This window comes from Nipponia nippon, unplaced genomic scaffold (genome assembly GCF_047370975.1).
Source record: "Nipponia nippon isolate SJK-2023a ecotype South Korea unplaced genomic scaffold, ASM4737097v1 scaffold_8, whole genome shotgun sequence".
Taxonomy (NCBI): domain Eukaryota; kingdom Metazoa; phylum Chordata; class Aves; order Pelecaniformes; family Threskiornithidae; genus Nipponia; species Nipponia nippon.
The window spans coordinates 28,949,981-29,022,069 of NW_028262402.1; the positions used below are offsets into that span (position 1 = coordinate 28,949,981).

Genomic DNA, 72,089 nt, shown 5'->3' on the forward strand with positions numbered 1-72,089 from the left:
GGAGGAACGGGCCTTCGCGAGCAGCACCTGAGAGCCTGTGTTGAAGGGGAAGCCTGGACAGCCTTTCTCCGAAGAGGAGCCACCGGCAAATCCCCAGTCAATAGCTTTGGCCAATCATGCTCGCACCAGAAGTCACGCGCCTGTGCAGAGGCGCTGAGTAATCTAGTTATCACTAGATTACTTCTTACTAGTTATCACCAGATTACTTCTAATTTCCCTGTGTTCCTGTCCTTGTCCAGATGCCCCTCTTTTTTTTTCTTCAGTGATTTTAAAAGCTAAATGTCATTTGTCATCCTTTGTATTACAAATCGTAGATAGAAGTGATTTAGTACTAATCAAATTCAATTAAGTTCATTAGAATGGCGATGACCCTTGAGATTTCTATCATCACTCTTAAAGTGTAAAATGCAAAGGCATTACTATAATTACTAATTAAATTGATGTAGCAATGAAAGTGTGCTAAGCATAATAACAACAAATATGGTACCAGAATATTAATATAAGTTTTTAAATCATCACAAACCAGGCAATGTAAAAAATTAATTTTGCCTATTGATCTAAATTTATTTTCACTGGATTCATGTGTATGCGTTCTTCCTTTTAATTACTACTGCATTCTATTAATTCTCATTTGAGAAACTTTTTTTAAAACTGAGCAGTAACAAGGATCTAGCAACATAATTATTACTTACATTCAATGTAATTAGTTAGTATTTGCCTTCAGGAGAATTTTAACCCAGTTACAGGGCAACCCTGTGCTAACCAGTCTTCCTTCACAAAAATGAATACACAAATAAAACCTCTGTTTGAAACGGCTCATAGATTATGGCACCAATGATGTTACTAATTCCAAATTAAGATAATTTGTGCCAGTTTTCTTCTGTAGTTGCTATATAGTAGCATATAAAATGGTACTGCAGTAGTGCTAGGGACAGAGAAGAAAAAACCAAACAAAAATGTAACAGATTTTCAGCCACTGAAATCTATGAACAGTGGCAACAGTGCCCCAAACACATCAATAATTTACTCACATAAAGCTCCAATAGCTTTGCTGAATGTAAGAACAGTCAAAAAAATCTGCTGGTGAACTGAAAGGATAAAGAGAATATATTCTAATTGCATGGAATTATGTAAGTAACTTGAACAAAGTAAGAAGCAAAAAAATGCTTGACCTCAAACCAGATTAGAAAATACTCTTCATTTGCAACTATAACCCCATCTAGTGGGACTCCTTTTTAATAGCTGATAGGATTTGATCTGTTCCTTACTCTGACTTTGAGTACTTTGTGTTAGTAAAGACCATCAAATAAAAGTGGGAGATTACCAGGTTTTGCCTATATCAGATTTCTCCTTAAAGTATACTGTCTTTGCTACCGTTATGATTACTTTTATCAGTAACAAAGGGTTGATGCATGAAAGGAAATATCTACTGTATTATCTGGATGAGCTCTGAAAAATCTTAGAGTAACACTGGAAAAAAATTTAAGTATCCAGTTTTATGAGATGTAAGTGATTTTCAGTAGAAAAGCACAACGTAGAAGTAGTGTTGGTCAATGGTCCCTTGAGTACCCAGGCTGCATGGATTTCCTTCAAAGTTGTCTGTGGGCATAGGAAATTAATAAATTGCAAGGGGGGCCAAGAGCATAAAAGAAAGTAGTCTTACTGTAGTGAATGTTGGGGACTAGGCTATAATGAATTTGAGCAAACCAGTAATGAATTCTGGTGGTGTACACAGCTAAACTGCAGTATGAGCACATTCCACCCGTTTTGTTCCTTTTGCCTTTAATAACATGACGAAATTGAAGAGAAAAGATGGCTCATCAATTCTAAACTCTTCTCACCAGGAACTGTGATGTATGGACTAAGCAGAGGGTGAAGGGTGTTTCTGGTCCACAATACCTATAGCTCACATTATTGTAACACATAGCTCAGATTGAATGCAGAAACTATGGCAAGTGTCTACCCTGCAGAATGAGCTGGCCCATCTCTTCATTGATAGGAGCCTTCAAGTTGTTTTTATTGACAGCTCACTGAGTAAGTGCATCTTCATCAGCACCCTGCCAAGACAGAGCACTCTCACAAGCTGCAGGAATTGCTTTCTCAAGCTCTGCCTAGCTGGGCCCAACCAACGACATCACCTCCTGCATCCAAATGATTCTGTCATCTTTGGTATTTCTTTGATCAGTAATAATGGTTATCAGCATTGACATACAAATTATCATCAGTTTTCTAGAGAGTATACACCCAGTGACACAAATGGGGCAGTTATACAAGCAGGATATTTGGAAAGTTGGTCAGACAGTGCTATTGTGGTTTCTGTTTCAAAGACTCTGAGTCTGTAAGACTGCCAAGACTTGAGCCTTAAAATAAAAGAGTGGATATGCAGAGCTACACCAAACTTCCACCTATCCTGGTTCTGAGACATCAGTGTATGCCTACGGAAAGAGTGGAAAATATGAGCAACAGCAGAGGGATCTTCCAATAAACTCACCCACCTTCATGCAGCCAGCAGCTTAGGGACTTTCTATTGCTTAATAGCCCTTAATGGAGTTTTATTCTGCAAATTTGTGTAATTGCCTTTTAAACCACTGGTACTTTTGAACCAGAATATCCTGTGGAAATGGGTTCCATGATTTAATGACAATTTCCCTGGAAAAACACTTGCTTCTGTTTGCTTTAAACTTGTTACCTGATCATTCCATTTACTGCCCCCTCTTCCTGCATTAGAAGAGAATATCAAGTGATGGTAACAGACACTTTCTCCATACCAGTCAGGATTTTATAATTGTTGTCATATCATTCCCTTCCCTCAGTTCTCTCTCACATACTGAAGCCATTCCATGACTCTGCTCATCCTGGCCTCTGCATTCTACTTTTTTGGTTTTTTGGGTTTTTTTTGTTTTTAGTTAAATACTTCCTTTTTGAGATGGGGATGAGAACAGCATAGAGACTTCATGGATTCATGACATAGTATTTTCAACTTTTTTCTCAGCTAGTTGTTTCCTAATATTTTCGAAATTTCTGTTTTCCTTTTTAACCACTTCTCAGCATTCAGAAAAATATCTAGACAGTTCCTAGTATCTTTCCTAAGTAGAAATAGCTAATTCAGAGATCTATAAATGCAATGACTAATTAGCATTCTTTTCCCCTAGAGGACCTATCTTCATTCTTCAACACTTTCAGCTGACATTTTAGCTTTAAGACAAGTTCATTATATTCTTTTACAACTCTTTATTGTTTTGATCTTGCTGAATAGGATTCTGTAATAAACTTTATATCTTCATTATTAATCCCCTCTCCAGCTCTCCTAAAAATATTGCTTAGGAATATTCTAAAAAGCATGGAGCACAGAACTGAGGGGAACTGTGCCAGTAACATCTCTTTATAAACTAAGTATTTATTCCTTCTTTTTGTTTCCAGTTATTTAGTTAACCAGTTCTTAATAAGCATTATATACCTAGCTCAGCATGTGAACAAAACCCTTCCAACTTCAAATTCTGTACAGGACAAGGACATAATGACATAAAATTACTAGTCGCTCTCTTTTGAGCCTGAATCAACAGCCATAAAACTTGATGGAAGACTTTCTATTGATTTGTATATGAATGGGATTAAATACTTAAGTGATATATGTAAATATTTTAACACTGAAATTTTCAAAATACAATGATGATTTCAAGCAATACTTTTTACATCAGTTTGATGTGGTAGCCAGAAACCTGTCTACCTACAAAAGCTGATAATTTAAGCTTAAAAATTCACACCTTTCTAATTGAGGAAGCTGTTTGAATTAAAAAAATTCTCAGTATTTTGAAGCCTGTTAATTAAAAAAAATCCCTAAGTACCCCAAAACTGTAAGGGATGAAGTCCCTTGGTTTTCTAGTCAATAGAAAATGGTCAAGTCTTCAAAGGAGCAAAAACATGACTATATTTCATAGTGGTGACTATTTTTGAAGAAATGACAGATTTTGTAAGCGGTTCTAGGCTACCAGAACAAAAAAAGCTGAAAGAAAGCACAAAATTTTACACACAATTGGCTTGGGCTGGCTAGGAAAAGTAATGTTAAAGAATATGTGTTGATTTACTAATCCCTACATAACAAGAAAGATAATTTTGCTTATCTATTTAGTTCATGGTATCCAATGTTCCTCTTAAAATGCTGATGTCTACTTTAAACAAAACAGAGCTTCAAAAAAAGGTCATATAGAGAAACGCTTTCAAGTCAACACACACTACTTTGCTAAAGGAGAACACTTGTGAAATTGCTGTGTAATGTACCATAGAAGATAAATTTCACAATGCACTCTATTTAGCAAGGTTATAGCTTGTTGTACACTGACAAAACAGACACACAGCGAATAGAAAATGCCATTTTAAATTAACATTTATTATTCTAGCAAACTGAGAAGTTCTGATCCTGTAAACAGCTTGGTACTTAGTGGAGAACACCTGAGGTACCAGGGAAAACAATGACTTGACCCCAACAACATATCACAACAATAACCCCAATAACAATCACAACAACCCCATGCAACGCTACAGGCTTGGGGAAAAGTGGATTTCCTGCTTGGTAGAAAAGGACCTGGCGGTGTTGGTCGACAGCCAGCTAAATATGAGCCAGCAGTGTGCTCAGGTGGCTAAGAAGGCCAATAGCATCCTGGCTTGCATCATAAATAGTGTGGCCAGCTGGACCAGGGAAGAGATCGTCTCCCCGTACTTGGCACTGGTGAGACCACACCTTGAGTACTGTGTTCAGTTTTGGGCCCCTCACTAAAAGGAAGACATTGAGGTGCTGGAGCGTCTCCAAAGAAGGGCAGCGAGGCTGGTGAAGGGTCCAGAGCACAAGTCTTATGAGGAGTGGCTGAGGGAACTGGGGTTGTCTAGTCTGGAGGAGGCTGAAGGGAGACCTTATTGCTCTCTACAACTACCTGAAAGGAGGTTGTAGCAAGGTGGGGGTCGGTCTCTTCTGCCAAGTAACAAGCAATAGGATGAGAGGGAACGGCCTCAAGTTGCACCAGGGGAGGTTTAGATTGGATATTAGGAAAAATTTCTTCACTGAAAGGGCAGTCAGGCACTGGAACAGGCTGCCCAGGGGAGTGGGTGAGCCCCCATCCCTGGAGGTACTTAAAAGACGGGCAGATGTGGTGCTTAGGGACATGGTTCAGTGGTGGACTTGGCAGTGATAGGTTAATGGTTGGACTTGATGATCTTAAGGGTCTTTTCCAACCTAAACAATTCTATGATTCTGTGATTCTGTATCAAGACTGAAGGAAGCGCTTGCAGGATGAAAGCCTCTCAGCATTGGCCATGCGGACATTTTGAACTCTCTGGAGAACAGCTTATTCTGGACAGGAAACTGGCCTGCTGTATTGATTTTTCATGGCCTGTTAGTAGTCACGATCTTTACTGCGAGCACTACATTATCTCAAAATACTCCACTTGTGCACATATGGTGAATTGAGAGGTAAGCTGTTCTACTTCTTATGAAAACTTGTGATACTTCTTATGATAACCAGCTGGACTCGTAGTACTTAGGCAAGAGAAAACCGAACTCGCAGTCACACCTGCCTGGTGACAAAGGGCCAAGGAGCCCTGCAAGGTTTAACGAAGCCAGACAGGTCGCTAGTTTGCACGGGATTCACTTTCCCGGAGGGGAGCTGGGAGCCGTCACCGGGCGTGCCACTGCGGGGCAGGCAGAAGCACGCAAGGGCAGGGCGCCCGGCATCGCCTCAAGCCTTAACGGCCTCGCCCCGCGCGCCTCCCTTCGAACCCGCCGGAAGAGCTGTCGCGCGGCTTCCGGCCGGCCGCCGGCCGTCGCGCCGAGGCGGAGGCGGCGGGGCGGGGCGGGGCCGGGCCGCGCCGCGCGGTCACGTGATCCCGACGGGGGCGGGGGCGCCCCGCCCAGGCGGCGCGGCGGAGGCGGCGGTTGCGGGCGCGGGCGGGAGCGGGAGGCCGCCCCCAGCCCGCTCCGCACCCGCTGGTCCTCCGGCCCGGCCTCTCCGGGAGGATGGTGGGAGCGAGATGAGCCCCGAGCCGGAGCCGCCGCCAGCCCCGGCCGGGGAGGAAGAGGCGGGAGAGGAGGAGGAGGAGGAGGAGGAGGCGGCGGCCCTGCCGCCGCCGCCGCCGAGGGAGGGCGGCGGCGCCAGGCGGGGCGGCTGCATCATGCTGGTGAAAAGGGTCGGTCTGAAGGCGGGCGGCGGCGGCGCGGTGAGTGCGGGGCGGAGCTGGGGGGCGCTGGGCTCCGCGGGGGGCGGCGGCAGCGTGCGGGCGCCGCTGGCCCTGGGGGCGCCGCCGCTGCCGGCCGGGCCGGGCCGGGCCGGGCCGGGCGGCCCGTGGAGACCAGCGTCCGTCCCGCCTCGCCTCCCCGCCCGTGAGGGGCCAGCTGCCCCCCGGGGCGTTCCAGGGGTGCCCCCGCGGCCCTGGAAACTTCCTGGAAGTTGGGGTGCGGCGGGGTGCCGGGCACCCGCCAGGCGGCGGCTGGCGGCACCTCAGGCCGCACCGGCCCCGGGCCTCCCGCCGGCCGCGCCGCCTCGCCTCTGCCAGCCCCGCGTCCCTGCCAGCACCGGGGCATTCGTTACTACTTTATCCTGGGTAGAGGCGACACCTGTAAGCAGGTGGCTGTAAATAAGTTTTCTTTTAAAGTATATAAATCCGAGGTGCCTGGAAGTAAAGCTTAGTTTTCCTTTGGAGTTTCTAGGAGATGCCTCTTGGTGAACCGAAACCATAGAGTTACGCAGTTTTAATCACTTACTGCTTTCTGTTTTGTCTCTTCCCATTACATGAAGCGTTAAGATGTATGTGCAAATAAAAGGAGTTGGAAAGCGGTGGTCTGCATGCTCACTTGAAAGCATCTCTAGGAAAGTTGTGTTTGTAAGTGTGGCAGTGGTGCATAATTACTTCCCAGGAGAAAGGTCTTTCAGGTGGCTTGAGCCTTTCCCTTTGTACGTGCATGCTCACAAAATGCCTTAAAAACAGATCTGAGATGACATCTCCTGAGCTTTCTGCAGTAGGTGGGGAGAGGTGACTTGTTTCAGGCAGGATGGTGCTGGCTGGGATGACGTAACCCATCTGGTTGTGTTGACAGTGAGCCCAAAGCATAAGATAGGAGTAGAGGAACCCAGGGGAACACACAAAGTAACAAAACAGTTTATTCTGTCATTGACAATTTTTGAAGGGGTACAAATACAAAACTAGGCAAAGTCTTGCCATGAGAAATTTCTTTTGGCAAGTTGAAACCACGTGAATTTTATTTGCAACCTGCCTTACTAGCTATTAATACTTTTTTTAGGCTATATTCATGTTCAGGTGTTCCTGAATAACGTATGTAATATTAGTTTACTCACAAAATTAGATATGCTGAAAACATTACTTATGCCAAAAAGTTTTAAAACAATGTTAAGTTTGTGTTAGGGAGCCAACATCTACTACACTGTCACTTGCCCTCCCATGGATAAGCGTCTTTGCTATTGGAGAGAGGGTAGTTTACTGTTTTATGTTAATGTGAAGTGAATGAACTTGTAGTATCTGTAGCTGAGCATCAATAGTGTAGCATTAATGTGATATCATGGTTAGAGCTCAAGAATGTAAAAAAATAACCTTGAAACCATCCCTTTGATATCAGTAGACTCTTTGTCCCTTACTCATATCTGATGAAGGTGTTAGGGTGCTTTTAATACATGATTAGCCCAGAGAAGATGTTAAAAAATGTGCTTCCATGGAATTCATTAGTCAAATAAGTTATTTTATGTAAGTTCATTCTGAAGTGAGTGCTTCACACTTTTTGTAACCGATTACTTCTGTATTTGAGTCTTTCTGTTCTCTTTTAGAAATGGTTATGTCTTCCAAAACACAGGCTGGACTCCTTCAAGAAGTGCAGTTGATGTCTGCTGTATGGTATATTTGCTGTTCTAGGTTTGTGTACAGCAGCTCCCATTTGGGAATCTAGATATATATGATGCATTAACTCAATCTGAAGTTAGAATAGGAAAGTAACTCTAGAAGAGGCCCGTTAACTTTTTAGTTAAGAAATGTAAGCTTTCAGTTTTATCAGCACAGATGGTGTGGTGAAGGAAATAAAGGATGATGTCATTATATAGAAGAAAACCAGATGAATTTATTTAAATATGAACAGAGGGTAGGAAATGGAGGGTACAGGTAAAGAAATTTAAAAAAAATCAAAGAACTTTGATTTCTTTCCCTAACTTTGAAGAAGAGTAAAACTGAAGCAGAAAATAAATCCATAACTGACAAAGATGCTAACCTGTTTTTTTATTAATGGATGGAATGTTTGTTAAAGTTGGATTGAGGTATAAAATAATGCTTTTGAGTACTTAAAATATGCTGTTTTATCAGTTTGAAATTTTAGCTTCTAAATGACATAAATTCTCAATTTATAAAATGATCTCGGGTGTCGCTTCCTTGGTGTTTTTTTTGCCCCTCTAAGCTGAGCCCTTAAGGGACTTTGTGTTCCTATAATACATTTCCTACAAGGGAGAAAGACATGGGGGTCTAGCCTTATCTTCTGTGCATTGGTATAGCAGTAATACAATTGTACTTAGATCAGCTTAGGGTCTGCTTCACAATTCCTGACTAAACGGTCTGTTTCCTGCTTTGTTATTGCAGTTCCCGCAGCTCCCTGTGATTCTCATGTGGCTGTCATATTGCTAGAACTCTCTCTGCCTAAACTTTATTGACAGAGCTTATTCAGACTAGAATATGAAGGGCTGGATCATGGCTTTAGATGTAATTGCAGAGATCTCTGATATCAGTGAGGGTGCATCCATGACATTTGAAAGTGGAAGCTTGCCCTTTGGGCTGCTGATGAAGAAGTAAATACAGAAATGAAATTTTGGTGAGCTGCCTCTTTGGTCTGCGAAGGATGTTTTAATTTTAATTTTTATTCTGATTCTTCTGTCACATCAGATCGGTAGGACAAAGTGGAAGAGTATGACCAAGTCTGTCAGGTCGCGCAAGCCTTTCTTCACTTACCCCTCCAGCTTGGGAGTAACAAGCTTCTGGTTTTTAATTTATCTGTAACTAACTTCACCCTGTTGAACACACTGGCTTCGCTGAATTGAAGAACTAAAATATAAATGCTGAACAAATGACTTTATGAATTGAGTTACTGGCTCAAAACTAATAAGAACAATAGTATGTTTAAGTAAATTCCACTGGAATTAAATCAGTTTCAGTTGGCTGTATTATGCTGATCTTGGTGAGCTTCAGAAATTGAAGTAAATGATGCCATGGACATTTTGTTACTGGTTATGCAATCTTGTTCCGTCTGAATTATGAACACTGGTAGTAAAAAACTTAGCACGATGTTCAGAATATTCATACCATGTACTTCATTTCTATGCAACCTATTGTCAGTAAAATAATGCCACACTAAGGATGCTTTTTAGCAAAATACAGTACTGTACTGTATAAATAAAGTGTTCTTATGGGAGAAGTCCCAAAATGGAGTATCTAGGGAGAAAACACACCCGTGTACCTCTTTGAGAATTAATCATACATTAGTTTTATGTTCTTGGACACTATAAAATGCTTCAGCTACTGTGAAGCCCAAGACCTCCTGTGTTTTTTACATAATGAAAGCATTTTGAAGGTTAAAACTGTACATCTTGGAAGTTTGCCAGCCTTTATTCATTAAAATGTTTTACACAGTGAAGCACAAATACACCCAAAGAATTGCAGGTTTTTACCCTTACTGCTAGCATTTGTCTTTTTAATACTTAATAAAAAATATTGCATGGTGAAGTTGAAGCAGCATGATTAAATGTTATGAGACTTGACTGAAACACCTTTCAGTCTAGTAAGTTGGTTTCTTAAATTTCTTACTTGTAGGTTTTAAGTTGAATTGCGAGTAGTAAGCACGTTATTCAAATTGGCAGTTCGGGTGTTTAGTCCTTTGCGAAGCACTATTTTCTCTTATACAAAAATTATTTTTCCTGTTAAATGTGAATAATTAGAGATGAACTGTGTTGCCTTCTCAAGGTTGCCAATGTCACTCTCGATCTTCCCATCATGTTAAATGAACACTGAGTCAAGTCTGAACCATTACCAGGAGTGATTAGCTGCTGTCTAAAAACAAGTCACTCTTGTTTATATTCATGCTGAGAGAGCACTTTTGCTGTTCTGAGTTTGTTGTTACTGATCCTCCAGGTTCTGACAGTCCAGAACGTTTTGTGTCCAGAGAGAAGTATGCTAGGCTAGAGCAATAGAAACTTAATTATGTAAATAAGACTTGATATTTTAGTACTGAAGATCCAAACTTAACCACTGGGCAATAAGCTTGAGTAATTATCTATCCCATGGAGAAGCATGTGAATGAACTAAGCAGTCTGTACTTTTTGGAGTAATTTCTCAGTGTTGTACATCTTTCTACATTTCAGGAAGAAAAGTTCAGCAATGGATAAATCAGCTTGCAATTTGATGTAGCATAATATGCTGGTTACATATTATTTCTGTAAGAAGTAGTTTAATTAGACAATGCAGCATTGTCTAAAGCTGAGCTTTCAGAACGTGGCAGGGCATATGGTGATTGTTCTCTTGGATGCTCTTCCTACCCTCAATGGCCTCAGCCTCAAAGGCTGAACCAGAAATGGTGCTTTCATGTTTTATGCTCCTCAGGAGATTCTTGCTTCATAAACTTGTCCAGTCTAAACTTAAACTGGAATGTGTTCCCAGCAGGAAAAACGATGTGGCAAGACATTTTAGACCCTGACAGTAAATTGTGTGAAGTGCCATGTGATTTAAACTTGCTGTCTCAGGTCCCACTTTACTTATTTTCTTGTATTTTAGTATAAGAAGGCAGAGACAATTGTTTTCTGTTCACACCCTTCATGTCACTCCCAGTTCAATAAATCCCAGTTGTGTCTTGCTGCAGATGTTTTGAGTGCAGCTTGGAGGAACCTACTTCAGCATCCCTCCATACGTTCTTTTTCCCTCTGTGGGCCTCTTTCACTTGTGCTTCTGTAAAATAGACTATTCAACAATGTGTATTGCTTAAAGCTTCTGAACAGAACTAGCAGTCATAGGATAAGAGGGAGGATCTTTATGTAGATCTAATAAAAATGGTTAGAAAACCAGAAGCAGCGAGTTAGCAAGGCAAGCGCATCACATGTTTATGCAGTAATATAATGATAATCTTTTTCCTAACAGAGTGTATCTTTGAATACACTTTTGTAAACCACTGCTGAATGCTAAACTGGTGTCTTTCATGAAACTGTTTTCTTCAAGATCACATTCCTAGGTAGTAGTCATCCTATACATGGAATTAAAATTGTTTTTTCATGTTTGCATTAGTTACATTTATCTACACTAATTTTAATCTGCCATTTAGTTTGTTTTACTGGTGCCATCAACTTCTGATGTTCTTCACCATTGCCCTCTTACTGTTCTAACGTGAATTGTGTTTTGTCATCAGTGAACTTTGTCACTTTGCTTTCACCCTTTTTACAGCTCAGTTATGAATGTGTTGAGCTACATAGGCCCTAGGACAGAGCACTGGGACTCATCTGGTAACTTCCCTCTGCTGTGAAAACAGATTGTTGGTGTTTGTTTTTTTAATTTATCCTGTTTCTATCCTTTCTTTTTTTTTTTTTTACTGTTTTTTTTTTTTTTTAACTTTTTAATTCCTGTGAAGAGTTTGCACTCTTTTCTGGTTGCTTTAAGAGCCTTTCGGGAGGGTCTTTGAGTATGTTTACTTGAATATTCAGAAGGCTTATTAACGTGGTCTCCCTTATCCATACATGTTCTTTTGAGAACTCCAGGATTATTTTTAGGCACAATTTCTCTTTACAAAATCTGTGTAGGCTTTTCCATTTTGAAGGAGTTGTGATTCTGTTACTGTAGACCTATGGAATATGCTTTAGCCTAGCTTTTTCTTGAGACAGTGCATCACAGTCTTTCTGTCCAGATACAGATCTGCTTAAGGTATTTCTTTTGCAACTGAAATACAAGTTTGGACAATGTATAAGCTGAATTCGTTATGATTTATATTCCAGCTCACAAGGCACATCTAAAATGCTAAAGGCTGTGCTGGATTGGAAGGTACTTTCACTTGTGTTCAGTGTATTTTTGCACTGCATACAAGTTACATGTCTTAGACTGGGGTCTGTATACGTAATCACTTGATGAGTGCTTCATGTGACAACAGCAGCCAAGGTCTTCAGGGTGCTTTTTGCACTTGAGTGAATTCTTGCTGGTTCCAACAAATGGGGCGTTTGTAGGGAACAGTTGGAATTAAGGTGGTTCCTAACTACTTCTGTTTGAAAATTAACAATAGGCACTAGAAAGGGGAGGAGAGCAAGGTAAACATGTAATACGCCTAGAGAGCTACCTGGGTAATACGTGTGGAGAGAAGAGCATCCATAACGTAGTGAGATGGATTGGTAGCATAGTATTTGTGCTAGAGTAAGCTAAAATGATTAAATAGTGATGTAGTGAAGCATACCAGGAAAAGTTTGCATTTGAAATGGTTGAATTTTGTGGGGAAACTAAGAAAATAGTAGCGAAGAAAAATGTGGAAAGGGAATGCGCTTTATAATTTGGCATGGACTTCAAGGTCTGAATGATTCATACGTGAAAGCATGTTTCTCAAAATGTTTTACTGATTCTGTTAGTTCAATTCTTTGTGTCATGGTTTAACCCCAGCCAGCAACTAAGCACCACACAGCTGCTCGCTCACCCCCCCATGCCTGGTGGGATGAGGGAGAGAATTGGAAGGGTAAAAGTGAGAAAACTCGTGGGTTGAGATAAGAACAGTTTAATTATTGAAGTAAAATAAAGTGAAAGAGTAGTAGTAATAATAATAATATAATAATAATAATATGCAAAGCAAGTGATGCACGATACAATTGCTCACCACTCACCGACCAGTGCCCAGCCCGTCCCAGAGCAGTGATTGCTGCCCCCTGGCCAGCTCTGCCCAGTTTATATACTGAGCATGATGAGGGTGGTGAAACACTGGAACGGGTTGCCCAGAGAGGTGGTAGATGCCCCATCCTTGGAAACATTCAAGGCCAGGCTGGATGGGGCTCTGAGCAACCTGATCGCGTTGAAGATGGCGCGATGAAGGGGGGTTGGACTGGATGACCTTTAAAGGTCCCTTCCATCCTAAAGCATTCTGTGATTCTATGATTCTGTGATGTGGCCCTCATCCAAATGTGAAAAGTTTGAAAAGGTGCTCTGGAGGACTTCGGGATTTGAACAGTGAGAAGTGTTTTTATTCTGAAGCAAGCATGTTGCTTAAGAGAAACAAACAGTTAAGCATGCTTGAAATTGGATGTTAAGGTGCTTTTGCAGACATTCGAACAATTTTAGTTGTTAAATTACAGATTTGAATTAACAGATAAATAGTTACCTAAAAGTTGTGTGAATAAATGAATACTGTTAATTCTAGCTTAGCTCTGATGATCTGGGAATGGCTATAAAATTGCATCTTGCTGTGGAGTATTTAGGGTGAATTGCACTAGCTTTCCTTCAAAATACCTAAGATAAGGTATTCTTACTGATACTATATTGCAATTTTTTCCCCTTTTGTATGAGCAATTCCTCACCAGCTGGGTTTATGATCTTGAGATCTTCTCATGGGTTTATTAATGTTCAACAGCTGTGTTCTGCTTTAAAAAAAAATTTGTACTGCATCTCAGTAGTTCTCTCTGTTGTGTTCAAATTAACTTTTGGGTTTATTCTGCCTCCAATAAAGGCAGAAAAAAAATGTTGTTTAGAATTGGGTATGGGCAAAAAGAAGCATAGAAGGAGCAGAAGTGTAAAATTGGAGAAATAGCAGATATTTTGTTAGAACGTCTAGGACTTCAGATTTTATAATGATGGCCTTAAACTTTTATTATTAAACATTTGAGATTACGTAATGTTTTGCTCATTATTAATTATGCAAGTATAATAGCTTGACCAGCAGCTGGATTTGAAAGCAGTCGTAATGGTGATACATAGTTTCTCAGCCCACACACTGGGCTGTCAAATGAAGATCATCAGCGTGGATAGAAAATAAGCCCATAACAGATTTTAAGACTTTCCTGAGGGCACTTAATTTTTAAAATTAACACTTTATAATTTGGGGGCAGGGAATGATGAAAGCAACTTGTATGTTGACCATGTCTGGGCTATTTCTGAAATTCCATTTAAAATCTTTTTAACCATAAAGAATTCAGTAGATTGTTCCCATATTGTATAGTTCAAGAAGCCTAAAGCTCTTTGTGCTTCAAGTTTATAACCATTTTTTGCGTGTGTGTCTCCGTTTTGTTCTTTACGTAAATTGCATGCAGTTGCATTCTGTTGCAGAGTATTTTCTCAATATAGAAATGAGCCACACCCATTACTTCTGGGGTAGCTTCATCTTGAAAGTAAGTGTGAAGTGTTTTTAGAAAGCTCTTTGTTTTCAAAATGAGTAAGGAGTTTTCCCTGCCTCTTTATCAGTGGTCCAGGCTGTGTACATGATCAATCATAAGCTATTTTCTTTTCTTGAAAATAACTTGATGCTTGATTAACAATTGAAAGCTTTTGTGATAACAGTTTTTAGGACCCACAGAAAAGATGGGCATCCAGAAGTAACTCTCTGCATTGGTCCATTTGACAATGTCAGTGAATTTTCCCATTTGTATGATGTTAGTTTCCCGATACAGCCATTCGCACAAGTGTTCTTGAATTAATCTAGACATTTAGGGCTCTGCAAAGAAAACTGAAAATCATCAACTGCAGTCTATGTGGATCATAGATCAGTAGCTATTAGTACATCTGATGTAGAATGCTTGACTACATTTTGACAGGTGCATGTTCCTTTCAGGATTTAAATTCTACGTTTCCAGGTTATGTCCTCCAAAAGGCCATAGAGATTTCTGCTTTTTTAGTAGTTCAGTGCAGCTATCTGCAAGCTGCGTGATACTGCCAGAAATGATTTGAAGACTCTTTTAATCTCCAGGAAATATTCATTTAGGCTCAGTACAGCAAAAATACTTTTCTTTCACCAAAGTTTTAAAATGACTTCTGAGGAAAAAACATGCATGTCTTTTTCAGTATGTATGTACATCATCTTTCTGGTAAACCATGTAAATCTCATATCAAATTTGCATGTAATAAACACATTATTAAAAAAGCCAAACAGTCCAAAACTTAATTTTTGGTGGCATTAGAACTGTTTGCTGAATGCAAACCAGAAGTTTATGGTCCAGCATTGTGCTTAGTGATATAGAGGTGGGGGGGAAGTGAAGTAGAGGCAGGAAAAAGGCTGGGAATTCCCTTACCTACTCTCTACTGTGAAATTTGCCTTTTCCAGAGGAAACCACTGTGGAAGGGATCTTCAGACTTCAGTGTAATCTGTGCTAAGTGCTAGGCCGACTGATAGACCTCTTGGGGAAAAAAAATATTCTTAAAATTGTTATCCTATTAGATTATGTAGAAGTACTTTCAGACTACTTATATGAGGAAAATTCTGCCCGCCCCCCCAATCTTTGGAATCTTTGCTATTTAGAGATTAAAAATTGCATGGAAGCCTACAAAGAGATGTTAATAATGCTTGAAAGTTATCAGCCTCACAGAGATAATCTTTGATCTATGATATTATCATATTATTTCCCAGGAGAAAGAGAACTGTTTTCTCCAAATCCTCAAGCTTTGAAGCAAGCTGCAATGTAGAGAATAATTTGAATCTTATTCGCTAGAAAAAATGCTGTCTGGGTTACTTTTAGTTTGCTGCTGCAGGTTTTGATAAACTCTGATAGAATTAAGAATTATTAGAGATCTGGGCATTTAGACTGTCCAGGCAGTAGGGATTTCTTTAAAAATCTTTACTATAGGCAGTTAGCTTAAATGAATCTTGTAATACAAGTGTTTCCTAAACCTATAATTCCTACTAATCTAGATGAAAGGTACTGAGCTGGGGAGAAACACCAAATGCGTCTCTGCTCTACCTTCGTTGTAGGCTGTCTTGACTTTTTTTGGGTTCAGTGGGAGACCCTGAGTTTCATGTTCTCCCTACTGTCCACCTGCTGAAATGACAGAGTCTGGTTGATGCTTGTTACTAGATGATGTCTCTTCAGTTGAATCCTGCATTATTAGATTGTGCAGTGTGCAAGAGAAGTGTCCTTTTATACTTTGGGTAAACTTCAGGTATGTATGGGAGTACCCGATGAGAGTGCTGTACTGCTCCTTTCTAAGAATTGCCAGTCCTGTGGGAATGTAATGGCTTTGGATTGGCTAGAAGCACTGAAAAACAATCTTCTATAGGACAATTGTTAGGGGAAAGGGGAAAAGTAATTTTAGAACCCAAAAACTTTGTAAAACAGTTACTGTAGCAAGGGGCACATAGAAATGAAAGAAAGCAGCAGTTATGGTTAAATCTGCTTTACCCAAGGGTTCTGCCTGGTTCGTCTAAACGAAAAGATTGCGGATCTCTTGTCTGGGATCCAGTTCTTGGCTCTTGAATGGCAGTGGTTTCACAGCATTGTGAGCTCTTCCGTAGTTTGCTAATTCTTCCTGGGATAACTTGTTGACCAGTAGAATAACTCTTGGGTCTTTGGTCTATTGGCACACACAAACATGACGTCAGTTGGTCAGTAATCAACAGAAAGCAGTTATACAGACGGCCTAAGCTGCCCCTTCTTTTCTCATGCTTTGGCAGTTTCAAATACAAAAATTGGTGCTCTTCTGATTATGTGCATTATCACCATTTTGTTGTAACGGTGATGTGATCTTCATAAAGCAGATCTGTTTCGTTGCCGCTTGTGGAGGTAGCAGGGAGAGTTACACTATTTGTCACGCTGCTGTGGAAGGGTTGTGAATAGTGCTCAAGGGGGAGGAAACCTAAAGGTACACTGGAGGTGAGAGCAGTACAGGGCAACGTCAGGAATGAGGAAAATAGTTCTCTTCAGTCAGCAAGAGTTGGAAGGAACAAACTTTCTCAAGTTCCCTGGAGAACTTTAGTCATTTTGTAATAACTTTTCTCCACCCTTGTTTGGCTTATTATTGTTCCCAAGGGCGTGGTAGGAGGTCATCCTGAAAGCTGGTTATGCTCAAAATACGTTTGTAAGAGGTCTTTGCACATGTAATGAATTGGATGTGTATAACCACTGCATCTGTTTTTCTTTTTTAGCAACAAGGTATTGGTCGGCCAAGCGTATACCACGCGGTGGTGGTCATATTTCTAGAATTCTTTGCCTGGGGGCTCTTGACAACTCCGATGCTAACAGTAAGTATCACTGATCTGCTGTCATCTCGGCAGTAATGACAAAAGTTAATTAATGCTAATTCCTAGGGATTGGGGTTTTAATTTGGTTTACACTTCGTGCTTACCACATTAACAGAATTCCAGGAGTCTTAACATTCAACGCTGCGCAATATTAGTATACTACAGCTGAGATCTGGACTGCTGAAAGACTAAAAGACAGTGAAAAATAAATTAGCAAAACTGTACTACTCTTTGACTGTTATTTGCCTTTTAGAGTAACATCAGTTTAGTGTGTGGATGAAAGTCTGTCTGGAAATTCTGGCTTTTTTTAAGACTTCATAGTTCAATTCATCTTCCAGTCATAACAATAGAATAAACTATGCATCCCATAATAAACTTTGTATGCTATTGTGGGCTGGCTGTTTTGCCAGCATGTAACTTGAAGTAAAATGTAAAGGCTTTCATGTAAGAAATGGATTTTATAAGTATTTAATCTGTTCTGGAATGCAGTTATTTTCCAGGTGAATAGGTAATTTGAGTGTTTGGTAATAGGGCATGAAGCCTTTTATCTGAAGACATGGGTCTTATTCATTGAAATCAGGCCTGCCTGAGAGAAGTCATCAAAAGTCTGTTAGTCCAGTTTTTCTTGAGATAATACCTGAGAGCACTTTGAAAACATAATGAGCAAGGTTCTATGGGATGGAAAGACCTTGCAGTTAATTATTTTCCTTCCCCAAGCTCCAAATAAAATCATCTACATAACTCTTGAAAAGTATTTGTCTAACCTTCCTAAAGACAATCACTGATCTTTTTAACATAGCTTAATAATAAAAAAGTCCATATAAACAGTTAACAGATTTCCGTAAAGTAGGTGTCTTATTAAATTAGCATCCTGTCATGCTGTCTTGCCAGTGTTAAAATATGGGGAAGCTTACTGGATGGTCTCTCTTGTTTCTTTTCTTTTTTCATTCCTTTTTTCTTAAGCAAAATGCTCAATTTCAAGTTGCCCAAGCTTGACACTTATCATTTAAAGAGATAACGTGCAAATAGTAATTCTTAAGCAGTCTTCAAAACCCACCCCACTTTAATAAAACTATATGTTAGGTGGGTTCTTCAATAGTTCCTCAATAGTGTACTCCTGTTGAAATTGTTCCATATGAATTTTTACTGTTAGTCCCATGCAGCTGAAATGTTAATTCCTGGAATTGGTATTTATCAATGCATTGTGTCTAATGGGAGTGTTACGAAATGCTTCTAATGTAAAGCTAAATTCTTATTTTGACTGAATTATGTGGCTTCAGTACAGTTGTGGTCTTGAATATCTTTGAATGTTGTTTTCCTCTCTTACTTGGTCTTGAATACTTAGGAGGCTGTTGGATTGGATTGAAGATTTAATTTAAAGCACTGAGTTACATATAATGGTGTAACTTACACAGGTGTAAATGACGTCTGTGTTCTTGGGGGTAATCATCTTTATTTGTAATCAGCTTTGCACAAACTGAAAGGCTGCTGTTTGATTGAAATAATTTCAAATGTGCTTTGATACTTTGCACCCTTATGTCTTGTAATGTACTTGTGGTAACTTACCTTGGCCTGCTGATCAGCCAGCAGTACTAGGAGTCATGTAGAGCTGTCTTATGAGCAAAGTTCAGCCTTTGAACTGCTGGCTGCCCACTTTTGCTCAAGCAGGTTTGTCTGGTAGGAAGGGCAGAAACGGAAAGGTCTGGCCTCTTAATCAAAGCTCATGATTACTCAGATTTTTTTGTGGTTGTGTCGTGATTCTCCAGGTCATTTAATCAGATTAAAATTTTGTGTCGTGTATTACCAAAATAAATTGCGTGTATTCTGTGATAGTTGAGATTATTTGAAGTTCATTTTTTAGATTACTTTTTCACTTCTTTTGACATCTGTCAGCAAAGCTGTAGCGTTTGTTACATGACCCTATACTTAGAGAAGAAAAGATTTGAAGTGTTTATAAAGCATACGAAGGCTATTTTGCTCACAGGCTGCCTGAAGCTTATGCTCATTACTCTTATTTATGGACTTGTAAGCCAATATTAGTACATCACCATAGGCAATATTCATCACTTAATGCCATATTCTGTCTTCAATATAATATTTTTTTTAATATATAAATATTTCTATCAGTAGAACTTGGGTAAGGCAGTTTATCAGTTTGTCAACTTGCATTTCTCTTGTGTATAAAGTAAGAGAAATTAATCTCAAAAGCTTGAACCAATATCAGCACTGGTTGCCTCCCAGAAAGAATACTGGAAAACACTTTACAGAAAGATAATTAGATTTGACTGTGAGTTTCCTGCTTGCTGCCTTTTTTTTTTTTTTTTTTGAATTGGAAGACATCTGCTTGATAGATCTCTAATTTAAACGCTGACTTTTTTTCCTCCATTCATATCATAAAATCAGTGGTCAAACAGTGCAAAATTGTTTTAAATTTCTAGCAGAAGATGAGACCAGAAGGAAAAAGGGGTGTAAATAAGCAGAATTGTCTGACTAGTAGTTAACATGGGAACAACCACCCTTATTAAACCTATGATTTGAGAATCTCAGTCATCCTTGAAAAATGGTGCTCATTTTTCAGTGACACTGAAGTTTTGGGTTTCTTCAGGCTAGTGGCTTCCTCAATATGCATATAAATAATTTTTGTAGTTGTTGGCACTTATCTATAGATAAAAACAGCAAATGAATTTGAAGTTAGTGAGCATACATGCTTTGATCATTGCAATAACTTTTTTAATCGACACAGTAGCACCTGTGAGGTCTTTTACCTCTCTTGCATATTTATGGTAAATCTGTTTAGTATAGATTAACATGCTTGCCCTTGAATTAAGACTGCTGGTAAAGCACCTTAAATGAATTCATAGTGGTACTTAAAGGATACGTGAAACACTCAGAGCTGTTGCTAGTATTTATAAGCATCTACTTGTTCATCAGAAGTGTATCTAACTATGACTATTGAGTAATGCAATTCATTCAGAAACGGTTTGCACAGTGCCTTCTTGGGCAGTTGTGAATTTAGTGCTGTTTTTTTCTTGACAGAGTAAGTTAGCTGAATCTCATTTTCACTCCGAATTAGTAACAATGATTGAGTCAACCTTTTGAAGGAATTGTCTACATCAAAAATTCTGTGATTTGTGCCATACGGAGATGCTTTTTGCTTACATCGAACCCCTTTCTGAGCAAAGTACCCCAAACCAAATTATCTCTGCAGTACAGCGCGGTCTGTGCCAACAGAAGAATTTATGTTAATAAATTGATATCAAACTTCGTCAATATTTTCTCGTGAAGACAAATAAGAGTATAATCCTGGGAGAAGATACTTTTTTAAGAAGTCCCAATAGAGCTATCCTGTTACAAATGAACTTTAAACTTTGAATCAACTTTGTCCTGTCTCACCTGATTCAAATACTGCTTTTTTTCTCCATCAGGTCTTACATGAAACATTTTCCCATCATACATTTTTAATGAATGGTCTTATTCAAGGTGTTAAGGTAAGATTTTTTTTAAAACCTCTGACCTAAATATTCTGTGTTCCTTTATTGTAATTTGTCTCTCCTGCATTATCCATAAGAACATGCAAAACACTGAGAATGTAATTAATTATTAAACCATTTTTTCATTGTAATGGTTGTGTTCTTGGGTTCACTTCAAGTTTTACTGCTAAATGGCAGCATCTTGAAACAAGTGGAATATTTCTCATAAGTTTAAATTCCTCTGATTTGAATAGGTACCAGTTCTAGCTGTTGTAATCTTGGTAAGGATCCTTCTGAGAATATTGAAAGCAGATTAATGCAGCCATGATGATGCCATTGAGATAAAACATGAAGCACTTAAACACTGTGATTTTGTCCAAGATGTGGTATAAAAGCTAATTTTCAGCAGAGTGGGTTGTTTTTTTTTTTTCCTGGTCTTTTTTTATCAGTTTTTGAGCATTCTGTGATGGTCAAGATATTCAGGGCAGCTTATAGCTTACTTATACCACTGCATTCACACAGTGGTCATGCTGGATTGTTGCCACAAAAAAAGCTTGCAAAAGTTCTCTAGCATAACTAAGACTTGAAAGTCTCTTCTTTGCTGACTGTCTTACTGAGAATCTTCAAAGCACTTAGTGTAACTTATGACTAAGTTAATTTATAGCACCCAGAAAATATTTAGGTTTGTATTCTGTAACAAATCTAAAGCATTGTTTTTAGCTGTAAGAACATTGCATCTTTAGGATAGATTTTCTGTCTTGATACCTTTCATGGTGGATTGGCAGAACCCCATGCACTAGGGATGTCAGGATGTCTCAAACTGAAAGAGGAAATCAACTTCACATTGTTCTCTTAGAAAACTGAAGTTCGTGTTCCTCTTAGTGTTTTCTTTCAACTCTGTTCATTCACAGTGCAGTGTAACTATAAGTATCACTTAAAAGTAGTGAATGGAGGGTTCCCCATATATTTTTTACATAGCATATCTGTAGAAAAGTGCATTAATATCATGGTCTAAATGTATGTATTGCTCTAACAGGTGTAATAAACAGGGGAGCATAAACCAGAGTGAGCTTGGACTTCAGTATCCAATGTTTTCTTTAAAATGCTGTTTGTGAAACATCAAAATTGTTTTGGGTGACAGTTAGCAAAACATGTTCATATTCTACTGAAATCTGACTTTAAGGAGCAAAAACATTAATTTCAACTGAGTAAGGCATCTAACTTTCCTAGGATCTGGTGATCTGGCTTTATAGCTTTTGCTCTCAATTTACTGAAATCATTGGAATCAGAGTTGTTTATTGGGATTTGGCAGAATAGTGATTCAGTACCGTAGTCTGTACGCATGTGTTAGACTTGAAGGTAACTACATTTGAATACCAGAGGTTAGACTTCCAGTGTATTGAGGTGCTTACAGAACCATGTATTTACTAATGTTTGGATTTATGGCAGAGTTGGATTGATGAGAGAACAATATACTAATTAGGAGGAAGATGCATCTGTTCTGGAGGTTTTGCAGTTAACAAACCTGTGAAAGGCTTTGTTTATTTTAATTCTTCTGTGTAATACAGAACAGATTTGAGACCTAGATTCTAGGACTTTATGAAATGCTGAAAAATCTAGTATTTGATCCTTAGTCAATTTTTTCTGTGACAACTGTACCTGTAAGTCTGACTTTTTGCCACTGGAATATCATTGTGGTGGTCCACTGGCTCAAGTTGTCAAGCTTGCTTAAGTCGTCCTCATAGTTCTTGAAATGTAGAAATGTCCTGTACGTGACAAATATGTAGTATAAAGCAATAAATGTTCTGTTTAATTTGTTTCAGAGAACAGTTACGTTACCCAAAACTCTCCCTTAGGACAGTCCAAATTAGAGCGGAATTTGGGTTTGAGATCTAGCATTAAGTCTCATGATAGAGGCTAAGAAGATGTCCTTTGTGAAACTAGACTGTAGATTTTTGAGATTTTTAAGAAGCTTTTGCAGTCTGTGGTACTTCTGTATTGAATCAAATTGGTCTTGGAAAAATGTATGACTGTTTTTTTTAATGCATTTAAGTTTAATAGATTTGAAATATAAAACATTAGAATCACAGAAAAGTAGACTGTAGAGGAAATTGTGTACAATTTCAGTTGTCTACAATTTTGTGTTTAATTTAAAATCAAATTGCAATTTTAGTCCTTTTTTATATTGTGGTTAAAGTGAAACTTGGAAATGTAAATATAGACATATTGTTTTTCTTCTGTCACAGGGTTTTTTGTCCTTTCTCAGTGCTCCACTAATAGGCGCTCTATCAGATGCATGGGGAAGAAAATCTTTTCTTCTTCTTACAGTTTTTTTCACCTGTGCCCCAATTCCATTAATGAGAATAAGTCCATGGTAAGTGGTACAGACTGCAGCAGCAAGCTTGTCAGTGCAGCAGAAATTCAATCAGAGGAGTAGTTTGGGGAAGTGGGAGAGGGACACTAAGACACGAGGAAAGCCACTTTCCTTTCAAGATGTGATTGCATTATTCTGGAGCTTTTCTGTTTAAGAGGTGTTAAAACTGTGTATCTTAAAAGTAGAAATTACGGAATGTGGTTTAATTACTGTATTCACACAAGTATAAGTGAAATGGTTTGATAGCCCTGTCTAACTCAATTTTTTTTTTTTCCCCTGAGGACTGACAATGTGGTAATAAACATATTTTTAAAGCTAAATTAACCTTAGAATTTATTGACCACAGAAATGTATAATTGCTGCAAATGAGATCTTTTAACTCTTTGATTAGGCAACTTTGAAGTCTTAACTGAGTGGAATTGACTGGGTTTCAGTTTCATTTACATTCATTGTGAAACTTAGGAGCATTACAAAAGAACTTTGTGACCACTGAGTGCACTCAGAGTTCAGCTTCTGAAGCATTATATGTGATAGTTTATTCCTTAACTGGTTGAGAAACTGAGCTCTCAGGGAGTTCCTTTTGCATAACTTAAACTTGCTTCAGCTTTGAGAGTGTGAAAATGTATAGGTACCATGTCCTGAAGGGGCCACTTCTTCTAGGCTGATGTAAAGTAAACGGTAGAATATTAAAAATTAAAATGCTGTTTTCCAATATTTAAGTGAGACTGCACTAACGTTCATCTTCAGTAAAGCTCTATTTTAGTTCTTGAGGAAAACTTCTCATGGCTTAAATACAAACTGGCTTGATTAGTAGGAGAAAAGCAAGAGGTCTTAGCTTAAACTTTCTAATTGTTGCTTTTAAATCATTAGGTGGTACTTCGCTATGATTTCGGTATCTGGAATCTTTTCTGTTACCTTTTCTGTAATATTTGCCTATGTGGCTGATGTAACACAAGAACATGAAAGAATTACAGCCTATGGACTGGTAAGATACGCTAAACTTGAAAAAAGGTCAGATTACAACCTTCGTATTGAACTTGTGTTTTGATGTACCGATTGTTTCCTGATTAATGTAATGAGGTTGATAGAGAAGGGAATGAACCATGCATCAAGGCACCGTGTTAGAGTTTGGGAAATCTAATTTAGACTTTCTACTGCTGCACAGACTGCTCTGTGCTCATAGGAACAGAATAAGAATTTGACAGCTTTACCCGCACAGACGGCATGTGTAACAAAACGTGTTTTAATTTTTGCAGGCAGAAAAGAAATGTTGTTAAAGGCAATGCAAATTATTTAATATTTGATCTGGCAGTATCTTTCCACCACCTGTAAATTGCACTTTTAATTTATGTGATTTCTTTTTAATATAGAATGGCTTTTTCTATAGTGAAAACAGGCAGCAAGGGACGAAAATGCATAAGGCAGTATTTCTAGTAACTTAGTCATGACCTTTCTTAATTAGCAAGAGAAGAGTAAAATAGTTCAGTTAGTACAAACTAGCCTTTCTGGTAATAATTCCTCCTTAGTTTGCTTTCCTGAATTATCTATAATGATTTAGGTTTTGGAGGCCCATTGGTAGATAGCCTCAGCCTTTGAATGTCATTTATTCCTTCATCCTCTGTGCATCTGTTTTCACTATACAGATACTCATGGACTTGATTTTTGGCTGACTGTACTGTACTTCGAGCTGTTAAGGTTTCCCTTTATTTTTAGCCTTAAGGACCTATGATTCCTCAGATGTTGATTTAACAGTTAAGAAAATAAAGGACTTGGTTCTCTTGAACCAAACTTGTGTGTATTGTTGTAACAGAGCACGAAACAGGTTTAAAAGTTCTGGAATTCCCACTTTATTTTTCCTGTTTATAAAGAGGGCCGTAAGTATATTTGGAGCATATATTTGCCTGCCTTCAAACAGTTTTTTGTTAACAGCCAGATCTAAAATTCTGTAAAGCGGTAGACAAAACTGCTGTTGTTTTGATGAGGTCTCTATCTCTTTCTGATCATTTTGTTTGTTATACCTTTTCCTTAGGATTTTTTTCCAGCTTGGTATAAAGCTAAATTTCTAGCTTGTGTTCTTACTTATTCTATAAAATAGTTATGCAGAGTATTTTTATTTTGGGGACTGGAAAAGAGTAGTAGTTAAAAACCCCAAACAAGCTAGCTTTGTTCTAACCTTTTCTGATGATTTTTCTAGTGAAATTTAACTACAGCACTTGATTTTTCATCATGTTCTGCTGTATGTGAATATAGTAAGTGATCTGTTAGTAGCTGTATGTCACTACAACATAGTATGAAGCAATACAGTTGTTGTTGAAGTTCTTGTCATAGCTAATGATTTCCTAGTTTGCTGTGCTATCCAGTGATAGCTATGTATTTAAAATGCAAACTGTTAACAAAGGCATTGTGTATTACTCTATGTGTTACCCAGAGTGCTGAAGCTCAGGTTCACTTAGGCATTTAAATGTGCTGACAACTTTTCCAGTGAAATCTCATCAGATTCACAATTGGAAAACAAAAACCATTTTAATCTATTTGAAAGTAAGAATCATTTTCCTTTGAGCCAAACTTGCTCTTTGACTGCAAATCCTGTCTCGTATGGTGGGCTGTGGAGGAGGTTGGAGAAACTTTATTCGGACCCATGTTTACTGTTTTTTTTTAATTTAAATTGTGACTGGTGTTTTTTTAAAACCACACTTCTGGGGAGGGGTGGTGGTGTTGAGCAAGTTACTTTGTTTTTCTGCAATGGCAGAATAACCACTTTCACAAATTTGTAAACTGTTCTTGTGCATAGGTATCTGCCACCTTTGCAGCAAGTTTGGTAACGAGTCCTGCCATTGGAGCATACCTGTCTGCCAGCTATGGAGATAACCTTGTCGTACTAGTGGCCACATTGGTGGCTGTTGTGGACATTTGCTTCATCCTGCTAGCTGTTCCAGAATCTCTGCCGGAAAAAATGAGACCTGCTTCATGGGGAGCTTCTATATCATGGGAACAAGCAGACCCTTTTGCAGTAAGATGCACTTCAATAAGTAATGAATAAATAATTGACTTAATAATAATAATAATAATAATAATAATAATAATAATAAATAATAATAATAGTGTATTTTGTAAGCTTGAGAAATCTTTAATCCTATTTGTAGCTTGACTGTTCAGTATACCATAATCTCTGTTCTCTGCTCTTGCACAAAAAGATCTAGCTACATTTAAATACCAAAACCAAACCAAACTTTGTGGATTAAATGATTCTTGAATTGAAAACAATGTTTGGTGTGAAATTCAAAGGGAAAATGCTTTACTTTTCTAACTTACTTACTCTGTTTTATTGGAAGAGAAATCCTGAATTCTTACACTGCTATGGACCCCAAAACCTGATATTGTAAGACTTTTCCATGTTCATTTTATGCTTTGTACTTTTGGTTGGCAGTATCTCTCCCCACTCTTGAATTGCACTTTTGGTTATGTGTGATTTCTTTTTTATATGGAATGTATCTATAAAGCCTGATTTTTCTACAGGCATATATAGGAAGGGTTAAAACATATCATGCAGTCCTAGTAACTTGTTCACTTATTCGTACTTATTTAGCTGACTTGTGTTTGTGTTGCACCTTGATAAGAGAGGAAAGTGTGATTGTTCTTCATGAGATCCATCCTGCTGGGACCTGGTTGTGCATGTTGAGAGATAGGTGACATGCTTGAAAGACTGCAGTTAAAGAATATGTTTCCACAATTTATTTGTTATGCAAAAATGGTTCATATTATGGGTGAACAAGTGTAAGAAATCTACAAGGAAAAATACTCTCATAATTTGGAAAGAGAAACAGTTGTAATGAGGCTATATTATTTGCTAGCGTCTTTCAGAACAGATTATTATGGAGATCAATGAGAAAATATTATGCATTTCCCTAAATATTATATGATGCTGTTTTCAGTGAATACTTGTAATTTGGCATTGAACAGTAGCTTCAAAAATCAAATGGAAACTTTGCAGAAGAATCAGATACCGTAAGCCTTATGTAACAGGGGTTGTTTCTAACTTAATGTTCAGTTTAACTGTTGCCATGTGTGATTTTTTTTTTTGACTCGTATGCGTGGCAAAAAATGGATTTTTAAAAAGTGAATCCACCCTCTGCTTTCTTTATGCTTTCATTAGTCTTTGTATAAATGTTCCAACACCTGTTTTGTTTCTTTGTTTTACAAGTCTCTGAAGAAGGTTAGAAAAGATTCTACAGTTCTCCCGATCTGCATTACAGTGTTTCTCTCCTATCTGCCTGAGGCTGGCCAGTATTCTAGCTTTTTTCTGTACTTGCGGCAGGTAAATGTTGGTGTCTTCACATCTTACTAAGGATGTTTAAATAAGTATTCCCTGAGACCTGTTTCGTTTTGAAGACTTTGCTCAGAAAACTGCTTTCTGGCAAAATACAGCTTTAAAAAATAAAGGCAGGGTACTTTGCTAAGCCAAGAACTGAATAACACTTGACTCCTGATGTATAAACCCTGCCATAGCTTAAGCCTGTGTTCATAAAGTTAAGCAGACCTTTGCTCCCATTCAGTGCAGCAGTTTTTTTCGAGGTGGGATCTTGCCTGTTGAAGAGCTCTTGTGTCTGTGGGAGGGGATAGAGAACTTCAGTTTCCAGATACATGACTTCCTTTGTCTCCTTTTTTTAAGGCAGTTTTTTTTTCCTTGTGTGGATTTCCTGGCAGTTGAGTTAAGGATTGTTCTCGAAAGTGGCACTTCCTGTATGGATTTAGATTATAAGCAGTAATCAGTGTTTTCTTTGAAGAAGATATCTCTTTGCTAGTGATTGTCCTGGATTGTGTTTGGCACTTGTTTTATGCATTTTTTGCTTCTCTTCAGATTATAGGTTTTGGATCTGCTAGCATTGCAGCATTTATAGCTGTGGTAGGCATTCTGTCTATAGTAGCTCAGGTAAGCTTTATTCTTTTTACTGTTTTATTAAGCAGTACAAACTGAATGCTGATGCATAATCTTCTGACTATTAAGCTTGTCTATACTTCTTACATGCTCTAAAATGCCAGTGTATCTTACATTCACTGAAGATTAGTTCATATATATAGTCTGCGTAAATGTCTTGCTTTAAATCTGCTTTCCTTAGAAATACTGGACCCTGGGCATCAGAAAATGAAACTAAAATTTGCTAAGCTTGGATCAATAAATTTACCAAACTGGCTTCAAATGATTAAAATGGTGTAGGAAATTGGTTACTTAATGCAAGGCCTTCTGAAAAGGAAACGTATGCCTTATTTTAAGCAAAAGTCATGCTGCTTGCACCTATTCAATTGGCTTGTGCTTTCAAACTTGCGTACAAACAGTGCAGGTATCGACATGGTCTCTCCAGGGTTAGTTAGGTTCAGCATGGAGTATGAGGAACTGTGAGGCCTTGGTATATTGCTTTCATACCTCTTAATTGGCAACAGCGAGCTGGTTTTTGGACAGGTCCTTTATACTTTTTAGAAATCAAGTAGCTTTTATGATGTGATCTGTGATATCTTTATGGGTACAATTTGTCTTCCTGTTGTGATAACAAGGAAGAGGAATGGCATATACAATGTGCTGTAACCTTGTTGCCATCCTTAGCAGAGTGGAGGTCTTACTGTTTTGATGTAAACGACACGTTCCTCAGTGTTAATCAGTTTTAGTGGTGTTAGTTGTGCCCTCCATTATCAATACAAGTCATTATTTTGGTCCTTGCTCTGTGGTTTGTTCTGGTGCTTTTATGTGCACTCACATTTGCCAATCATACGTTATTCAGACCAGTATTTTTGCTAAAAATCTCTAAAATGGCTGCCCTTCTGGTTCATAATTTTCACTGTTAAAATGAGGAAGATCTGCTTTGATTTTTGAACTCTTCAAAGGGTGCAGCTTACTGAAATAAGCTTTGCTTCATAAATACTGATTTGTGTTGGCATGTTGGATATCTCCAGAAAGAACTGATCACATGTAGATAGAATTATTGTATTTTTGCTATTTGGCTTTCAAACTAGCTTTGTCTAAGAATGAGAAACAACAAAGCTAGTTTTAGTAAGATGTACGTGAGAGAGGAAGTATGCTCTGCTCTACAATCCTTCTGGTTCCTTTTCTCTGGCTTTTTACTGATGCATTGCTGAGTTTCTCATGTTAAAGAAAAATGTGTGCGCTGTTAACTGAGTGAAGTTGTCCATATGGACTTTGCTTTACTAGGAACACTCTGCTTCTTGCCATGAGTGTACTGGTGGTGTATCTGAATTGGGACCTCCTGCCACCTCAGCAGTAACGCTTCTAACAAATGAAAAACAGTGGTCTTCCTTTAGGATTAGTTTCCATGTGCAAATAAAAAGGTCATATGGGTGGTGTAAAGAGCAGAAAATGTAATTAAAGATGCCTAGGAATTGGCCTCAGCCAAATTTCAATGCATGTGCTGAAGTTGGAAAAGCAGCAGGATTTACTTGTTGGTTTTAATTACAAATTTGGATACTAATTCACCTGACCTAAACAGATTATTTTTTTCTGAGCTAACAGTCATTTTTTCTCACGTATTTGTAGATACTGGTGAATTCAACCCATGTCCAGCCTGTACTATCTTAACTTGGTACCAGCATTTATTGTGGAACTCTGTAATAAAACAGAATTGCAGAGGTGGAAACAAAAGCCTGTTTACAGTAGAAACAGACACTGAGATATAATGTCCATAGAGAAGGCAATACATATGCTTCTTGATGTCCTGAAGTAGAAACTCTTTAAAAGTTAAGAATATCTGTACATCAAGTGTTGATACAGCTAGTCTGCATTTTGGACTCAATACAGGGGAAGTAAGAGCATGAACAGTGTGAATTTCCTCAGCAGTTGAAAGGTCTTCTGAATTACTTTGTGTAGAAAGAGAAATTACTTTAGCAATCTGGCTTTTTAAAATAACTTCGATGAACCAATTTCTCTTGCAGACTGTGTTTCTCAGTATCTTGATGAGGTCGATAGGGAACAAAAATACGGTTCTCCTTGGCCTTGGCTTTCAGATCCTTCAGTTGGCTTGGTATGGTTTTGGATCTCAGTCTTGGTAAGCACACATTTTCATAGGTACCTACATGTTAAGGAACTGAAAATGTTTTTCCAAGAAATGCTACCCTTTAATTCTGTCATCATGAGTACTTAAATGTTCTGTGAATTAAGCATTCTCATTTGCATTACACTACCAAAGCTTGGTCTGTATTTTGCACATGTAGGAATGACAGCATATTCCAGGTATATAGTATAAGTTGCAGACTAACAGCCCTTTTGAAAAAGGAGTCTTTGCACCATTTTGGTCCACTGAGTTTTATGTCTACAAATGTGGTTAAAACTTTTTCGTAAACTCACAAGCTAGTAAGTAGTACGTTCTCTCCAGCAATTCCACTAATCCACTATCAATCACTTACTGGACCTTTACTTTTTTGCTTTTTTTCTAACATGTCATTCTCTTACTATAACTATATTTGGTCTTGGAAACTATCTAGAGCTTCTTTTGTTGGAAAAACTGTCTGTAAGTAAAGTGAACTAGAACCATAAGCTGGAACAGCTTTTTCTTCACAAAGTTTGTCCTACTGACAGTGAAGAATGCTTGTTCTTTATCAGAGTACTTCCTAGTGAGCTATACAAGTTGGAGAACTGCCTCACAGGGACACCCTCTGAAATCGTTCTCTTGTGCAGCCTTTGGAGAGGGAAGGCCAATGCATCACTTCACTCCCACTCCCTTCTTTTCCTTTCCTGTAATAGCAGGTGTAGAATCAAATGCTTTTCTGTTCCAACAAGCTCAGGGTAATTTGTGGGAGGGGAGCAGGAAGAGGGCCCTGACCAGATAACTTCCAGTCGTCAGGTATTTTAATAAGAGTACTTTTGAAAGGGCATTAAGCCTTCAATGAGGGTACCCTTAGCCCTTTTTGGGGCTGGGGAGTAATTATATGGGCAATCTCATTTTTAATTCAAATTATGTATTTAACACAGGATGATGTGGGCAGCAGGAGCTGTAGCAGCGATGTCAAGCATTACATTCCCAGCAATCAGTGCTCTGGTTTCACGAAATGCAGAGTCAGATCAACAAGGTGAGTATTGATTGAATTTCTGTTTCCGCATCAGACTGCTTTCTTGGATGACTCGTCTGTCTGGAAAGCAGAATACTTACCTAGGTGTACTTTTCAAATATGTTGATAAGTAATGAGTTTCTTTGGTAGTACCTGTGGAAGTCTGCCAATCTATGTAGTGAGGAAGGACGTACACAAATTTATCAGATTTGCAGTGCAAAATACAATTCTGTCTGACAGCTACTGCTCTTCTTGCTTCCTGTAAAATTACTACCAAAGCAACAAAAACAGATGTCGTAACTTTCATGTTTTTTCCTTCCTCTTTTTTTATTAAAAGTAGTATTCTCTAAGTAGCTAGTGAAGATTAAAGTAAAAATACCATCTTTTTAATGGAAAATTAAAACACATCTTACCAGATTAAAATAATAAGCCTATACAAGAAGCTCTAGTCTGTGTGGAAAAGTTGGCCCTATTTGCTATAATACTTCAGATTTTCAAGGAATAGAAAAGCTTAAATAGTTGATCTGAAAAGAGAGAAAATTTCATTGATTTTGATGTGAAGGGGAATGAACAATCAGAAATAAGTCTTCACTTAAAATGAAGTGAGGAGGGAGTCATCGCAAAGCAACACACTGGCATGTAATAACTGAATTTAGTGTTCTCTTTAAAAAAATCCTGTACATATAAATCATAAGTATCAGTCTCGCTTTAACATTGTACAACTTGAAGTTAGATAAGTGCAGTTAATGTGGAGGTACAAAGGAGGTGCAGTTCTAGGTGGCAGATTTCTGTTGAGTTTGAAAGGTGCAAAAGACAGTATTTTACATAGCTTCTTTTTATCATTCCCCTTCACCCCATTTTTGTTTCTAATAGAGACATTTAAAAGAGTTTTAAAAGACTTGTTTTCTATTTATGTCATTAAATGAATAGTTTAGTTGAGTTCACAGAAGTTGATAATCTTTCATTTTACATAGGGGAAACTACTGTTAATAGCTCAGGCATACAGTAGTTTCTAGAGTGAAGTTTTGCCACCTAGTGGCATGAAGATTTTAAGCTTACATGTCAACCTATGGAGAAAAAAAAAAAACTTTTTACACTGTTGTCACAGTCACTTAATGAAGTTGAAGCAGAAATACACCCATAGAATTTGATTAATCAAGCTTTTAAAATAATCTAATATAAAACTGCAACCAACCTAGTATTGTGAATTTACTGCCCTGAATAAGTTACTTGGTGCTTAAATAAATCCTGGGTTTTAGGCCAGTGAAGGGAAGAAGTCTGTTACAGTTTGTGCATATTTTGCCAATAACAACCCTTAACACATAAATATATTACTCTAAATTTCTCTTGAAAATAAACTGAGCAGGTACTACACTTAACCTTTGCTTTCTTCATTGTAGGCTTTGGGTGAGGGTGGAAGAACTCTAATACAGAACATTAGACTTGGACATAAATTTATTCACTCATATTCAAAACTCATTGATTCCAGTAGCATGCAAGTGCAGTGACAGAACTAGGGTCATGCAGAGGATTATTTTAATCCAGCAAAGTTGTCTTCAGTGTATTTCTTAAGTTCTTAGTATGTAGAAATAATTATGAGATGTGCTATTTTGGAACAGCTGTTAGAATACACTCAGAGCTGTTGGCTCTGAGCATTTTATTCTTGATTAAAAAAAAAATCCTACTCTTATTTTTTTTCTTCATTAGGTGTTCTCCAAGGAATAATAACTGGAATAAGAGGTCTGTGCAATGGCCTGGGACCAGCACTGTATGGCTTTATTTTCTTTCTCTTCCATGTGGAGCTCAATGAATTGCCACCTGATCAGACTTCTGGAAAAAAAGCAATGCAAGATCCCAGTGATGAGGTAAGTTTAAAATTTTGTGTGAAGTTTGCAGTGTAGAACTTGTCAGAGTAAAAATCTGTCATTTTTGATTAATTTAAAATCTTGATATCTAATTCTTGAACTATGTAATTCTCACTTGTTGGTGTTATTGAAATATTAAGATAGCTCATAATTTAAATTTTTAGTAAATATTTAGATTTACAGTAGTAGCAGCTTTGGTTTCAGTATTCTAATGGAACCAGTTAACAACTTCTGATGTAAATCTACTCAAAACACAGCTGCAATCCTGAATGGCAGCGAAAGATGAAATTTTGACAATAGGAAGGTCATTTTTGGTAACTCAGTAAATTGTAACAAGTTTTTATCTTTGAACCTCCCAGCAATAGGTTAATTATTCACATATACAGTAATTCAGTATACAGTTGAATTATGTATTTTTTTTTTCAATGGCAGTAACAATGCTGTTCATTACCTTTCCTTACCTGTATGAAACTTGGCAGGGAGGGGAGAAGTCAATCCTATGCAACGTTCTTTGGAACTCCCTTCAGTCTTTTCTTGTATCTGTTCCATCTTTGTTTCAGGTCTGCATTTTTATCTCCTTTGTTCTTTCCTATTTGGCTTCCAAAATATCAAATACCTGCTTACCAGAGTTTGGAGAATCTTATAGACCCTTTTTTCTTTTTAGCTTGATTGCTCTGATCTCTTCAGCTACAATTTCATTGTTTTTTTCAAAATACTAAGAATGGACTTTTCAGAGAGCTGATGGTCTCTTAGCTTGTCATTAAGCTGATGAAGAAAGACAACAGATTAGCTGAATATGTACTGGTGGCTGTTACTATGGAAACAATTGTTTGTTGTTCATCCCCCAGTCTGTGCATCTTTCCAGGTATTAACTCTAACAAGTGCTTGAACATACTGCTCACTGCCGTACCTATGGTGAAGTGCTGCATAATTTGCTAAAGCAAACTGAGTAGAGTTTTAAAGTAAGGGGCCAAAGACACTTGTTTCTTGTACAAAAAGCAAACTGTAGTAAAATATGGGAAAAAGTTTATAATCATGATTTCAGGTTTTCAAGAACTTTGTCATGCTTCCACTAGTTAAAATTTCACTATTGAACTCTGTTTTTTCAAGCATCGAATCACATAAGCTTTTCTTGGGGGCAGGGAGTGTGTTGGCTTTTTGATCTTGTACACACATTGCTGTTACAAGTAATTTCAGTGTGTTCTGTTACTTGAAGAATATCCATGTGGGTTGTTTTTTGTTGAAATAGCCCAGATGTATCACAGTGGAGCAACTGGCTGTTCCAGTAAGCTATAAATGAGTCAAAACTTCTGTTGTGAAATTTTTTAAAGCTTGTGGTAGAAGAAATTCCTGTGCTGAAGCTTAATGTATGAGCTTCCTCATAAAATAATGATTTTTCTAAGCTGTAAATGTAAAATGAACCATTGTTTCAGACATCCTTGTTTTCCTGAAAACCTACTTAATAAATAAGGACACATGTTTTTATTTAGCAGTACAGCAAAATCAGTAAGTATTTGCACAACTAAGATTGCTTTTTATTCTAATTTCAGTGGGACAGCTCTTATGTTTAATTATGTATGTACTCATAAGCTTTGTTAAATGTCTGTAATTACATTTCTCCCTGTTAATAGTTACCAGGCACCTAACACGTAAAACTATCATTCAGGAAAATAACAATACAATTTTTTCCTACTAATTCTTAGGTTCAAGTCTAATATAACAGTGGGAAAGAACTCCATAATTTAAATATTATATAGCTTTAAAAACTGATCAAAGTAAAATGAGTGGAAGTGAAAACCAGGGAATGCACCAAGGTTAGACAAGGAAATTAGCTAGCAAATGTGTACAAGCCTAGCTTACAACACTAGTGCTAGTACCTTGGATTTGCAAGGCCCAAATGCAAGCTACCTGTCTCTTGATTTTGTTCAGTGTCTTAAATTGATAAGTAGGAGTTCCTTTACAGGTATATGTAGTTTGGAAAATGTTTTCTCAATTTTATTAAATGCTAATAAATGTTCACTAAGAAGTGTTTTAATAACAAGTCTAAATGGTCAAGTACCTTGTTTTAAAACATTACTGGATGTCTGTGGAACTGCAGTTAACTGACAGAATGTGTTTTAGTCTGTGACAGGCTTTGTTAATTTTCTTCTTTTTTGATGCTTAAGCTTGTATCCTACCCCTGCTTGTCAAAGGCAATGAGTCTGTAGGAATTCAATTGAGAATGCACTGCTACTGTGCTGAACCTTGATCAAACCCGGTGTGCTGTTGAAGTGAATTTAAAACAATTCTTTCTCCTTTGTTTCCATTACTGTACTACTGGGTGTTATTGCAACTACAGGAAGTAGATTTTTAACTTGTTATGAGAAATAAGTTACTTATATAGGTATTGTTAAAATTATTAATGTGAAGAAAAGCTTGTGTAATTTTTGACACATTTTACTTTGAGAGGAAGCTGTCTTGTCCCATTTAAAAAACAAAAAAAACCACAAAACCAAAAATAATTTTAACTTAGCTAGTGAAAGCTGATTATTGTCATAATTTAGTATTGTACCTTTCAGATATAAAGTGTTCTGTGTTCACTGATGGAAAGAGAGTGCTAAAACAAATTGTTAGATATAGTGGTTCTGTAAACCTTCATATTCAAACAATGGTGACAGGAATTCTGGATGCAGATTTCAGTTATTTAATGTGTAGAGTAAATGGAGGAGAATACATCCTAGTAGTAATTTCTGGTGTTTTTTTTTAAACAGCTCAAACTTACTGTTTTCTTTTTTTGACTTGCCTTTAAGTATCCATTTCTGTTACCCTAGAGGACTTAAGAATAGGATTTTACTGAATATCACCTGTTTTGTTTTGTTTTGTTTTTTTTTCTTGTGGAATTGGGAGAGCCATAGTGTTACTACAGGTCCCACTTGTGATTCTCTTCCATCAAAGAAAAGATCTGATGCCACCTATTGAAGAAAAATTGTGTATGTGCTCTGCAGAGCATACGTAGTAAAAGTTAAGCATATCTGTCTTAATTCCCACTTAAATAACTGTTTTCAAAACTGGAGAGCCTAAAGTGGAGAGTGAGGTTGCATCATTATAATTATCTTCGGGGAGCCCTTACAGCAGACAGTGCAGTCATAGGCTGTGTTTGGAGAGTAATAATAACACTGGGTAATGTAATGAGTAAGGAGTGCTTTTCAAAACTTCCTACTCTTCAGTGAAACTGCAATAGTGGAATATTCAAAAGCTACTCAGATAAATCAGCTGTTATATTACAAATGAGGATATTAATTTATGGAAGTTTATTACATTCTTTTAGGTACTTGTGGGCTTAGCACCACTTGAAGATTTAAGTAATATTTTTAATATAAATTCTGTTAATATAATGATATACTTCAAATTGAGAGACCATCAGGTGAAAAATTAGGCCTCTGCTTGTAATAAGAGTTGAAGCAAGGGAAATATCCTGTTGCTGTATGCTTAATTTCAGCAACTTTCCCACTTCACATTAGAATAACTTCATGCATTTCCTTTGGCAGAAAAAAAGTACAGTGGATTGATGAGTATCATGTTCTGATTTTTGTTTAGTTTTAGCTGACAAAAATACAGGAAAGTTGTTTAAGATTAAAAAAAAAATTGCTTGATTGCTGACAGTTTCTTGTAGAGTTTTGTTATCAAACTTAGCTGGTTTAAAATTAGTCTTATAGCCTTTCTGGTGCTTTTTTTGTTGTGGTTATGAAATGTGGAACAGTTGTATTTCAAATTTTAAAATAAACTGCTTAGAAGCAAGAGAGAATAGCTCCAAATACCAAGTTACCATACATGCCAGCAACCTGTCTCTGCAGTGAGAACAGTATGTACTGCATAGCCTGCTGTTACTTTCCTCACTCATGCATTAGTTTTTGAGGATGTTTGTTTATTCAGCTAGCTTGATTCTAAAGTATATCAGCCATGGAAGCAAGTGGAAAAAGTGAAATTAAATTAAAGATTTATTGAGCATTTGTACTTCCGGATGTTGAAACCTTATCCTATTAATCTTGCTGATTTAACAGGCATGTTGCCTAAAGAAGAAAAAAATTACAAAGAAGCATCAGTCAATGTCTGTTTCATCTGCTAGGCAATCCTGTTGTCATTTGGTAGTTTTGTGCATGTTTCTGTTTTTTAGATCAGTGTACAGATCAGGTGAGGAATTCTCAGGGATTGTAGATGCAGAAAATTTATGTTGCAGTGAACTTGTTTGCATAAACTTTGTAGTCACTGTAAATACGTCTCCCATTATCTCTTGCCTTAATGATATAGTTTTTCATGCAGAAGTCAATGTCTACAACTTCATGAATTCTTTGATATGGTTATTTCCCCACAGAGAGCAATCATTCCTGGTCCACCCTTCCTGGTTGGAGCATGCATTGTTCTTCTGGCTTTTCTAGTCGCCTTATTTATTCCTGAGCACAGCAAAGCCAGCAGTACCAGAAAACACAGCAACAGCATCAGCGGTACTCTGAGTAACAACCTAGACCGAAGTAGCGAAGAGGACATTGAACCATTGCTGCAAGATAGCAGTGTATGAAGGCTAACTTCTGAGGAGACTATGGAACAAATTCATGCAACTGAATTGCAGCTCTGGAAGCGTGGTGGGATGTAGAGAGTGTCTGGCCTCTGAAAGGAAGGCAGCTTGTGTACAAGGGAAGGTCACATGCTGTATGATGCTTGAGGTTGATGCCGTGCTTGCAGGAGGGTCTGTTTAGCATGGCAGGTCACCACCAGGTGTGTGATTCTACCCAATACTGGACTGCAAATGCTGTGTCGAAACCCGGTATCGGGTAGAAACCTGAATATACAGACATAATGGAAATTTTTTTTAAAGTATGAATGTTCAGTTCCCAAAGTTGTATGCAAAATAATCAGGGCTGAGGCAGAACAGTTTCTGCCACCACTGTTAAAGGTTGGTTTGTGTTTCTTATGCCCTTTGTCTGCATGTATGCCACAAGTAGTCCTCACAACGTGAGGGGGACTGATCTATATAATTCTGCTATCTGAAATAGTGGTTATCAGTAAAAGTAATTAAATTTTCTGGAGACACATTCTCAAATATTATTGAATAATGAGAAGTCCAGTAGTTACCAGAAAGCAATGATGAAACTGAGATGAATTCTGAGGGTGTATGATCACATGTGACAGTCATTACCCATAAATGAAGGTCATACTGAAGTCTTAAACCCACATTCCAGAACAGTAAGTTCTGAGCAGCTAAAGCAAATCCAGATGGCACCTGAGAGCACTGGTCACATTACATGTTTTGCTGATTGAAAAAAAAATAAAATTTTAATTATAAAATGAACAGCGTCAGAATTATGGACACTCCTGGCTTCTGAGGCAGGAAAAACAGTGGGTGCCAGAGTAGTTTACACCAAGAAATATGTATATTTATTGCATTTTGTCACTTTATCTGCCATATGAAATAATCTTTCCTATTAATTCTTTTCACCCCTGCCTTAACTGCTACTTAGTGTTCAGTTATTAATCGTATTTAGCCTTCATATCGCTGTCTTATCTGCTGAATCTCATGGATATATTCATATCAAATTTCCTTTCGAAAAGATGCTTTAAAGGAGTTATGAATGGCTACAAATGTGCTAATTTTTAGAGACATTTTATGAAAAATACACAGATTTATATGTATTTTGCTGCAGTGTAAATGGACCATTAAACCCAACTTTAATGAAGTACTCCTATGAATGTTTTATATGTATGCAATATATGTAGATATTTGTAAGGAGTTTTAATTTTTCCAGATGGGGTGCTGTGTAAATCATGTATTTATAAATGTAATGAGGGTACTGACAGATATACAGTTTTTTAAAAAGGATTGTGTATTGACTGAACAAATTTTAAAAATATATATTTTGAAACTTGTTCCACATTGAGCAGAGATAACAAACCTTTTTTACTCTGTGGTTTGTTTTTTAAGTTAATAAGCTTCCTAATGCATAATAAACCTGCATCTTAAGCTTTCTAGGTTTCATGTGTGTGTTCTTCCAAGTTCACTATTGTGCCTTCCCTGCCTCAGAACAGAAGTGGTTTAATCCTAGTGCTGGATTACATTACCTGAATTCCTATTTTACTGCTGTCTTGTGTCTGTGTCAGCAAGCATGGTGAAAAGCATGCTTTGCTCAGAAGTCCATTTTTGAGAATCTTGGTTTAACACTGTGGTACAGAGATTCAAAGGTCTGGTTCTAAGTCCAGTTTATTTTGATACTTGGTTTTAATGGCTGAAAAAGATATCTCACAACGATACATAGATCCAAATGAAAGAAATGTGTTGCTGGCTGTGCTTACTAAATCATGATCCCCATTTTTCAATCTCCTCCACCAGTTATGCAAAGGTGTTTGTTAAATTTCAGCTAGTAAGTTTCCATGTTCCCCTATGTCAGTCAGTTGTTCTTGCAAGCTAAGTGGAAGGTCTTGAATTTTTGTGATTTTTTTACAAATGGATTGAAAACCCGCTAACACTTTTCATTTAGAAGATTTTTAAACAGGTTAGAAAATTTTTTCCAGGTGCAAGTGTACAGGTATGACAGTTTTTATAGGTGACACCTTTGCACTGCTTTTCGCAACAAAATCACATGATAACGCAAACATTTCCAAACTTCTGTTTTCAAAATGCTCTCTCCAGACAATGAGTTTCTTTAAAAAAGCAGTTGTTTTCTCAATTATTGTTAAAACATCACCTTTACCTTGAAGAGGCAGATTAAATGTTTTTATTTTTCTAAAATATCAGCCTAGGTAGCATAGTACTGACAGGCCCTTTTCATCACAGAAAAGGTCAGCAGATTTGGAATACTTTTCTTTCTGTGAAAGAAAAACGTGTACTCATCTTTAAGTTTGACAACTCTTTAAGGCACTTTGCTGTAAGAAAACCAGTAAACCTCTATGGTACAAAAGACTTTCCTGGTCACTCCCCATCTCTTTCCAAAGTATTGTAAAGATTCTAGTGTTGAAAGGTCTTGTTTTTATAAAATTAACCATGTTGATGACATTGTGTAGCACTTTGTGTCCTTCTGGCCTCAACTTGTTTGCTGCGCTGTCTTGCCCACGAGTGATCCAGTGAATGAATTTCACGATTGCTGTAGCTTGCCCCCGGATCCTTTTTTTATTCCTGTCAAAGCAGCCACTCCCATTAGTGGTTACACTTGTACAGTTTTTCCATAAAACACCATTTTTATTAAAGAAACTATTTACTTTTGAGAATATGTCTTCTCCAGTACATCTTTAGTGACTCATAAAAAAGTTGTTCGTATATTTCATCATTTAAAAAAAAACTAAGCTGTTTCAGTTTACAATATTTGCTAGAAACACCTGTATTTTCATCCAACTATAAGAAACCTCCCACACCTCATAGCTTGTTCTAATACCTGTTTCTTCAGATCTCCAGCAGTGCTTTTACTATGAAATTTTCTAAAGTGTTGGATTATCACATGACTTTAAACACTGCTGAAAAAACTTGTAAAAGTTTGTCTTCATGTCCTGGATGGTTAGTTCTTAAATGCTCTGCTAACCCTGATGGCTTCATACTATTATTAGCTAACATCTAAAGGCACAATATATGCTTAAACTGAGGTTCATTGTTAGCGATACTGGATGTAAATTTGTATTTCAAATAGTCATCTTGATAGTTTTGAATTTTTTTTGACCAACTTTTTGTCAAATGTGATTAGACTGCCATTGATACTACTGTGGCTGATGAAGGGCTCCTACTAGGAGCAGAAGTGTCAGCTCTGCAACTTTCTTGTTTGTTTGTGCTCATGTTATTAGTATTACCTTCAATCGGCAGGGTTTTTTTCAGGAATCTTCTTAAGCCACTTGGTCATTTTGTGAGGGTTAGCTTGGTTACAACTAGATAGTATCCATAGATCCACTTAACTGGGTGCATGTAAACTGCAATATGTTACAATATACTGAAAGTGAAAAAATGAGCGAGGGTGCCACTGCCACCCCCCCTCTGCGTTGTGAAGCACCCACTCTTCCCCAAGGATACCTCGTGTACTGTCTATGTGATGCGTGACCATCTGAGATACAGACAAAATGAGGGTGCTAGTGTCAAGATGTATTAAATATTTGTAAAGCTTGATTTCTTTCTTACTTTTTTAGATAAACAATAAACAGAAGTTCTAATATTTTCTTCCTGCACCCCATTGGATTGCCTTGCACACCCCTGGGGTGTTTACCTTTCACTTGGGAGACCACTACTCCAGAGCATGCTTTATTGTAGTGTAAGAACGTGCAATAACAGTAGGACAGTGTCTCGCTTCCTCAGGGAGGTAATGGATGTGCTTCTGCTGGGAGCTGCTGGTCTTCATTTGTGTTAAGCTGTGCTTCCCTGATCCAGAGAAACAAAGTTCTAGTTGTTCTGGTGTAATGTATCTTTCTTCGTCCTTTTTCAGGAGAAATCAAGCATAGTCTTGCCCCAACAAAAGTAGGGGAGGGGAGGAGGGAAGAGAGATGGAAGATCTGGAAAACTGTGCTTAGCATACTTGTTTATTTTTCTTCTGTGCAGAGATTTTGCGCTGCTGTGTACATGCATTTATCACAAAAATAAGATGCTACTGTACTTTGATTATAACATATTGGGAGATTATAATAAAACCTTGATCTATGATTTAGATTGTTTAAACAAATGTGCTAAGCAATCTGTTATATATACTGGCATCAGAATGTCTTTCAACGAGAAGAGAATTTGATTTAAAAAGTTGTTCAAAAAGTCTCCTACTCAGACTTCCTGTTGATGTCGTCCAAAAGCCTTCACTTATAGGATCTTCCAAGCTTAATTGGCTAAGCTCAGACACTTCCTAGTCAATCTGAAAATGTTGGGGAACAAAGATGAGAAGACGAGCAGAACAGCCCATTTTTTTATATGATTGAGGAAAATGAGCATGATTTCTAGTCTTCCATTTATTTGCATGCTGTCTCGTGTTGTGTTTTGGGAGCTTGGTGGTGAGGAGACTGATCTAAGAGTAGAGGTAAAGGCTTGAATCCCATGTGTTTAAATAACTATTAAACCAGTTTTTTATTTTCTAGACAATTTTTCTTGAATAAGTGTTGCAGAAAAGGAGGTACTATTTGTCATCTCTCATTGCCTCAAAAGAACAGTCTTGCTCCATTCTCTAAAGAAAACTTTGCAATAATCATGGAACGATAAAATCGTTAAAGTTGGAAAAGACCCTTAAGATCATAGAGTCCAACCATTAACCTATCACTGCCAAGTCCACCACTAAACCATGTCCTCAAGCACCACGTCTACCCAACTTTTAAATATCTCCAGGGATGGGGACTCAACCACTTTGCTGGGCAGCCTGGTCCAGTGCCTGATGACCCTTTTGGTGAAGAAGTTTTTCCTAATATCCAACCTAAACCTCCCCTGGCGCAGCTTGAGGCTGTTTCCGCTCATCCTATCGCTTGTTACTAGGGAGAAGAGACTGACCCCCACCTCACTACAGCCTCCTTTCAGGCAGTTGTAGAGAGTGATAAGGTCTCCCCTCAGCCTCCTCTTCTCCAGACTAAACAACCTCAGCTCCCTCAGCCGCTCCTCATAAGACTTGTGCTCTAGACCCTTCACCAGCTTCGTTGCCCTCCTCTGGACACGCTCCAGCACCTTGATGTAAGAGGATAGAAGGTGTTGGGCAAGGTTCAAGATACAGTCCCAGGCCTAGCATTGCTACTCCCTGGCCCTGGCAGCCTGTCTATTTGGTGTTGGTATAAGTGTGCCTTTACCTTACGTATTGCATATTCAGTATCAGCACCTTAAAGCAAAAGTGTTAAAATCCTTCCTTAATTTGAAAGTAATTGCTGGATCAGTTGCTGACTCCCTGAGAAGTACAGAGCTGGGTAATATAAATGCAATCGACTGAATTAGGTGCTAACAATTTTGAAGTCAGAATATTTTTTATAACCCTTGGTTTTGTTGGCAGGAAACAATGGCCACTTCTGATTGCATACCCAAATGAGAATTTACGCTTATGGATTTCAGAAAGTTGCTTGTATATCTGAAGTGTCCCTTAATTGCTGCCTTATGCATCCCTTAATGCTTATTTATCAATATAATTGTGTAAGGAGCAGGCTGTAAAGGAAACTGTGCTGCTAGCTCTTCTCCATCTGAACGAAGGCAAAAATCTGCACAGAAGGACCTTATTTAGGGATGACGCAACAAAAACTGATGGTGAACAACAGGCAAGCAACATCAGCCATGTCAAATGACTTTTCTACACATGTGGAAAGCGTTGATATTCTTGAAAACTTTGCTGTGGTTTTATTGTTTTGTCCAGAAAATCTGTCCTACAGGCAGATTTCATCCTGCAGGCAACTATTTTTCTTTCCCTTCTCCTCCTCCCAGTTTTGATAAAGAGTATTTTTAAGCATATTTTTACGCTTTGCAGCCAAATACTGCAGTGTTTTCTGAAAGTGATGGGTTCTCTTTTGTTAGAGATACTTAATCATATATGGAGGTGTCTGCTGTATGGTATGCAGATACCACTTTTGACAACTTGATGCGTTTTCTTAGAGCAGTGATTCAAACATCCCTGTGAAAAATAGTGAAGGGAAAAAACATGACAAAATTGTTCTAGTAACAGACTGAAGTGTTAAGCACTGAAAAAAAAAATGAAACGTACAGGTCTAAGCATTCTTCCATGTTACTTAAAGCTCCAAACTCCAAACCATTCTTTTCTTGCTGACTCACTTCTTTATGCCTGCATCATAACTGAAATGTGTTTTGTAATCATTGGCTGTATCTATAACTGGCTTTTAAGTAGCTTTATCTTCTCTGGGCTCACCCACCTAGCTCTCTAGCCTGTACACTTTGTGCTCATGCTTAAATCCATTGGGAGTTTTAATTCAACCAGCTAGTGGTCCCAGAAAATTTTAAACATGCATTTAAGCTCTAGTAGAATACTTTAAATACAATATTTAAAGAAGTGTACAAAAGGTGTACATTTTATATGTTTGTTAACACTGAGAGAGAAACAAAAGTGAAAAGGAAGATGGAGGAATATAAATATTCACTAGACTATACCACCTAAAGCCAGTTGCATTCTGCAGATCCTTGTCAGGCACACATTTTGGCTTCTGAGAGAGGCTGCAGGCCTCTGTGCAGTCCTTAGAGGAAAAAGCTGTTTGCAGAGCTGCTAATTTGGGATCTTAACTGAGTGGTTAAGGATTTAATGTGCTTGGACAATGGGTTTCCATTTTTCCTCAAGAAGCAAGCTTTCCCTACCAATGAGTTAGCTTTCATTTTTTAAACATGAAGACATGCTGGGGCAAATACCTTGGGAAATACGCAGCACTGAAAACTCCTAATGATTATAGAACCAAGTAATCCAAAAGAAATTCAGATTTTTTTATTTTTAATACAAATCACATGAAAACAGAAGATGTGGTAAGATCAAGAGAAGAGTTCAATTTTTAGTGTTTCAGAATAATTCTGGAATTATTTCTCTGTATATGAAATACATCAGCAGCACCACAGCTGCCCTTCCTGGAGGTGAAAGAAAAGAAAAATGTGATAAAGGTCAGACTGTCAGGCAGCATATTATGAGCAAAACACTTTCCTAGGGTAGAGCCTCACCAAGAGTGGGCTGGTGCCACCTTGACATTACAGCATCTGTCAAAAAGAAAAACAACTCATGACTCTAGGCAATAACTGAAGGTAGTAAAAACAACCCATTTGCCCTATTTCTCCCATCTCTAGGGGGGGGGAAAACGTCAAGCTACCATGTAGCAATAATATTAAAAAGTTCTGCACAGGTGCCTCAAGCAGCTGGTTGAGGTCTTGGTCTTTTATTTTATTAGAAAATACACAAAGGTAAAAGCTTATCTCTAAGTTTGTGGAAGGAGCCCAGGGCAAATATCTTTGAATTTATTTGCTTTTATTCAGTGTTGAATGTAGTTATATTTGGAAAAGGGACTATAAAATGGAACAGGAAAGATTCCATGTGTGCCTTTCGAGGTAATTTTTTTAAATTTTATTTTTAAATAGGATGTTTATTTTTCCTTAATTGCAAAGACTCCAAACTCAACCTCAGATTTGCAACTTGTGGTGTTATATTTCTAACACAATTACCAGAAATGCTGACCCACCTAAGGTGTAGGGTAAGTGTAATAAAAGTGCATTTGAGATAGCATGGGGTTACTGAAGAGAGAGAAGGAAAGAAAATAGCTTGACTTCCTTAACCAACTGAGTTTTCAAACCCGATAAAAATCTCATGAAGTGAGCAAGCTTTATGTGGAAGTTGATACAATAAAAATTAGTACTGGTTGCAACGACGTTGTGTTAAAATAATTTAGTTAAAAAGTACTTTACTTGTAGTAAGACCTAGCTTTGAAATGAAATATTTTTGACATCCCATTGATCAATGACTTTGGCCAAGGTTATATCTGAAATATATCTGGATTTTTTAAAATTAATCCTATGAATCAAAAGCTAGTAGGAAAACGTGCACACCAAACTTGATCTCTGAAAACTGAAAAACTTGGCCTTCAGACAAAAGAATTCAGCCTTATCTCACAGAGCCATTTTCCTGTGATACCCTGGGTGCCACAAGCTTCTCCAGTATTCATTCATCTGCTTAGAGGAAAACTTACAGCTTCAGGTACCTTGTTCTTTAAAGCTGGGAGAGTCCAAATGCTGAAGTCTCAGGTGTCCATTTTGCAGCCAATTCCAGTAGGAAACACTTCCTTAGCTCCAGTGCTGTAAAAATGTCATTTGTTTATTTGTTCAGGCTCCAATATTTTTCCCCCCTGAGATGACAATTCTTTTCTGACCATGAGACTTTTGAGACAATTTCTAGTAATTGATACATGATGGTGTTTAGCAGCAAATAACTGTGCTTGAATTTGAGTGTTCAGATCCTTGTTGTCAGAGGAATGCTATTTTAATGCTTTCTTGTGTCCTTTTTCTCCTGCATAAAAGACATCTAAAAGTCTAAGGAAAGGCTCATGCAGCAGTGCTATTTTGAGCATTGTATGTTCTGGCCACTTAAGCCTTGACTGCATTGTTTCTTTGCTAGCCAAGGTTCAGATGATTAATCCCATTGACAGCAGGGACTGGAGTGCCTGACACTGCTAGTTGCAGCTGTCTAGAAAGCCTAGTTTAGTAGTAAAAATATCAGGAAATCTTGACTTTTGTAGTCACAGTCACCTTCATATCATGGTCTCAGGAGTACTTTAAGGTGTAAGTGTCTTTGTAAAAAGACCGTACCACTTTATTCCTAAGTAGAATTAGTCATAGGATAAAATCTTAGCTGAGGAATTAGCACATCCATCCACAAAACCCAGCATCTTGTTTGAGTTAGAAAGTGCTTTAAGGCATTGAACTTCAAATGCTTGCATAAAACATCACACATACTTCTTGGATGTTAGTCTGAGACCTTCTTGTCAGCTCTTTTAGAAAATACAATGCCTGCATTATGTCAAAAAGCTATTGAACTATCTAAAAAAATGGTATCTGGACCTAACTCAAAGGACCACAAAGAGTTTTACCAACTGGATGCAAACTTTGTTTTTAATGCTACGTAAGACAACCTTCAGTAAAGGACAGACTGAGGGAGTGAAGAGTCCTTGTTGTGCTGATCTCTTTGAAAGTGCCAGTTGTGAAATCTGAGATTGGTTTTATTAATGCATTCTGTGCATGGACTAAAAATCTGCACCTACTCATGCACAATACAGTATAGCATCTGTTGTTCATTTCTCGCAAAAATTTTAGTAAGCTTGAATAGTTGTCTTCTGTCTGTATACAGATTAGTCTGGATTTCACTAAACTGAAAAAAAATTTTTTTTTTCAAAGATAATCACCCTCTGTGCAGTAGAAATGTATTTGCCAAAGCAGATGATGGAAAGTAGAACACGTTCCTGTTTTATAATTAAATGTGGCAAATAGCAGGATACCTTTGGCAAGATTCAGCTGTTGTGTTAAATGAACTTGTGATTGAAAGTAGTCACACACAGGAGGAGCCGTGACTCTGTGGGGTTACATGGCTAAATTACTGAAAAACAAATGGAAACAAACTAAGATAATTAATCTAAAAGAATGTAGAGAGATTTGTACCAAAAATATTAAGACTGGTATGACTGAAGTGTGAACAGAAGAGTGTGTTAAAGCCTTGGAAACAACCAAACAAGGGTATGGTGTGTGTTAATTGCTACAGAACGCTGTACGTATTTTCATTCATATGACTTGATAGCAAGAAAAAAAACCCTGTGTGTTGGGTTTGTGTGGCAAGGCTTTGGTAGCAGGGGGGCTATAGGGGTGGCTTCTGTGGGAAGCTGCTAGAAGCTTCCCTTGTGTCCAACAGAGCCAATGCCAGCCGACTCCAAGGCGGACCTGCTGCTGGCCAAGGCTGAGCCCATCTGCGACGGTGGTAGCGCCTCTGGGATAACATATTTAAGAAGGGAAAAAAAAACCCACCCGCACAACTGCAGCTGGAGAGAGGAGTGAGAATATGTGAGAAGAACGACTCTGCTGACACCAAGGTCAGTGAAGAAGGAGGGGGAGGAGGTGCTCCAAGCGCCAGAGCAGAGATTCCCCTGCAGCCCATGGTGAAGATCATGGTGAGGCAGGCTGTCCCCGAGCAGATATCCACCTGCAGCCTGTGGAGGACTCCATGGTGGAGCAGGTGGATGCCCGAAAGAGGCTGTGACCCCATGGGAAGCCCACGCTGGAGCAGGCTCCTGGCAGGACCTGTGGAAGTGTGGAGAGAGGAGCCCACGCTGGAGCAGGTTTGCTGGCAGGACTTGTGACCCCCGTGGGGGACCCACGCTGGAGTAGTCCGTTCCTGAAGGGCTGCACTCCGTGGAAGGGACCCACACTGGAGCAGTTCATGAAGAACTGCAGCCTGTGGGAAAGACTCACAATGGAGAAATTTGTGGAGGACTGTCACCTGTGGGAGGGACCCCATGCTGGAACAGGGGAAGAGTGTGAGGAGTCCTCCCCCTGAGGAGGAGGGAGTGGCAGAAACAAGGTGTGATGAACTAGCCGCAACCCCCATTCCCCAATCCCCTGTGCCACTGGGGGAGGAGGTAGAGAAATCAAGAGTAAAATTAAGCCCAGGAAGAAGGGAGGTGTGCGGGGAAGGTGTTTTAAGATTTAGTTTTCATTTTCTCATTACCTTACTCTGATTTGATTGGTAATAAATTAAGCTAATTTCCCCCAGTTGAGTCTGTTTTGCCCGTGACAGTAATTCGTGAGTGATCTCTCCTTGTCCTTATCTCGACTCACAAGCCTTTCGTTATATTTTCTCTCCCCCGTCCAGCTGAGGAGGGGAGTGATAGTGTGGCTTTGGCGGGCACCTGGTGTCCAGCCAAGGTCAACCCACCACACCCTGAAATATTAGTGCTCTCATGGTGAGAAGTCTGGAGCCATAGAATACTCACATAGGAAAAGAAAAGAACCACAAGTCTTGGCCATTTTGCTCAAGGTTTACAAAGGGTGAGACAGGTTACAGAGGTGAAAGATCGCAAGCAGTGTCTACCCTGAAGGATTATAAAAAGCACATTGCCCAGTCAGTGTGCCATAGTCAACCAGAAAGAAATAAAGATGTGTGAGAGCAGAGTAGACAGCGTTGGTTGTCCTCCATTTCGTGCCCAAGCGATCCTGGCCAGACTGCTTAGTCACATGCCTCAGTGCTTACTAGTATGCAATTGCATGTGCAGAGTGTATCTGAGATAATTTTGTTAAATGAAATCACCTTGCTCTTCTGTAACTTCTTGCACTGAATTTTGCTACACTAACTTCCCACAAATAGAGGAGTGAGTTAAAAGCCCTGCCATGACTGACAGCATTTTAGTAAAGTGGGTGGTCGCTGGAGAGTGCTTTGCTCTGTGTCTGCAAAAGTGAGTGGTTCCACCAAGCAGGAAGGCTGTCAGAGGATAATTTCTTTGATGGCAATGCTAGTTCTCAGACGGTTTGGTTTTAGTGTCCTTTTTCTCAGGCAGATGAGCTAACTGTGCAACTGCATTACAGAAAATGTAGGAATGCTGCTCTCTGTGGAGAAGTGAAGCCTACATCAAGAAAAGCTCTAGGTACAAAAAAAGAAAGAAAGCATATGTGTGTGTATTGTTGACACTTATTGTTGGAAGGAGGAAAATGAGTCCCTGATAGGGTATTGGATTGTGTGGGACAGAGAGTGAAAACTGGAAGTTGAGATCAATGAGTCTTTGGCATTCAGAAGTTTTATGCTGTAGAGAGTGAAGGCTGCGGAGGGGGTTATATAAAACATTGTAAAAATTGGCCAGTGCTGGCACAGCACAGTGTGATCCAAGAGGTGACAAATGTGCTAGTCTTTGTAGAGTCATGGACAGTACTGAAACGGTGTGACTGTCAGTCTGAAAGCGCTACTCTGCAAGCTGCTTGTAGCTGCACAAGTTGGTAACTACTAAGTTAGTTAGAAAAGAATTGCCAACATCTTCTAGCAAGAAAACAAAAGCATAAACTTCCTGCAATTGAAAATAGGGGAAGAAAACATGAGGCATACAGCTAGATCACAGCAAGACTGAGGTCACCATGTCTGACCCAGGCAGGAAGCTGGAGCTACAGAGCATCTTTGGGCTGGAGGAGAACGTATGTGGGGCACTGATGCAAGTGCTTGAAAAGGTAACTTAAAATTAGGCATTTTCCAGCAGCTGGATACTTTTGCAAATACTTAAGGAAAATCTGAGAACTTGAATGAGATGAGCTCCATGGTGGACTGTGATGGTTAGCAAAATCTAAGTCAGCCCTGGGCACTTGCAGGGATGGTAATGGCCTATCTAGAATTTTTAACTTCACTGCTTGATAGCAAGTCTGCTTGTGCCTTGGGAGGCTTACAGATGCACTTCACCGTACCTGACACTGCTGAGGCTAATTAAATAATCCGCTAACAAACAATGTTTGTTTGTGTTTGAAGATCTATGTTCTGTTACTAGCGACTCACAATGTAACAGGAGCTTGGCTTTGTGTTGTTTACTCAATACCTTTTGTTATATCTACATTTGTCACAATAGAAAGGGATCAGTAGTTGGAGGCTGGTCAGAAGTTGGAGACTTCTGTTTCTCTTTACAATGGTGGTTCAGGGGATTTACTCTGAATTACGTCTAGCTGGGCCAAAAGACTCCATCACACATGTGGATTGAAGATAGCTAAAGGCAAAAGGTTTAAGGGCTGACTGGATGCTCTTGTGACACAGAGACCTGGTATAAGGCCGAAGGAATCTGTTCAGTGTACAGGAAAACCACTCCAAGAAAAAAGAGCGTTAAGTAGAGACAATTAGAGGAAGTGCTTCAAAACTGCTGTGAACCAAGTCACTAGTGCAGATGCAGCCTGAAGGGAACAAATTGTCCTTTGCCTGCTTTAATCGCTCTCGCAGGGCAAAAGGTAAAATCTGCCTTCTCTCCCCTTTTTAAAGACACCTCCTGAATTAGGACTTCCAACACAGGTAGTGGGTAATTTTAAGGGATTCTGAGTTTAGCACAGATATTCTGTCCTCAGTAGTAGCTCTGTGCCTTTAATGACAGATTTGTACCTCTAGGGGTACTCCTCATGTGAATTTTAATGGCAGCACAATTTTCCAGACAACTGTGGACTTGGCCCTCAGACTCAGTATCTCAATTGGCACCTTGTATTTATCCTGGCTATCAGAATCATTTGCAAAGATGCCTGCTACGCTTGTGTTTATCCATGTTGAGTAGTCCTGCTGAAGTCAGAATAAAATTAAATGGGTATCTAAATCTTCTCAGAATGACGTTCTGAGGCTGGAAGGACCTTAAACAGATTGTTTTTTAGGATATGTTTTCCCGGTCCATTACAGGCAAAACCAGGTTGATCCTGCTTCTGCTCACTGCCAATATGAGCTTGGTGTGTTCCCACTCTGAGCCAGCCAGGCCCCATAACCACAGCTAGCTCAGAAATTAAGCCCACACAATAAATCTGGCTGCAAGGCGAGATGAATTAACACAGGTTTGTTGCAAGGTGATGGTAGCTCCCAAGCCCGGTTGATCCGAGTGTGAACAAAGCAAGTTTAAACTGCTTGCAAATGGTGGCATAGATATACCCTTTAGTGTACTAAGACAGTATTAATCCCAACAATTCCTTAATTGAGGCCTCGTTGGTGATAACTACTTACAGCATCATAGGCTTGCCTTTAAAATTTTGTATTAGTTGTAATTTCTTATATAATATCCTACAAATTCCATTTTTCTGATGTTAATCTGTAGAAAATGTCTGCTTCCAAAGTGTATATTCTGCTCTATGACCATTACATCCTGACATGCAAATGCTGACTGACTTAGTTTTTACAAAGGTAGCACAGCCAGTGAAGCTATCTATAGAAACAGAGTTAACCATGTATGTTTTTGCAGGACATGACATTTACCTTAGGATCCATTCTTTCCATTCCTTTACTCTCTTTTACCATGTATTTTGCATTACTTGGTGTTCGTGTTCCTTTATACCCTACTTCACAAAACAGCCTGTTTGAAGCTAGACCTTAGATTACAGAGAGAATTCGGAAAGATGCATCATTAATATTGTAAGTGTAATTATTATAAATGCATCCCTTATTATAAGTGCACGCTCTTGCATTTTCTTTGCCCTTTTAGTATCCATTTCATGCTTGTTTTGCTGATGTCTGTGCCTTTGTGAGAGTTCACTTTTAATTGATAAATAGTATTTATCAGCAACAATCATAATAAAAAAATCAAATTATTATCCAGGTGTCAGACTATATAGCCCAGAGGTGTCACAGACAGTAAAATTAAAAAACATTAATTAAGCAATAATACAGTTTCCTGCACTGTGGGAATCAGTGCTGTTATGATCTTAAAATATCCATGTGCTTTTGAATTTGAAAACTAAACATAAATGCAGGACTAACATATTCATGAACTAAATGTTACCTTCATGCAGATTTTTAGGTTCTGAGAGCTAAGCTACTGAAATATGTTTGCGATTTATTTGTCATCTTCTTACACTACAACTATAAAGGTTTTATTACATTTCAAAATTATTAAAACTGTGCTAGAATTGAGTTATTGTGCTCTGAAGTCAAGTGACCACTAGCTGGCAATGTTATACAGCTCTTCCTGTTCGGATTCATTGCATAATATATCATGGTTTGACTCAAGACCTTTAATTTTAAAAATAGAAAAAGAAATTGGATTTCAGTGGGGCTGGGCACTTCTGAATATTTCACTGCAAAGGCTCCAGTGTAGATTAGCAAGAAAATAGGAAGGACAGTGGACAGAAATAGTTTCTGAAGTAATAACCTTTGCTTATAAAATTTCTTCTGTTTCTCCAGTTCTGTGTGTTTACTTTTAACTTTGATTTTAAATGCCTTTTACTTACCTCAAACCATCCAGTGTGTGGACTGTACTAGCAGCTCTTTGAAACTCCAGTGTAGGTGTCCTTCATTTCACTTATTTCAAGTATCTTTCCCTCACCTTCAAATGTCTTAAAACTGTATCCCTTCCTTCCTATCCACTATTGTTTGTTTCCTATGGCATCATTTCATGTCTTTGTCAACATCTAATCAATGGAGACAGAGTCTACTCCAGAGTTCAGGCAGCACAAGCTGACTACATTTCTATCCTTATGCACCAGATACTCCAACTGCCATTATTCACTGTATTCTTTTATTGCTACCAGGTCTCTTACTTGCAAGTAGGTGGAAACTCACGCTTGTATGAAACTCAGTGGTAAGAGTGTATTATTTCTTAATATGAAGAAAAATGTAAGAGAATGAAACACCGAGACAAATGAGTTTAAAAAATTGCTTGCAGTATTTTGTACTGTAAAGTCATATATTTTATCCTGGGAAAGACTGGTGTGGGGAACAAAAAGGTGGGATAAAACTCTGCTTTTAATTCTAAAGGGATTCTGGAAAAGAAATCATGCTTATGACTGAAAATGTTTTATCTACAGATATTACATGAAGTGTTTTGAGATTCTTATGTCTGTAAGATTTTTGGAAATAGGTTGATTCCCATTTGTTCACTTAGGGAATAGGCTTGTGTACAGTCCGTTCTTAGTGTTCACTTTTATTTGTCTAGTCAATGTTTTCGTTTGGTCCCTTCAGGAATAAGCAGGAAAAGAACAAGGCCCTGGTGGACAGAAAACCATTACAAGGAAAAGAAGAAAATGTGACTGTAAATCATTTAAACAGAGGCATTTAGGAGGCGGATGTAGTGAGGGGGGATATCTTGAAGTCAGCTTCAGCAAGGAATAGGTTCAGCATAGAGAGCTGATCATAATCTTTGCTGGTCCAAGGTGGTGGGTGAGCACCCTGTAAATGCGGTGGGAAATCACAGTGGCTGAAGTCAGCTACTAAAGGGCGCCTCTACACATGAAGAATCCCCTGCTTTGAGAAAATTGCTATCTTTGGAGTGAATGGATATGTGAACAGCACAACCATAGCTTAGATGTAGCACGCTTTTATCTAAAAATAAAAAGTGGCTTCCAGCCAGCTGTTTGCCTAGTGGAGTTTGGCTATGATTGGGATGCTAGCAAAAAGGTGGAGGTTTTGGTATGTAATTACCTACTTCTGTATCTCTTAGGTTTTTGCACTATTGATATCTGCCAGCTAGTCTTTAATATGAAAGCTCTTTTGATCATGTACCCTGCTTTGCTGTTCTTTTATCTTTTATCTGAAACATGCTTTCTCTCTTGGGAGAGACTGTTCACTTTAGAAAGGTTAATGAAATGTTTACTTCAGGAAACTGTTTAGTCAGTAGATGTCTTTCTGTGCTGGATAAATTTTAAGATGGTGTTCACTGGTAAACAAAGGGAGCAAGCTGAAGCTCAAGTCATGTGAAAACTACCCTTGTTTTCCTTTATAAGCATTCATTAAGGAGGGATGCTTTTTAGTGCAGTGATAGAAAAGCTTGCTTACTAATGTCATATCATTGTATTTATTATATTACAAACAGACTTAATTTATTGTAATTACAAAGATTATTCTGACACCAGGATACCTGAAGGAAAAATCCTCTCGATTTCTCAGATGCTGGGATTTGTCTGATATTTTTTTCTGAGTGTGCCTAAGAATATCTATACTAATGATCTCTAACTGTAGCAACACTTAACACTGAGATGCATCCTCCAGGTTTTTTGAAGTTAAAAAAAGCCTATTCTCATGGAACAGGCCACAAACAGGCCAAGCCTAAACAACACCTTGCTAAATTACACTCTTAAAGTGATGCACTGGGCAAAAATTGGTATTATAGGCTAGAGGAGTTTCATATAATCAGAAAATGGCAAACCTATTCATCCTTTCTTACCTATATTCTAACACATGCCTGCTAATTGGCTTCTCTTCAGATCACTGCAGCTGCAAAGAAAATAACTAACTGTAGATTAGTATGTTGCATTTCTGTTTTGACTCCTCTGCCACCTCCCTAGGGCAACACTTTCTCTGAAATAGTGACACTGGAGCTAATCAAGACAGAGGTTATTAAAAAGCTTTATTTTGATGGGTTACTGAAACAATGAAGTGTTTGCCAGAGGTAGCTTAGCAGAGATGACATGCTCAGTTTTGGCAAAGAGCTGGGCCAACAGGCACAACTAAATAGGTGGAATTATAGTGATAAAATGTTGATTGCGATTACATTTATTCATAATAAATGTCTGTTACTGTTTTGACACCAATTGTACTTCTCCACTATTCTGTGGATGTCCATCAGGATTTCTTAAAAAAAAAAACAAACAAAATGATGGGACTGTAGCAATGGGGATCTTTTTAATTTGTCCAAGAATCTGTCGAGAATTGTTTATCCAAAAATTATCAAAATTGCAGAGAGAAGATGTCCTCTATAGCTGCCGCTCTCAAAGGAACCCACATTATCAGTCTGGTTCTATTTCCACAGTATTTTTGGATTCAGTCAGTTTTCTGTATTAACTGAATTATTATTATTATTATTATTATTATTATTATTATTATTATTATTATTATTCAGTTTATTCAGTTTATTCAGTTTATTCAGTTTATTGTAAGGATTGTCTTGGAAGGGCAAAAGAATGGTAGAATAAAAACAAAAAAGGCAGTTCATTTCTGTGTGTACTAACCCTTCTTGTCTTGCTTACTGCAACAAGAATTTAAACAGATGCAAAAATTGTGTTGAACACTAGCTTGCTGGATTTCAATGTGTTGTGCAGCTATATAAATTGATAGAAGACTCTTTTCTAACAGGAACCATGCCATTCGCACATTTGCTTTATTGAGATACAGACCTCAACAGTAGGCAGAGGTTCTGTAAGCAAACTGGTTCAAATGTGCAAAATGATGTCGTGGTTGTCATTTCTGTGAAATATAATTTGTTCAGATGGCCTTGTCATTTCCATACTCTGCTTGACTGCATCTGATCACTATCTGAATAGATTTTAGTAACGTAAAATCTTATTTAAAAATTTTCCTTTGCATCTCCACTGCAGTTAAACTGTTCATTGTACCTGGTAAAGAGATAAGATTTTTCTTCTTGTTCTTTCTGTTTTGAATGTGAAAATGTGAAAACTGGAAAGTGTAATTTTATTGGCTTGAGGTAGAAAATTTACCAGCTAATAAATTACTGGAATTTTTTATTGATGTCTTCAGGTATGACTACGTAGTTTCTATTTTATTTATTTTAAATCTGTTCACCATCTCAAATTACATATTTCCTTCATGCTTGTGCATTTCTAAGGAATGTTTTGTTTCTCACTTGCAACTAAACACTTCGTGCAGTACGACAGTTTTTTCATTACTGTATACAATGCGTCAGATTATCTTGTAAAGGTCAAGAGTCATATCATGTTAATGATAGAGGTGTTTTGAGAATAACTGATTCATTCTTTTCTTAGTAAGACTATTTTCACAAAAAACAGATCTCCAAAGTACCAGGCCTGTTTTTAACCTTTTCTTTTGCCTATTATCTTTTCGCCATTATTTGTGAGACTTGAGAATGAACAAGTTATAGATAATTAGAGTGTAAAACATCATTTTAATACTACCTGTGAAGTACAGTTCATCCTGATTCTGCATCAGATTAGTACTGACACCTTTGATTGTATTCCCCTAATTACTTGAACTAGACTATATCAGGGATTTATGAGTAGAAAAGCAGAAGCTAGGTTACTTTTGTATTTGGCTCTAAAGCAGCTTTTCTCAGAATCTTAGATAATTTTTAACTGTCCAAAATTATAGATAGAAGTTAATAAGTCTGAGAAGATTCAGACAAAAGTCAAGAGAGTGAGGCATTTGCTGTAAGTTGCGAGACTCCAGGAAAGATTTGGCTTATCAAAGAGGAAGGGAAGGAATTATTATTTACAGGCATCTAAGAAGGGACAGACATCTGCTAATAACTACGAGAGAAGCAGAGACTGAAGTTATAAAAGAAGACACAAAGTCTGGAAGTTGAAGCTAGATTAATTTGGATTTGAAATGAAGACTGCCACCAATGGCAATAAAGTACTGGAACAATGTAGTAGGTGGTACAGTGGACTTTCTATTCAGTTTGTTTGAGATTTAGGGGTTTTTCATGCTTTTTAATTCAAGCAAGAACTTAGGTTCATGGCCTGTGCTGTGATGTAGAAGGCTGGAGCATAGCAGCACCTTTTCAGTAGTTCCTTCTGCTCTAAAATTTCTCATGAATAAAACCACTACTCCGCTCCTGAGAGATAAGATTTAATATGCCATTATCTTCTGATTTTGTTGCTATAATACTGCCTATTTAGTTCTAAATTTTAAAGGGACGATATTGACTGCACTTTCAAAAATACATTTCCACATAGAGTGATATACAGAATAAAGAAAAGAGCCTATAATCTAGGCTGTGTGGCGACAGGATGTATTTTACTGAGCTGCGTAATCTTTTTTTACAGCTTAATTAGAAGGTCTGTGTCAGCAGATTGAGAGTGTAGAGCACAAACCATATGAACCCAGGAGAACTTACTTATTATTAAATGTAAGGGTCAGTTTTTTCAGCACCTTTGCTATTGTCACCTCTGAGTTATGATGAAGGAATGAGCACAGACCTGCAGTGTGCAGGAACAAGCTTTCTTGAAACTGTGTCCACCTAGTGTGTGGGGAGCAGTGGAAGCACAAGGCAACATATTTTCCCTTAGGTAACTTTTTGGCTTTACTGATGAGTCCTACATGAGAGACTGTGGCAGCTTCTAAATGGAGCAGTTTTCCCTCTGTGACCTTCCCCAAAGGTAGAAAATTGCTGAATCCATAAGATCCTTCATACTGATTGAATTCTGGTCCCTGGATTGGATTCTGTGACAAAGCCATCCTATTTTAGGGGCCGATATCCTTGTATAACACAAAGCCATAGTTAATAAAACATCAGTTTATTCATAGTTTTCTGTTGTGACAAGAAAAATTTGAAGATCTGGGCTTCCTGACAGCCCTGAGGTAAAATTATGAAAGAACAAAGGGTGGGAAGAGGTCTCAAAAAATTTTTCACATAGGTAGGGTAAAGATGCAATTCTACATTGCAATGATAAGGATGACAAAAGACCCTTTATCTCCTTCTGGAAATGTTGACTTTGGTGGCAAAGTTTTTTGAAGGTCTGGAAGGGCTTTGCTTGTTTCAGATTTATTAATTGCTTGCATCTGTATTACTGCTTAAATTTCATTTGCCGAATTCATTGAAGTGATCAAAAATCATTTAATTTATGACTCAAAACAGTCCATTGTTGTTATTTGTAAAATAGGTATTTCTTTTTTTGTTTTGTATTTTCTTTACACTATTACTCTGCCAAGGATTTCCTGTAATTATTTAAGGGTTATTACTTGTGGAAATTTAATTTTCAGAAGCACTCATTTTAAATTAATACTATTTCTGTGGAAGTCAATGGTGAAGGCAGCATTGATTTATTTGGGAGCAACTGGGGAGATATTCTGTACTTTTAATAATCCCAATTAAGTTTGTAATTGGGAAACCCTGGGACATGTGAAATTGGTGCTTACAAAATACCTGGTACTCTTCATGACCTGTTTTTGAAAACTGGTTCTTTACTGTCCCTGGAAAAATGCAAGCATGCATTCACAGCTGAAATAGAATGCAAGAGGTCACATCTATTTGCCTAATTACTTACTTCAATGTAAATTTTGTGCAAACAGTGTTTTATTGAACTCCTAAGCTCTCAGAGTCATTAGCTTGAGTGAAAGTATGAATATTTTAGGACTCTTGTCTGTCAGTGTACATCTTTAAGTGTTCCAGATGAAAGTTTTATATTGTTCCTTCTAGCACAAGAAATGCACTAAAATGAGAGCAAGGTGGAATTCATCTTGAAATGAAATAGTAAATAGCTTTGTATATATTGATGCATTTTCTTTTTTCTTATAACTATGAATATTACTTCTCTGATTTTGCATTGTAAAAGTAGTAATTGTTTTGCTTTTGATCTTGTCTTAGGTATTTTTGGTAGTTAGATGGAAAATTAATTCTTTATCTATAATGCACTATTTTTTTGACATTACTATAGGAAGATAGCTTTAAAAGCTGCCACAGTCACTGTATTGATCCTTCATGAGTTTTCAGTGAAATCCAGGATGAATTCGGTCATTGTGATGTAAATTTTTAAGGCAGAATACAGAGAATAGCATGTCCCTTTGTCCCTAATAATTTTCTCTATTAGATAGGGAAAAATATCCTTTTCTTCCTTTCAGTGAAGAAAGATTTTCTGTTAAATTTAGAATTGCACTTCAAGAAATTGTGATAAATAATCTACAGAATAGATTTTCTGGCATTATTGTCATGACATTTGTGAGAGATTATTGTCAGCCTTTAGGATCACAGAATCTGCAAAATAGCTTCTTGCCTACATTAAGGTCTGCTTTGTTCAACCTGAGGATCACCAAATATTAGGAAACCCAATTATTCCTTGAGCTTTTCTGCTCAGCCTGGGATGTTTGAAAGAATATGAGGCAAGCTGGCTGAAAAGACAATAAAATGGAAGGAAATTTTCTCGTGTTTCAAAGAATAAAACCTAAATTTATCATAGTTATTATTTTGGAGGAGTATGTTTTCATAAAATCATAAAATAACTAGCCACTGAAATGTTTGTAAAAGATTTTCTCCACCTGGTTTCCAAATTAGAATTTTTCCATAAGCTGTTCTTTGTATAATATTAACTCAACTGCACAATGATACAAAGCAGAGAAAATCATTCTTGTTTCCTGCAAGTACTAGAGAAAAAGGTAATCTGAATGACAGTGAGAATGACATTGGGATTTTTGAGATTTTTCCAGGTCCAAACAGACTGTCTTCCAAAGTGACCGATGCACCATACATAGTCATTTCCAAGAGTATCAACTGTACTTAGAATCATAGAATCGTTAAGGTTGGAAAAGACCCTTAAGATCATCGAGTCCAACGGTTAACCTAGCACTGCCAAGTCCACCATTAAACCATGTCCTCAAGCACCACATCTACAAGTCTTTTAAATACCTCCAGGGATGGGGACTCAACCTCTTCCCTGGGCAGCCTGGTCCAATGCCTGACCACCCTTTCAGTGAAGTTGTTTTTCCTAATATCCAATCTAAACCTCCCCTGGCGCAGCTTGAGGCCATTTCCTCTCGTCCTATCGCTTGTTACTAGGGAGAAGAGACCAACGCTCACCTCACTACAGCCTCCTTTCAGGCAGTTGTAGAGAGCAATAAGGTCTCCCCTCAGCCTCCTCTTCTCCACAATAAACAACCCCAGCTCCCTCAGCCGCTCCTCAGAAGACTTGTGCTCTAGACCCTTCGGCAACTTCGTTGCCCTTCTTTGGACATGCTCCAGCACCTCAATGTCCTTCTTGTAGTGAGGGGCCCAAAACTGAACACAGTACTCGAGGTGTGGCCTCACCAGTGCCGAATACAGGGGCACTGTCACCTCCCAATACAATCCCAGTACAGGCAGTACTTCTTTACTGCCTGTTTTATTCTTGAACAAGAGAGAATACACCTGTGAATAAATCTCACACCAAACCATCAATCTGCACAGTCTTTCCCAGACTGCAGAGTGTCTTTTGTATTGATCATTTTGTGTCTGATTTCTACAGGAATAAGCTTTTACAGTAGCTGTGAGAAACATAAAAACTGGTGTTTTCCTATTCTGCTTCGAGTGAATTTGATGGCATTTTTCTTTTTCTGAGAACACATACAAATCTAGAAGGAGATTTTCTTATTTATTCAGAGGATGAGAATCCTGGCTTTGTAGCAATTTAAGCCAAAAGTGAATTTTGATTAGTGTGTTCTTTCTGGGGGGCCATGACTTTGGAAAGGAATGGGAGCTGTTTTGGGAAGTGATTAAGAAAAACATTGCATTTTGGGCTTGAGGTAGCTACTCTCTCTGGACCAACTGCAGACTGGGAGACCAAATGCTTTCTTCACTGACTGTAAGTGGGCAGCTTCCCCAGCTGCATCCCAACTTTGCCCTCCAGGGCCACAGGCAGCCAGACCGCTTTTCCAAAACAGAGAGGCCATGACTGTTTAGCTCACTGGAGGGACCTGCTGCAAGCAGCTATTGACTTTGCCTGTAGGCAGAGCCTGCTCTGTTATCTGTAATGTGTGGATGAAACTTTTCCATGAATTCCAGTTCTGGCAGGTAAGGAAGAGCTTAAGGAAAGAAGTCAGCATTTTTCTGTCATCAGAAATCATTGTATTCAACAAGGCTAAGTGCCGGGTCCTGCACTTGGGTCACAACAACCCCATGCAACGCTACAGACTTGGGGAGGAGTGGCTGGAGAGCTGCCTGGCTGAAAAGGACCTGGGGGTGGTGGTTGACAGCGTCCTGAACATGAGCCAGCAGTGTGCTCAGGTGGCCAAGAGGGCCAATGGCATCCTGGCTTGTATCAGAAATAGTGTGGCCAGAGAGGTGATAGTGCCCCTGTACTCGGCACTGGTGAGGCCGCACCTTGAGTACTGTGTTCAGTTTTGGGCCCCTCACTGCAAGAAGGACATGGAGGTGCTGGAGCTTGTCCAAAGAAGGGCAATGAAGTTGGTGAAGTGTCTAGAGGACAAGTCTTCTGAGGAGCGGCTGAGGGAGCTGGGGTTGTTTAGTCTGGAGGAGACTGAGGGATGACCTTATTGCTCTCTACAACTACCTGAAAGGAGGTTGTAGTGAAGTGGGGGTCAGTCTCTTCTCCCAAGTAACAAGTGATAGGACAAGAGGAAATAGCCTCAAGCTGTGCCAGGGGAGGTTTAGATTGGATATTAGGAAAAACAACTTCACTGAAAGGGTGGTCAGGCATTGGACCAGGCTGCCCAGGGAAGAGGTTGAGTCCCCATCCCTGGAGGTATTTAAAAGACTTGTAGATGTGGTGCTTGAGGACATGGTTTAATGGTGGACTTGGCAGTGCTAGGTTAACAGTTGGACTCGATGATCTTAAGGGTCTTTTCCAACCTTAACAATTCTATGACTCTATGATTCTAGATTAGTCTTAATTCTTGATGCCCCTATTAGTTTCTAGTTAGGAAATCTGAGTGATTTGTAATTAGTGTTTTAACTTTAATAATAAGGAAATATACAGTTTTAATTTTTTTTTCCTTGGGAATTTCCTTAGGCACATTGTTGTAGCATATTTCCCTTTATTTGGAAATACCATTGGTTCTCATGGGTCCCACATCACATTTGCGGAAAACTTTCAACCTGATATCCTGGAACTGGGTTTTGATGAGACCACAGCAATCATGCATTCAAGAATGAAATGTTTTTTTCTTGCTTCAGTCTCTTTTCTTTTTGTGGCCTGAATCATCCATAGGATACGGAAATTGATGTCTCAGCTGAAATAGTCTTTCTAGAAACTGTCTTGAAACAGCCTTCTTAAAAGATACTGGCACCTGAAAAGTTAAATGCAGGAATTTGAATCTGATCCTGAGGAGGAAAAAAATAAGGGTACATTTTCAATGCACTAATTTTTTCTCTGTGCTTTCTGGCAAAAATATTGGTCAACTGCACTTCACAGTCTTACTGGAAAGCATCAAATCACAGGGACCCCTAATGAATGAAGAACTTTTTTCTGGCCTTTTATGACAACATTTTTCATAGTTGGTTGAAAGCATTTTCTTCATTTTGGGGACATTTTAGTGTTCGTAGACTTGGCTTATACTTGTATGCACAGTGTAAATTCCAGTGCAATCACTTTTCCTCCTCGTGTCTGTTTTGGGCTGTTTGACACCTACTAAAGCTCCCTCTCCTAGCTTTCAAATTTCCTTTTTAAAACTTCCAGTTTTATTCAAAGGTGGCTTTATACTTGCAAAACATGCTAAATTTAGAGCCTGAAAAACACTTGAGGGAACGAGCATGGGCCATTTGTAAGGATATCATCTGCACTTCAGCGGTATGTGTAAGAGGTTTAGATAATTAACTTGTTTCTAAGGTTTTGCCCCTAATCAGGAAAAGAATTGTAGGAATCCCTTTTTGCTTCTGCTTTTGGTCTGTGGGGGTCTCATATCACATGGATTGTTATTTCTTAACACGACTTTCCAAAATCAGCGTGAAATACCTTATATAAGTTTCTCTCTAAGTGAAAAGCTTCACATAGCTATCTTTGGCAAGGGAATGGAGAGACTCATTCCCAGAGGTTTCTTCTGTATTTCTTTAGCTCTCTAAGAAGAAGCAATCAGCAATACCTAAGTATGTCTGCAAGGCACCGAAGGGAGAAAAATCTCCACATTTTTGACCCCATCTTTTAAGTGGAAAATAGAGAAGATGGAATTGCTTTAAAGGAATCAGAGAACACCATGCTATATTTTTCTGTCAGAGTCTCTTTTTCCTTAGTATTTTCACTTCGTGTCAAGTCTTGCTCCCATCATGCATCTTAGACAGCTTTGTGAGGCACAGCTTAATCGGAGTGCTAGTTGGTTAGGGGTATTTTTGACAAAATGCATTTTCATGGGACTGTACCAGGTGTGACTAAACTTTCAGAAAGAAAGTTCTGTCTGCCAGATGTAGTTTTATTTCAAAATCACAAAAAAGAAAGAGGCAAAGATACTTACTTCATATAAAGGGTTCATGTTCAAATCTCACCTCAGTTAAATAACTATCTGTAGAAAGTGAAATGCCTCTAATAAGAAGATATTAAAAGAAACTCACTCCAGGATGACAACATGTGAGAGAATGGGAAAGCCAAACTTGAATGGGAGTGTCCTAAAGGCCATCTGATTGCTCTAACAGCTGGGATGTGGGCTGTTCTTGTTCGTTTTTTAAGAAAAAATTTGAAAAGTCTGTTTATTTCACTGCTGGACAGAGCAGAAAAACTTCTGAAATCACACAGTTTGGAGTGAGTGGATGGATGGTTGTCAGGGAAATGATTTCCCAGAAATCTACTTGGTATTTTTGGAATTTGGAAAAAGGGCTCTGTTCCCAGTGTAAGAAACAAACAATCCTTTATCACACCGTACAGCACAAATAGCAGTGTACTAGGAGGAACTGAAACATTTGAACACTTCACTGAGAGAGACCTTTAGAAATCTGCAGAACAACGGCAGATATAGCTTCAGTGATTTGTAAATGAAGCTGTGGTCTTCAGTCCTCAGGCACAGTGAGTTTCGAACTAGTTCTCTGTTTCCATCATTTGATGCATGAATGTTAGCGATCTGTTAGTGATCTTCTGCTCATGTCTCCTTTTGGGACTTGACTCCTTCTGGCCATTAGACTACCAAGATATCTGATTACCCAGCCAAGTCCTTGGTATGCACTGTATTCAGCTATTTTTCTCAGTTATTGTTTTATTCCTCTTCATATTATTGTACATGGAACAATTTCATTAAGCAGCTGACAGTTGCATCTCTTCCATCTCTTCTTACTGTGTTCAGCTATCATCCTGGGTTTTATCTAGCTCAGTTTTTATTCCTTGTGCTTTGCTGAAGCTTAGCAGAAATGTATACTGCAGAATAAGTTGACACAGTCCAGTCCCAAAACAATTTTCTACGTATAAAATCCTGTGTATGCACAAGTTTGGAAATCTGGAGTGGTTGAAGTTGAGCAGTATTGTCTTGAATAATTCAGATTATTTCATTTCCAGTGAATTCACAACTATCATTCCTTGGGAGACTTGCCAGCCTCAAAGTAGATATAAAATACCCTATAAACTCCAGTTGTGGGATGAAGCTTCAAAAGGGCTAACTCATCAGTGTGAAAACAATTCCAACCAATAAATACTGGGGGTTCTCTAGCCAATATAAAACAATAAAGACAAATGCTATAAACCGGTCCTAGAAACCATGCCAAACCAATTTTTTTGCTCTAAGACTGAAACACTTTCATACTGTCCCATAGAATGTTTATCATCTTTTACAAAACCTAGACAGTAAATATTTTTTCTTTCCTACTCCATAAAATCTTGAAATCTGGGATCTTAGCCATTTTACACTGAGATAAAACCTTGGCCTTCTAAGATGCTTTTTTCTGCAGAAAAACAGAAGGAAAGATGTCTGCAAGAGAGCACTCATATAGCATATGAGAAACGCAGGTGTTTTAGTCTTCTCTTCCTGACTGAGGCCAGGAATTCATACCCTGTACTGCCAAACTCAGGTAGATGCTCTGACCAGCTGCTTGTTCTGGACTCATGTGCTCCTGCTTTGATTACCCAATCCATCTTGGATCTGGGAGGTATTTGCCAGTCAATTCTGGTCTGCAACCTCCATTTGTACTTCCACATGAAAAAGCAGCTAAAAAAATGCCCAGCGACATCTGTGTTTGACTGTGATGCTGTTTCGGCAAAGAACTTTTAACATGTGTGCAAAATTTAAACCTGAGCAGGCCTGGAGTTTTACAGTCCATGAGGAATGTTCTACTGTCATGTATAACACAGGTATTGCAGAATGTATTGTATATACTTCATAAACAATATAGTTTAGTTTATATACTAAAAAATTTAGAAGCTAGGAGCACCTGGGTTGGTGGCGCTGTGGCAGGAACCCTGCCAGGGAAGCACATGGAGGAAAGAAGGGGTGAGCAGTGCCAGGGAACTGCTCAGGAGAGGTCAACTTTGCTCATATTGTCACAACACAAGTTATAATCAAAACCGCTGCTGAACGTTGGGTTGCTTTTCTTTAGCACACAATTTGTGCTCATTGTGTGAAAAATATGATAATTACTCTTTGGGTTTGGAGACTTCAGCTACCAAAGTTTAATTTTGTAATTTGTTAGCTGGCACGTTAAGGGAGTAATGACCAGTTTGTCATTACGATAGCAACTGGGTTTAGTACTGTCATGGGGGAGCTGGCTGCCAGAGGGTGGGCAGAGGAGTCAAGAGCTGCCCAGTTAGTGGCCTGCCATCACCATATGAGGACTGGGCAGGTGCTGAATGTCTGGCATGAGCTTGTTGCTCCTGACCATGCTGCTGCTGGCAGTAATTTTTCTTTAAATTTAGAAGGCTTGTTGTTTAAAACAGGATAAATGGTCAGACTGACTCTGTTCTTGGTTTGTTTTATTTCTGATGCCCCTAATTGAATGTTATGAGAAAGGAAAGTAAAATGTTTGGTGACCTATGCCATTATGCTTAAATAACCCTACAGAAGGAAAATGTTCTGGGCTGAGTTTCTCGCACTAGTGAAAGGTGACATAGAATATCTCTATGGGGGAGTATTAGCTGCCTAGCTCTTCTCCATAGTATGGAAACCAAGTCTTGGTTTATTAGATATTGTAACAAGCTGTCTTGAAAAAAAAGGCAATTCTTTCCAAACAGGTCTTGGAGACAAGCTTGGCCCATCCAAATTAAGTGCTGGTGTCAACATTGACAGCTGTGCTGATGCAGTAACTGTATATGACATTGGCCTTTCAACTCTGTCAAGCATGCTTGTTGACTTAAAGAAAAAAATTTGGACAGGCGTTGGAAAATTTGCTATGGGGGGAGAATAAATTCTGAATTAAAGTGGCTCTGAATAAAATCTAGGCAGAGCCTCTCTGTTAGGAAGAACAGAAGAAAAAGATGAAAGTCAGTCTGAGAAAGACTCCAAACCTTTCTATTTTAGGTGCTAAATAGAATGTAGAAAGTTTTACTGTTCTCATTTTTGCTGGCCAAAATACCTCTCTTCTAAGGGTGATTTGAACATTGCAGACATGAGAAAAAATAATCAGGTGCAAAGTGAGATCTGCTATCTGAGATCCTTCTTATGCAGGTATGTTTTTGTGCATTTAAGACAGGCCAGATATATGGGAGAAGAAGATATTGAAATAAATAAAAGCAAAGAACAATTCTACTCTGAAAAGTGACAGTAACCAGTATTTCTTGTTTCTTCCTAATTTCCATATCTAATGTTTTCAATTTACAAGTAAAAAGATGTGGGGTTATTTTCCTCTAAGACAGCACTACATGTTTATCCTGGATACCAAGTTAGTTTCTTTGTACCTCACCCATCACTGCCACTTATACCCTGCAAGTAATATAGGTAACAGCAACTGCATTAGATTTAAGTTATTGCATTGTAGCTGGAGTCTTCAATATGGCACGTGTACAGCCCTTTACTGAGCATGCAAGTATAATTCACTGGATTTAGTAATGCTCAGACAGAAATGAGTGCCAATGCATATAGCTAGGCTGGCTCTGTGCGGCCTGGTAGAATGAAATGCTTGTTGCCAGTCAGTACACGCGACCAGTTCCAGTAATATGTAATGTTGAAACACATATTTTACATAGCACAATATGCTGTTTTTTCCAACCTGTTCACCAATACCCGAAATGCAGATTAAATGTGCTCTGGGTGATTTGACCTTTTTTTTTTTTTTTTCTTTTTTTTTTTTTTTTAACTTTTAGTTTAACTTTCCTAGCCAGCTCCTGAAGGCTCACTCCCTAAATTATCAGTTTTTCAGAGTTTGTCTTTGTGCAACTTTGCTGCCAGGTAGCTGTAGAGGTCTGGAGGATGTAATCACTCATTTACTTCCTGCTTTTTTATGCCCAGCTGGAGCTGGCAGCGTGTTGATGAGTTGCTGTCTGAACTCTTTATGTTACACAAAGGAGTGGTGTTTAACAGCTGAACTTCTGCTGCACCGTTTCTTGTTTGAGAGCCTTGCGCTCACTGCAGGGAGAGAATGAACAGAGGCATTTAAACTGTTTGCATGTTTCTTCATGTTCTCATTTTCTGCCTCAAATATTTCCTCTTGCCAATTGCCCTTCTCAGTAATTGCTTCCAAACCCCGAAGTGCAGCTCCTCAGAGCTGGTTTGTTATCCCCATAGCCAGCTCACAAATTCTCTTGCAATGATACAGTCCCCATTCCTTCTCTCACAAACAATTTGCCTTTTGCGCACAGGAAAAATGGCTCGGGGCAGAAAATTCACGTCTCAAATTTTTGTAATGCAATGTAGATCTTTTTTCTTGGAACTATAATTTTTTTTTTTTTTTGTGAACATGGTATGTGAAATGCGGTCACTGCTATATAATCTTTAATTTGCTTCTCAAATGGAATACAGTTTGTCAATGAAGGGTTTGCATACACTTCTTCACTCTCTGCTTTACTAGGCAAGCTGAATCTAAACTGTTATCAGGACAAAAATGGGAAAGCCTTTGAATGTTTACTGTTATGAAATTCTTACTCTGATGTGCAGGCAGGTGTATGCCTGAATCCACAATTTGCAGTTTTAACTAAGCAATTTGGACAGTAGCCTCACATGGAATTTGCTCATTTCTACCTTGAACTCATTATGATATAAACTGAAATGTACTTCTCTGCAGGATGTTGCTTAAAAGCCTGATTCTAAATGTTCACACTCATCGCAGAGGATTTGCAATCACCGGTGTTGCACAATATTTTGTGTATGAACAGCTATATAAATTAAATTATTGCCCTTATTAAATTTGGATTAAAGGTTAATTACAGCTATTTTAGAAATGCTGAATGCAGGCACTTGATTTGGGCAGAACTACACAAAAATACTATCTGCTGTGATATTTACTCTTCTGCTTGGATTTTAGATCTAGTTCTTAAATATTGTACTGAAACTTCTTTGGCATACAAATATCTTCCAATGAAAAATGCTCAGTAATTAAATGAATTATTTAAGGTGTTATGACACTGGTGTGAAGATCATCCAGTCTTTATACCTTATTTAGACGCAATTCCCAATCCCTGGGCAAATCTTCTTCAGTACAGCAGACTATTCCAGCAGGTTGTGTATGTCTTTGCGACTGTCATGCTTAGTTTGAATAGTAAGTGGCTTCTCTAGCAAAGCCTGGAGAGTTTGATGACAAAGCAGAGCATTCACTGGATCCAGCAATCTGAGCAAAGAGCTGTCTTAGCTAAGCAGTAGAGAATGCCAAGGAGGGGAATAAAACTGTGATTCCTGTTCACAGATAATTAGATAGTTAAGCCTAAAATAGAAGGAAACATCTAACACTGCTCAGCTGTAAACCATCTCCTAAAGATGGGGTCAATCCTATATAATGAAAAAAAACAAAATACAAAGATCTTCTCCATTAAACTAGTGGCTAGGACATTCAATGTGATACACTCTAAAATGTCTTTATTGTCTGATTTGGAGAAGAGATCTAATCCAACGCACTGTTATTAGGTACTCCAGGCTTGTGTTTTTCCTCCTGCAAACTCATTCATTTCCTATGAATATTTTATGGAGCTGGGGTTTAGACTAGCTAGGTGAGTACTCTAACAACTGGATTGTTTCTTCTATTTCTTCCTACCACTTGTTCTGGGAATATCTCATTAACTACATGAAGTGGAATGGCCCCTGTTGGAGAAACAGAGAAACAGTAATTCCATGATACTGTGCAATTCAGACACTGTGCAAGGGTGTGGCAAATTTATACAAGATCCTGATCTGAATCAGGTTGAGTGGAGGACCAGTTTCATGCTCTGATCCACTGGATATGCCAGAGAGCACTTCCTTCCCCAAAGTCTTGCCAATCACTGCCTTTTGCACAAGGTTTAATTCAGTTTCATGACCTAAAAACACTTTTGTATCAAGATATGCGTGGTGGAGGAACACCAACTAATGTTACTCATACTAGTCAAGAGTTAAGATTCCTGGTAGATCAACGACACCAGGCTGTAGGTGATATCATGCATAGCCTCTTATTTTGGCATGCTGAAATTTTAGTAGATGTGGATATGGTTAAGTGGGCTTGTAAACAGTGGAGACCTTTGCAGATGTAGCCTCTACATCACCAAAAAGTATTTGGCTTTTTATGCCACTAATTGCATTTTTCCAGTTGTAATGATTGGAAGTTGTGTGTTTCTCCTGAAGATGAAAGACGTACCTGAAGGCTGGAAGATTCTTTAGAACTGGAACTTCTTTACAATGGGATTCTTTAAAATGCGAATAGTATTCCTCCCCTTAAAATGGCGTTCTGTAACTCGTGCTACAAGTTCAAAATCTTCAGCTTCATCTGTCTCCAGTCTTGCTTATATCTCTGCTTTCTCTCTTTGCTTCACTTTCTCTAACTTATCACTAAGCAAGGCACTTAATCACATGCATAGCAGATGATAAAAGGAGCTACGGACTCTAGTGCAAAAATCCCTGAGAAAATAGGTACTTTAATACTTATGAAGAGCACTCAGAACCATGTTTTCTTAAATAGTGGCCACAGCTGTTTAGCTGATGGAGCCATCACTATAGTTCATGACATCTGGAAAATAATTTTTTTTACTGATATTTTCCAGGAACTTCAAAACAACATGAAATGCTGTTGCAGGCTTGCAGAAGTAAACTAGGTATGAAGATACATTGCCTTAGGCATAGAGTTTTGAAAATAATTTTCACAACTTTTAGATAAAGATAAATGCATAGTAGTTATTAAAAATGGCAAGCAGGTGATTCTCCTTGATTTTAGGGATTTCATATGATTAATTTGTTTTTCTTTCTAATTCCCATCGTGCCTATTTATATCTCTAGGTACCAGAATGTCTTTAAAATACATGATCTTCAACCCATCGATATAGTAGTGAAATATGTGCCACTTAGCTTTTTCCTCTTATTAGATTCAAATTTACTTCATTTTTCACCTCACACAGACCTTGCATTACTGTAAATTATTTACATAAAAAGTCGTAAGTCATGATAGTAAGGTTAATGAAAAATGTGTTCTGTATTAAAAAGAAAATAACTTTTGCCTTCTTTCAAGTTGCCTGCAGTTCTCCTTTTTTCTCTGCTCAGCCTTAAGTAAAGCTTTTTGGTCCAGATTTGAGTATCAGCAGATTGAGGGGTGACATCTGAATAGATAATATTCATGCTAGATAGATTTTCATCCCTGTGTCTGTCTTGCCTGCTACTACCTGGATAATGCAATTCCATTTAAAGCATCAAAGAAGGACAGCGGATCTTGACTAAGGCACAAGATTAGAGTGTAGTTCACAGTTTTGCTACAAGCATCCTCTGATATTTCTGAAACTGTGTGTACTGATACTACTTCTGCATCAAATTATGAACTCACTAGATTGTCTGTTTGCCTTAAGTTAAATGTGCTTGCCCTGTATCTAGAATCATGTGTCCTGACCTTGCTTGGAATCTTTGGGTACTTCTGTCATTAATGTAAATAATACACAATCATATCAATAAAGCAGAAATATATTTACAGTCTACTCAGGCTTAAGGTTTGTTTCTAAAATAAAAGGTACACACTAGAAAGACAGACACTAAGCACTTTCTCTTGCTTGGGCCATAGTACTTGGGTTTCTCGTCTTCTGTTGCCCTGAGCCTAGTGCTCTAACAACCCCTCTGTAAAAATCTTGCTGCATTGCTCTGGAAGTTGAATGATCCTGACAAGCTAAAATAGTTTTTTCATATCAGTATTTCCTATGTTGTTACCATAAACTATGTCAGCAGGGACCACACATTAGCTTCTTGCTAAGATATAAAATAAGCTGCTTTATTCTCATCACTCCTCTCAGCACATCTCCTTCTAAGCACCTATAGAAAGGAATTACTCTAACTACCTGTAAAGGCTGAAGGATGTTCGGAGCTATAAAGTTTTTCTGGATTCCTTCTCAGTCATTTCATCTTTTGTTGACCTGGTCTGCTGCTTCCTGGGATTGAATGGCATCTGAGCAAAAAGCTCAAGCAAAAGCTTTCAAAGGCATCAGATCATAACAGACAGTGATTTTTTGTTACAGAATGATGGCTGCTACATAGTCTTGCCTTTTGATTATCATCACAGATATGTCAAACTATCCAGAAGTAATTTAGATAGTTGGAAAACTCTTCTTTTCCTCTGTAGTTGAAGTATGGAGAGAACAGAGTTTGTTTGTGTCCCAGCCTCTGAAGATGTAACACAAAAAGCTCACTGTCACTATCTTCTCGACTAGCTTTTAGCACCTCTGTGTTCAGTCCTTTATTTCCCACTGTGAAGTTCGATTCAGAGATGTATCTCTGTGCCTTGATGTAGCACAATGGGATACTGTGGCCCTCAGAGTAAAGGGCACCACTCTTTCATTTAGCGCCTCGAAGCTGGGATTAAGCTGGACAATGTGTGCACCCAGACAGCTTGATGTAGGATGGCTGGCTGGCTGTGGGAAAGCAGGCAGTTTTCACAATGCAAGCAGTGACTTCGGGGGCTCTGCTGTCTGCACACGTCCATCTATTGCAACAGTACTCTTATCCCTATGTGTTCAAGATTTGCTTCTATACAAAGCAAGAGAAGTTGATAGGCAAAGCGTGAAGATCATAGTGTTTACATACATTTTTAAAGGCTTCGAAGCAGGCAGTATGAAAAGACTTGGCTCGTCCTTCCTGTAAAGCAGCAGAGAGACTGTGGCCTGCTTGTCCCCTGACACAGCCAGCTAGATTGGCGTGACTTTGAAACAGACACCAAGCTGGCCTTTGTTCTGAGTAATCCACACATCAGATAACAAAACTGCACCCAACTTTTATAATCTTTTTATAATTCCACCTCCTTTTTTTTTTTTTTTTTGTAAATTATAGAGGAAAAATTAGCTCTCTTAATTAATCATAGGTCCTATTAAGAAGATGGGTTGTAGAGAAGTCATTAGTCCACAGGGGGATGTGTATATTGTCTGCTACTATAAAGTCAACCAGCAGAGGGTACTAATGACTTTCATTGTTGACTCTGCTGCTTATGTAAATGTTAATATATTCAGTGCTGAAATGTATATTTGAAAACAATGGCATACTACCAGCTGTAAACAAAAAGACAAGTTTGTCATCCAGTCTGCATTTTGCTGCCTGCATTTGATT

General features: G+C 38.4%; 1 protein-coding gene across 2 annotated transcripts; it reads left to right on the top strand.

Annotated features, from left to right (window-relative positions):
- Positions 1–5,907: 5,907 nt before the first annotated feature.
- SLC71A2 (solute carrier family 71 member 2) lies at positions 5,908–38,970 on the top strand. Of its 2 annotated transcripts, XR_015701015.1 has the most exons (13): positions 5,908–6,207; positions 17,114–17,209; positions 20,635–20,697; positions 22,926–23,053; positions 23,924–24,038; positions 25,845–26,063; positions 27,255–27,368; positions 27,912–27,983; positions 29,993–30,105; positions 31,029–31,126; positions 32,813–32,970; positions 33,635–33,835; positions 37,322–37,451. XR_015701015.1 is itself a non-coding variant. In XM_087742033.1 (12 exons), the coding sequence occupies exons 1-12, from the start codon at positions 6,022–6,024 to the stop codon at positions 37,523–37,525; spliced, it is 1,566 nt and encodes a 521-aa protein (XP_087598159.1). In that variant the 5' UTR covers positions 5,908–6,021; the 3' UTR covers positions 37,526–38,970. The 2 variants fall into 2 exon arrangements, 1 of the variants encoding a protein (XP_087598159.1); XM_087742033.1 differs by lacking the exon at positions 33,635–33,835 and having other exon boundaries at positions 37,322–38,970.
- The last annotated feature ends 33,119 nt before the right edge of the window (positions 38,971–72,089 follow it).

Bases quoted from the DNA above. Each gene is read 5' to 3' on its own strand.
- SLC71A2 (XM_087742033.1), top strand. From the start codon at position 6,022: ATGAGCCCCGAGCCGGAGCCGCCGCCAGCCCCGGCCGGGGAGGAAGAG. The intron at 26,064-27,254 runs GTAAGATGCACT...TTGTTTTACAAG, and splicing joins AACAAGCAGACCCTTTTGCA to TCTCTGAAGAAGGTTAGAAA. The intron at 31,127-32,812 runs GTGAGTATTGAT...TTTCTTCATTAG, and splicing joins TGCAGAGTCAGATCAACAAG to GTGTTCTCCAAGGAATAATA.